The sequence below is a fragment of the Solea senegalensis genome, linkage group LG12, assembly GCF_019176455.1.
Source record: "Solea senegalensis isolate Sse05_10M linkage group LG12, IFAPA_SoseM_1, whole genome shotgun sequence".
Lineage (NCBI taxonomy): Eukaryota > Metazoa > Chordata > Actinopteri > Pleuronectiformes > Soleidae > Solea > Solea senegalensis.
Genome location: NC_058032.1, coordinates 22,230,653 through 22,302,741, shown reverse-complemented (window position 1 = coordinate 22,302,741; position 72,089 = coordinate 22,230,653).

Genomic DNA, 72,089 nt, shown 5'->3' with positions numbered 1-72,089 from the left:
AAAATTAATTCAGTTTTCCTCTTAACCCTTGAAACTTCTTTCCGTCCATGTGAGGGGGACTGGATTCTGACCACAAACAAAGAGGTTGGATCAGGATTGAAGGGATGGAGGTGCAGCACAGTTCAAGTTTGGGACAGTAAACGTTTTTAATGTGTTTATATTTGAATTTCACTGAATCTAAGGCATACAAATAAAAAATTATATATATATGTTATATATATATATATATATATATATATATATATATATATATATATATATATATATATATATATATATATATATATATATATATATATATATATATCTTATTTTAACCTACATCACCAGTGCTTGCTGCTTATTTATAACCTTTTAACAGAGGAAACAAAGGGTTTTAGTCAATGGAGCTATATCAGATGTCCTGATCTCCAGCACAGCATCACCCCTATGGAGGCAATTTCCTATCTTAATTGAAGAGCATATTATATTGATTTGAGAGCATTATTTGTTGATTTCACGTTCAGATTTCACCGATTTGCATTAATCCATCCCTCCATCCTGTGCTCAAGCTCGAACTCTTTGTCTTGCGTTCAGGTGACTTGAGCACACGGATCTCTGCTCTGCTCTCTGATTTTTTGTGCATCAACACGGTCAACCAATAGAAGGCCGGCTAGTCTTGACTAACCAGATTATCCCTTCTTATTATCTTTGCGGGTGCATTCGCTGTATGAGCGTTGCATACGGGCGGGGAATCTTTCAACCAGGTTTATCCACACCCGCCCTCCAGGGCCGTATTAAATGTGGTTCCCTTTAATATTTTGAGGACTTTTGGAATAAAATATCAGTTAAGAAGGGTGTCTTCATGTTCTGTTTTTACTTTGAAGAGAACGACTTGGTGTACTGCACAGATATTGCTCAGCTTCTGCACAAGCTTGAGCCACAGTATGAATTTTGCACAATGACGACGAAGTTTGTAATTTGTTTAATTAATACATTCTGTTAGAAAACGATTTCTTTTCCTCCTAAAACCTTTTTTGGATGAGAAATATTAGCGGAAATCAACTGATAATGTCACAAAAATGTAATCAATTTAGTCAGAAGATCGGATTTTTCAAAATCAAACTAGCCTGACCTGATTGAGAAAAAATGGATTCAGTGGTGCAACATGGTCTTAATTCAGTTGAAAAAAAACACACTCTTAAATCTGTACATAAGCTTGTGGAAATATATTTTTTTATTATATTACTTATTTATTTTTTAACGTTCACATTTTTTTAAAAATGTTCTTTGTTGTTTATTAATGTAATATGCTATACTGTGTATATATTATGTATTTATGCTGTCTCTTGCATTGTGGACCAGGTTGATTTATTATTAGTGGGCTCTTCTTGGCCTTGGCATCATCGATTCATAGATTATTCATTTATTATTTGTGGTGACTTGCAGCTCCAATGCATCCATCATGTCAATCCTCACATTTGATTATTCCTTATCAACTTCTTTCCCTATCCCTTTGCATTTATATCGGTCCTTCTCAAAGCAATTCTTGGAGGTCGGTTGTCATCTCGGATGGATCCATCAACAGACAGCTGGTGTCGGGGAGGGGTATTCCATATGATTGAGGTAAAGTACAGGCTTTAACTCTCTTTTCGCAATGTGGCCAATTTTACCTACTGATTCCTCTTTTCTTCCCAAAAAGCATTTACTTCTTCCCACTCTCTGCACACTCACAGGGTCAGCTGCCATGTTAGACGGATGGAGCCATCAACCTGTCGTGACTAAAGGGCTGGCATCACCAACCGAATGAGAAATGGAATGAGATTAAAGAGAGGCAAACCCATATGTTGTCATTTGTACAAATAACAGCAGAACCACCTTTATGTCCTGCGCCAGAGCTACACCTGTTGCTGTGAAGCTCTGTTTATCACTCGCTCTCCCTCTCTCGCTCTAATCTATGCTGACCCTAAACCCACTCTCACACCCAGCTGCCATTTCAGATGGATGGAGCCATCAGCAGCGCTGACCTTTTTAGGCCAAATTACCGAGCATTGGCTTGCTACTGGACTGCAGGCTCTCAGACTGTACCCTATCTCTGTTTCTTTTTGTTATTAAATGAATGGTCGGATTTAGGGCCGCACGATAAAGCGTTAAAAAAGTGCGATCTCGGTTCACAGCTCCACGTGATCTCATTTCTTCTATTTCATGAGCTGCATCACAAATAAACAATCCTATTTGCCACTCGGAGCCTTCTGGCTCATGAAGCGCCTTTACATCCCGTGGTTCAGTGGAGGTGAGGCCAATAATGATCCTGAAAAGCCATGTTTTCAGGATGGTTTTCGTCTTTTTAACTGAGCTACATTTCAGAATTACTTGGTTTGATTCTTGTGCCTCTTCCTCTGACCAATCAGTGTGCGGCAGTCTGATGACAGGTCCTAAAAACAAGGAGCAGGTACCAGGTACTGTCACTAATGGAAAAGCATAATACTAATATTTCTGTAAGGATATTAATAATATTATATATATAATATTATATTATATATTATATATATAATATTTCTGTCACTGAGGGCAATGAGACCTTTCAAAAACATTTACCTCAGTAAATTACAGTAAGGTAATTATTTATTTTTAGTAACAAACTGAACTCCTCATTATAGAGTTGGTGTGGTATCTGAATGGACTATAAGTCATTTGCGTCGAAAATGAGGAGTTTATATTCACTATTTTGCTGTGGTCTATGGGTAGTCTGAATGTCAACATGGAAATGACCCCGTCTAAAGGTCAGCAGAGACAAAAAACCCAGACTGTTGTGTTTGGTTCTGATGTTCAAATGCATTTTGAGCTTGTAAAACCTTTTTTCCAGCTAAAAATTCAACTTGGTGACGCAATCCATGGAAAAAGAAAAAAAAAAATCAAATGTCATGTAAGTGAAGGGACAGTCAAACATCGATGGAAAGAGAAGAAGAACGGAGAGCTGTTTAATTTTGCTGTAAACCTGTAATTGACCGAGCTGCCATGCACTTAAATGTATGGATGGAAACACTGGAAAATAGAGTTGAAAAGCGCTCACTCTCCTGCACCAAAGTTTGAATGTACCAACGTAAGTAGGTGCCTTCTTGGCCGAGAAAAGCCAGAAAATGTAGTCTGGGCTCATCTGGATGAACGACAACAACTCCCAGAATGCAATGTGTTCACTGCCCCATATGGTGCTAAATTGCTTTGTACCAGGATGTGCAGTTGAAATAAGGAAATGACACGTTTCCATCATTTGCCGGTCAGAGCGGTGACAAGTATACCATTGACATATTAATCAGTGTATTAACATTATACACGCTTCACTGCAAAATACTGCCACTACGCTTTTATGGTAGATGACACAACGGAGATACTCAACATAGAACTGGTGCAGGACAAATAAATATAAAAAGCAGCAGAATAATAATGGCAAATTAAAATGGCTATTTTGAAAATTTGGATCAATGAGCACAATGAGAATATTGGAAAGACGACGCAAACCACAACAAGACAGGTGTGTTCTCGGAGAAGCATTATTACCTAAATTAGAATCTTCACAGCTAATTCAGTTGGCATATTTTGCTGAAAGGTTTATGTTTTTCTGGGAAAAAAAAGAAGGTACAAGCCTTGTTCAGGTTTTATGAATTCCCCTGTCCTTTTCAGGAAAAGCATGGTGTAATTAAGTCTTGAAGAAAATCCTCATGCCACACACCATCCAGTTTATAGAAACACTCATCCAGAGAGTCTGCTCATGATTTATTTTTTGTTTGTATGTTGTGTGGGACTTTCTTTTTTTAGATTTGTCTCATTTATTTTAATTTGTACCCTTGAATGTGATGCCAAAATATTTTCCCTTGTGAATAATAACATACACAATAAAAAGATGATGCAAGCTTAAGACCATCATTCTGCTACTGTCAAGTCTATTGACAACTCCACAAAATGACATAGGCTTTTAGGCGATATTACTGTCTACAACACATGTATTACTGTCTAAAACCTGCAGAACTAGCAGTGTAGTAGCCAAGAGTTGCCGTACGATGACACCGAATTACAGGGCATTCTCTCTTCTGTCTGTGTTTCTCTGCTGTCCAATAATCATTTTATCTAATACTGTGCTTTTTGAGGTGCCACTCTTCCCTTATACAAAGGCCAAGTGGTCAAACGCTGCATTAGTGAGGGTGGAAAAAGCTGCCTCACATGAAATTTGACAACCAGTTGGGAATATTACTCAAACCTCTGAGGCGTGCACCTTTCAAATGAAACTAGAGAGAGAGAGAGTTGCAGAAGGAAAGGAAAAGGTAGGAGGGGGAGGGAGAGAGGGGGAGAGTTTATGATGCGTTAAAATGATCCAAGGAAAAGAATCCATTTATTCTCATGAAGTGACAAAACTCTCCACGTTTCTTTCCCCTGCTGCTCTCCTCCCACTGTCACCTGAGTTCAGTTTTATTATTTCTCCATGGCAACAATAAAGTCCAAAAATGAAGAAAGGGATCCCCAACCCCAGTTATCGGTAAAAACACAAGGGCGTCATTTTAATTTAGTAATATTAACAATATGTATTTATATATATATATATATATATATATATGTATATAAATATATATATATATATATATATACATATACATTGTTACAACTGTTTATGTCACAAGAAGAGAAAATGTCTTGTGTGCACATGCACACAGAATTAAGGGAGGTGGAAATATGGGCTGAACTTGAATTTGAATCATTCATATTTTAATTTAGCTAAACTTTAATAATTGCATAAAAAAAACAGAATTTGAATGACATAACTGTAGGTGCTGATTAGCCGAAGAGGAGACCTGTGTATCTTTATTCAACAATTACAAAGAAGGACTTATAATGACATAATGACTTAAAAAAAATAAAATCCTGAACACCTTTTTAAATTGTTTTTGCCTGCTTTTCCCTATTTTATTATATTCCTTTTTTTTTTTGGAAAACAGAAAGACAAAAACATTCATTACTAAATTGTTTTTGCCTGCTTTTCCCTATTTTAAGGTACAATAGTCTGACAGTGGCTGCGGATTTCTGGCTGGTGCGCTTATGAATAAAATGCATCATTATTACTTAAACAAATGGGAACACCAGCATTTGTAAAAGCCAATAGTTTTTGCATATTCACTGTAAATATGATTCCAGTTGAATTGTTAATCTTTAGAAAACTTGAATTGGCAGCTAAATGATATGTCAGGACAGTATTTTTTAATAGTAAAAAAGAAAAAAGCAAACCTGCATCAATCTGGCATCAAAATTACACAATAAATAGTCTTTCCAAGGAAATCACAAATAGGCTTTGACTCTTTTTTATTGGAAAACACAAAGACAAAAACATTCATTACTTATTTATTTATGATTAATTGTAGACCAAGTGTATGTCTGATACCTGCTGTGGCTAAAAGGACCCAAAAGATTCCATCAGCACTTACTTCAATAGCGTGCTTTGATGCAACAAGGTGCGTTAGAGTTTACGCCGGTTATTGCCTGAGGTGGTTGTTACCTTTGATTGCTGGCTACCAAAAAAACACCTGCATCTCTACTGATCGTGTCTTGCTGAAGATATGGAATACAACATGTTTATGTGATGTCGAAAGAAGATGAAATAGAGAAAAAAGGTCTTTTGAACGGAACCTTGAACATTTCGGTGTACGCATTTTTTTATGCATTTCATAAACATCTAAAAATCCAGACTCAATGGTTATAATGCATTTCATCTAAATATGGTCTATACTTTATTTAAATGTTGTCCTCAAATTAGGTGTATATTCAGGACGAATCACCCCTGGTGTCACGGGGGCGTGAGATAAACAAGCCTCCACTCACTAGGTGGCAGCAGTGCTCAGACTAATCAACAGGCTGCCTGTTCAACCCAGTAGAGGAAGTACACAGGCAGTAGAGAGAGAGAGGCCGTTTCTATATACTTGAGAATACGCTGGGAGTATATACTTGAGAAGTACGGGAGTACACAAGTATGTGGTTGTTTCGCAATACTCAAGTATGCAAGTATGTATGTATTGTTCTGCTGTTTGAATGGTGGCTGGCGCCAAGTGCTGCAGCCTCATTACCGCCACCTACGGTGTTGATAAATGAACATATGAAATACTTTTAATAAATGCCTATATATTGTTATTATTAACATTTTAAATATTTAACTTAATTTATGAATTTATTTCTATTAAAATATACAATACAAATAATACAATGTGGAAAATAGATATATTACAGCATTGTAGAGTAGTATAGATATATGTATATATATATGTATATATATATATATATACATATATATGACGTGTACAAATATCAAGTTTGTAACAGGGATGAAGAGAAAAACAGAGGAGGCAACAGAGACTAAGAAATTATATAAATAATTAAATAGCAGAGACGGGATTTCAGTACAAAAATAAACTGAATTTATTTTTAAATAGTTCAGTTCAATAGAACAGTCAACATGCAATGCCTAATTATTGCAAAGATAAACAAAGATAAACAAAAATAAAATTGAACCAAAACAATATATTTCTTTAGACAGTACCAAATACAAACAATGAATGAGAAAAGACTTCCCAGTGTCCATGAAACCACATCCTCTACACTTTAAAAAGCGGTCTTAGATGTCAACCCTAAATAAATAAATGTAAGCTTCTCCCATGAAGGAGTAGGAAACATTCTGTACAAAGAAATTGGAATGTCGAAGGTTTCCAATTGGTGGTTACCACAGCTTTTTGACCCCAGATCAAAAGCACACCATGTTGCAGGAGAACCTTGCACTTTACAGTTTCAGTTCATCCAAATCCAATCCTTCAGTTCCCACCCGTCCCCGTCACCACTGGTGTGCCCCAGGGCTCTGTCCTGGGGCCCCTTCTCTACATCATCTACCTCCTTCCTCTTGGCAATATCTTCCGTAAATATAACATACATTTCCATTGCTATGCGGATGACACCCAGCTCTACCTCTCCAGCAAACCAAATTCCACTCTCCAACCTTCCTCCCTCACTGACTGCTTCACCGAGCTCAAATCTTGGTTCTCCTCCAACTTCCTTAAACTCAACAGTGATAAAACCGAATTCCTTCTAATTGGTACCAAATCAACCCTCACAGCCTTGTCACCTCCCGCATCGACTACTGCAACTCCCTTCTCTTTGGTCTACCTCACAAATACCTCCATAAACTCCAACTGGTTCCGAACTCTGCAGCTCGGATCATCACCAGAACCCCCTCCATCCACCACATCACCCCTGTTCTGCAGCAACTCCACTGGCTCCCGGTCAAACTCCGCATCGACTTCAAAATCCTCCTGTTTACGTTCAAGGCCATCCACAACCTTTCCCCTCCTTATCTGTCCGAACTCCTCCACATCGCCACCCCTTCCCGTTCCCTCAGATCTGCCTCCTCTGTCCACCTCTCTGTCCCTCCCGCCCGCCTCGTCACCATGGGGAGCAGGGCTTTCAGCCACTCTGCCCCCCAACCCTGGAACGCACTCCCACCGGACCTCAGGAACTTGGACTCTCTCACACTCTTCAAATCAAGACTAAAAACTCACCTATTCCGAATTGCCTACCCCACTTAACTATCCACATTGTCTTTTCTTATCTGTTTCTTATTTCTTTGTTAGTGTTTTTATTTATTTATGTATTGTACGGTGTCCTTGAGTGCCCTGACAGGCGCCTCCAAATAAAATGTATTATTATTATTATTACTTTGCAATTCTGAAGCAAATCCAGCTGAACATAGCCTAACCTAGGATGAGTGTTGGGTCCACCACTTTGAGCCAGAGACAAAAAGACAGTCCAAATATCTGCTGTTGACCATCAGGATGAGAGCTTCTACACCAAGCGCTACAAGACCAACGGAAGAAGTATGTAGACCACGGGGAAGATTTTGAAAAATAGACCTTATTTGGTTAATTCAACCAATGCATCACGGTCACCCCAATCAGCCTTTTTCAACCCCCTATACCTAACATCACAAGATACATTTCTAATTCCACAATGTAATGTAATGTAATCACTATCTTTTATGCTCACTTTTAAAGTGAAAGGGAGCATACGTTGTTCAGTTTTTCCCTCTCCCTCTGCTGCTTTAAGCTGCTGAGCAGTTTGAGATATGCCTCTTGGAATTAGGGCCCAGCAGCTTTTTTGCAGCTGTTTCACATCCAGTTTGAGCACAGCCTCCGTGAATCCTTTGTACAACCAAGCCAGAGTAGAATGGCAAACGGATAACAAGGTCTAAACGATAAGGTAATCCCACTGAAGCTAAATGGATTCACCACTTTTCAATGGGGGCATCGGTCTTGAGCTCCGCTGTCTCTTCTGACCCATGGATCATCACAACCCATCATTCCGCGTCTCTGTGTATCTCCCATCTCTTTACACTTGATTGTGTTCAATTACTGGTTTATTTTTGGCAGATGGGTCTTTCAGGAAAGACTTTTCCCTTTTCCGCTAAAATGAACACTTAAACGAACGTCACCACACGTTTGATTGTGATCGAAAGCAGCCTTTCATTACAGCAAGTTGCTATTTTAATGCCCCTTACCATTCAGTTGGTTTTTGCTTAACAGATGTATGATTGAAATGGATGTTGTTTGAATGTGTGTTGATGTGCGACAGCCGTGACAGCTATTGTGTAATTCATGCAGAGACATCCTTCTAAGTGTGTGTGTGTTTGTGTTGGGCATAAAACAGCATAACACCTTGTCAGGGTGGATTACAATGAAAGTTGCCTTCTTGAAGGTTGTGCAATATTGCATATACAGTTAAACTAATAATTGTGTTTTCTTAATCACACTGTCATTTGGAGTGGGAGCAGTAATAGAAATGTCCCAAAACAACACACTGAATACATGTGAAGTTGTGTTTCATTTGGTTGAAAAATTCAGCTCCATAATTTGTTCATTTAATCAGTTCGGTTTCACTGAAAAAACAAATCAACAACTATTCTGTTATTGAAAAGGAGGCATTAGCACTCAAATTGGCCTTGCAACGTTTTGAGGTGTATGTTGGAGGAACGGTACCCCTGGTGATTTATACAGACCACAACCCTCGTTCTTGGGTTCATTTAGATCTCCAAACCAGAGAAAATTTGCATTTATCTGTGTGTCCATCAACTGCTATAAACCAAGAATCTGCCGTTTTTTTCCAGTATAGTGAAATGCGGAAACGAGAAGGACTTTTCAGTCATGTGATTTCTAAACATCCTCTTTTATATGCTAAACTTGCTTCCATGGCACCAATTTGAATTTACATTTTGTTAGTACACAAACTTTTCCACCTCCCTCAAACATACTAAAAACATCAAACTGTCATGATTTCCATCCTTTTCTTTTTATTTTGCCGCAATTTTCTTTTAATAAATAATAAAAACAGGTGCACGGAAGCAAAATGACAGACATCCGATGTGTCTTTATGCTGCAACACGGTGTGTTTTTTATGGAGAGGTATAGGTCATTTCAGTAGATTTATAATGTTTCAGAAAATGTGTTTCTCCAAAAACACAACTGAGAATCCACAATTACATGTGTTGGAATGTAATTTTTCAGGAGACAGTTTTGAATGATGCGCTTTGTGCACCAGCGCAGAGAGTATATGCATCCGTGCCTCTGAGGCAGCATGTTTTTCTGATTTGTGTGTGTGTGTATGATATATCAGTGGGAGCCACCTGTTCTTGGTGCACTGTGGCAAGTGAGCGGTCTGGATCAGTCTGGATCCCGTGGAGTTGACACCTGTCAGCCTGTCAGCCCATCTGCCCAACGGTCCTGTCCTACACTGGATCGCGGCTTCCAGCACTGATAACCCACAGACCATGTCTCCCACTGACAGCTCCAGTTCATAGACATTATACACCAGGACATCAGGGGGAGACACAGACCACAGAAGACTGAGAATCACAGCACAGAGCTTGTAAGGTGCTTCATGTTAGTCAGAGTTTTATCTTTTGTGTATTCAAGTAACAGAATATGTTTCTGAAGCCTCAAAGAAACAGCATCTTTTATATTATTTTACATTATAACATACATACCATGAGAGTAAAAAAACAAATTTTTAATCAGTTAATCATGTATTATAATTACAGAAAGCACTTGATAAATGTCTGCCAAGGCCGCTCGGATTCCCACCGTGTCGATACGCTCCTCTATCTCACAAGAGTAATTAGTGTTTAAAAAAAAAGAAAGAAAAAGCACGAATCATCATCTAATTACCACCAAAATCGAATCATTTCTTCCTTAGGCCATAACACACTGCATATCTTGAGAAACTTTCATTAACTTCAGAGTTTTTTTTTTTTTTTTTTTTTCAAATCTGCAAAAGCCCACGTCCAGATTTGTTCACCAGGAAGAATGCGTAAATGAATGACACTAAAACTGTTTGTCCCTATTATCAATTAATAATCATACATAATTGTTGACTGTACTGTATGTTTAAATGAATTTGGGAAATGGAATCATTTTTAGAACACAGTTCTGGGTCCACCTGAAATACATCCATGCCCAAACCTAAGAAAACACTCATGTATTGTGTATTTCCTGCAGCAGGACACCCACTTGGGATTATCAGCAAGGGCTTACTGGGTTGGTTGTCACTGGGCATGCAGAGCTAGAATTCAGTAGGGTGACAGCAGCAGGAAAGACTGCTCTGAAGCGGCTGATTCGGGGGCGGAGAGACCCTCTGGAGGGCAGTGGGGTAACCCTAACCCTAACAGTCTGCGGTTGGGGTGGACTTAGGTAGCCCTGGAGCTTCCACCCCCCTTAGGTGGGTTGTGGATGGGTTAGCGGTCTCTGGAATTACGTTAATAACGATGTCAGAATTGCAGGAACCGTGTCGCGTGTGCTATGTGTACACTAAACTTTTTACCCGAAATGCTTGAGATAAACAAGCATATTACCACTAATTTGCAAAATCTAGAGAGATTCACGCAAGTATGGATACTAATTTGATAAATTGGCCGCTGGGTTTGTCCATTTCCATCCTCCATTAAGTTTCCTCACTTATGACTCCTGAAAGTGTAACTTAACCAGTAAACCAGGGTGAAAAATGGGTATGTAGTAAAGTTCTTACCCTCCATTTTGTATTTCACGGTTACTTATTTCACTGTTATGAGTAATGAGTTGTTTTTTTGTGTACCAGCACATCTCACAAGATGCTGCTCCTCTGTTTAGGTTACCCCAATAGGTTATCTGTCCGAACCATGGTGCTCAGCATGACGTTTAACCATCCTCGTAAGAGTATAGAGTATATAGTAAGAGTCTAGAATATTTGACAAGCAAAACAAGGGAGAAGAAAAGGAGGAGTAATGTTGAGCTGGCTGAAAAGTGGGTCAAAGGTAACACAAACTGATGATGATACAGAACTGGAAAAGTCAAATCCTGTTTCTACGGGACCAACAAATACAGACTGGGAGCAGATGCGGGATCAACTTGTCTTTGTCGGCCCTCCTGTGAAGGTCTCCACTGCAGACCTGATGATTTGCACCACACATTGAAACACAATGGATGGCGACTGTATTTTGTTGGACACACGATAAGTAGTTGGTTTAACACAGAATGTTTTTTTTCGTCTTTAGAGGAAGGTGAAGGATGTGGGCGAGCTACTTTGCACTACAGTTTTGCCATTCACCCATTCACTCAAACGGTAAGGAGCAAAATGGGGCTAGGTGTCTTACTCAAGGACACATCAGAATGTTAACTAGCAGAGCCACAAACGGTTACCAGTTGGCAGACAACTTGGTCTTGCACTGAGCCACCGTCACCCCGAAACTGGACACCTAAAAATTAGCCTAAACATGAAATTTTAGGAGCACACCGCATGCCTACACAGGATTTCCCAGTGTAGCCTTGTAGTCTGCAACGCATTGGGCTCTTCAGGTCGACAACTTTGGGCAGATGAGCAGCAGAGGTTGTGTGCACTGAGATGTGGGGGATTGGAGTGACCCAAAATCTTTGGCCAGGTTGTGGTGTGACATTGCGCATTACGCTTGTTGAGAGCCACCTGAGCCACGTCCATGTCCAGGAACTTCATGATGACCTTTCTTGGGGTACCATTTTCCTGATTATCTCATTAAGCATGCGAATCGTCCACTTCTTTGTCGGCACGCTCATCCTGTAGTAGCTCATCATTCTGTCTGATAAGTCTACCCCACCCATCTTAGTATTGTACTCCCGTACTTCTCTTTCTTGGACCACCGCTGGAAACACAACACACAGCTTCCCATCTCCCCTGAACTGATGTGGTGGCACCTCTGTCTTGCTGCTTCATGATTTTTTTTCCAGACTGTCCTCCAATGAAATGTACATATAGGTCGTATGCAGGAATTACGACCTATGTTTACGTTTTCAAAAACAGGGTCCCTAGCAGTTGTATACATAAGAGCAACCACACGTGGTATCTAGTAGCTTCGCTGATGATTTTTTAATTTTTACTACCTAACCCTTTCTTTTTTGCCCTAACCCTACCCTCAGTAGCATCAGTGAATATTCGAGTTGGGAAATACTAGTAAAAACATACCTTTACGTCGCATTCAGGGGTTTAAAAAAAATTACCCACAGTCACATTTTCAGAAACGACCTATATGTACGTTTCAGTTGGAGGACAGGTTGATTTTTTCACTTTACAGCTTCTGCTTTGCTGTTGGGACCCTGTTCTTCATACTGGCCCAGTTAGGTAAACCTAGTATAGTTAGATTGCCACAGTCACACCAGGTCCTACTCCAGCCACATCCACTGCTTACTCTCCTGAATCTCCCCTCACTCCCTACTTAAACCCCAGTCTCCCCTCTCTGTGCTACCCTCTGTGTTTTGGACTCTCCTTAGTTTACTGTTCCCTCTGGAAATCCTGTGTGTTACTGGCCTGGGGTTGACAACCCATTTCCTGATTTTCCTTTGGAATGAAGCTACCTTGTTTGAACTCTACCTCTCTGTCAGCTGTTTCCCTGATATAAATGATGGTCGGGAGCTGCCATACAAAGTTTTCCATCTTGTGAAGTATCTTGGTGCAGAACAGCAAAAATGTAATGTCCTCATATGCGGTCACAGGTTGTCAGGATTAATATGGAATAAACATAAAAATAAAAAGATGTTGAGGACATCACTTCATCTTCTGGTATCCTTTATTTATTGAAAAGGGCAACATGGGCAACATACAGTACGTCCCTGGGGCCAGAACCACCTTTAAATATTAATATCTTTTTTTTGAAGGCTGCACTTGAGAGACTGAACGTTTGTTTTGTTGAGCCACCCCAATGTTCAATTTGATAATGACAGACATTTATTTGTCAAATAAATACACTGTAAAACAAACATATAAGTTGAGAGACTTGTCACATCATCTACAGGGGGAAAAAAAGTTTAAAGGAGAAATTTCTGTGAGCGTAGCTTGGCTCCAATCCATGTCATGACAGCGTGAGTGATGTGCCTCTAGTGGCGTCATGCATCATCCACAGACAGCAAGATTTAACTGACTTGCTGTGTGTATGTGTTCAAAAACCACACTGGCTCACAGATTAGCTGTCATGAACACACACACACACACACAGAAAAATGCACCATATCTGTCCTTGTTCAGTATGCGCACACACCACTGGGCCACTGAACCATGGTCTCTCATGGAAAGATTGGGCTAAACGTATCTATACATACAGTATATATATATATATATATATATATATATATATATATATATATATATATATAGGTATATATATATATACATTAGTATGTACAACAAAATAGTGGTTATGCACAGACGGGCTGAGCAATTAACCATTTTTCAATTTGAAATGACTACAAAAGCTGCAATTTCTTTGATCTTTGTAATTATAAATTAAATAAATCCAATTTGAAATGATCTTTGCATTCACATCCTTGCAAGGTGTCTCATGTGGCAGTGTTCAGACACATTTGAAATCTAATGCATAGTGGATATTGAACTGAGATTTGATTTAAAGCCGCAGTAGGCAGGATCCCACAGCAATAAGGGGGAAAAAAAACAACACATCTTGGCCATTCTTACGCTTTATTCATTTTACACTGTCAGGAACCTCAGTAGTGTGTGGAAGATCCATACACAGCCACGACAGCTTGGCACCTCCTCTTCATGCTGGTCACCAGCCTGCTCACATTTTGCTGTGGGATGGCATCCCATTCCTCTCCACTGGCTCCAGAATCTCATCTTACTTCTGGAGATTCTGGAGCCAGTGAGGAGCCCATATCTCCAGCATCTGGCACCTAACTCCATCCTACACATGACAACACTCCCCCACAGAGCCAGGATCATCAGAATTGCAGTGGAGAGGATGGAATCGCCTGCTGTGAGTTCAGACCTCAACCCGATTAAACACATATGGGATCAGATTAGGTGTGCTGTTTGTGCTACACACAACACACAACACAACCACGCTAGATGACCTTCAACAACTTCTCTGAGGAATGGGATGCCATCTCACAGCAAAATGTGAGCAGGCTGGTGACCAGCACGAGGAGGAGGTGCCAAGTGTTTGTGCCTGCATTTGGATCACATGCTACGGACGTCCCTAATAGCGTTAAATGAATAAAGTGTAAAAACGGACAATATTTATTACTGTGGGAGAGTGCAATCCGCCAATCCACCAAGCAGGTGTAAAGTTTAGTAAGTTCTACTGGTGAAGTTGCAAGTTGTAGCTGGATATCCCCCACCTCACCCTTCCCTTCCAAGTGTGTCATGCAGTGTTGTTTTTGGCAGCCGTTTTTGTACTAAAATGCTTATTAGTTTTAGTCCAATTTTAGTCATTTCTATATGTGATAGGTTTTGTCCAGTTTTAGTCGACAAAACCTCAAAAACTTTAGTCTAGTTTTAGTTATAACAATTAAAAACAAGTCTTTTAACAAAGATTGCTGTTAGGCAGAAACCATATTTCAATTCTAGGTTGGCTTGGAAAGGCTTGGGGCCAAGGTGGTTTACAGCGACCACCCACCCAGACCTCGCCTCTTCCCGGGGCCGTGGACATACTCGATGTGGCTTCTCCCGCCCGCCGGCTGCCCTCCTCACCGGGGGTTGTCGGTGGACTCGGGTGGACAGCTCCCTCTGCCCCCGGCGCAACTGTTGATCGGAGCGGACAATCCTCAGTACACCCCAACCGTGTCGCGCCACCAGGACGGGGAGTGTCCCACGTAAATCAGGCGCCAAGGGATGGCGGTGACGTCGCAGCCCACTCCAGCCGTCTAGGTTTTAACTTGACAGATTACATGCACAATAAGCAGAAATGTCTGAAGGACCACCCACTAACATTTATGTCCATTTTTGTCTCGTCAACGAAAATTCACCCGTGTCTAGTCATGTTTCAGTCGTCAAAGATCCATGTTTATCTCGTCACCGTCTCTTAATCGTCATGAAGAAAAGGCCCGTGAACGAAATAATTTTGTCATCATTGACGAAAAACAACACTGTGTTGTGAACCTTTATGTCCTTCAGCATAAACTTATTCAGTGGTAGAAAACCCTGGATTTAAGCGTGAGGACTTTTCTTCTTTTTACAGTTAGTTTCCAATGGGTTATTGTTACATTCATTTTGTCTAGCAATGATTTAGCCTTAGTGTGGTACACTGCAAACAAATGATGGACATTACATCACGCTTGACACCATGTAGAGAACTAAAATGGGAATTAAAATATAAATTAGTTATCATGACATTAAACCAATGATTAGACCATAGACTCATCCATACAAGTCTAAAAATGCGCTAAAAGAGAGGAAAAAAAGATTGAGAATCCAATCATGACCTTAAAGCTGAAAATAGAATTGAGGATTTGGAGAATTGTAAACTCAAAAGATGTTTCATTTGTATTGTTGGCTTTTGTAAAAAAAACATTATGGCCTAAAATGGAGATCTCCATTCTCGCTGAACTGGCTTCTAGTATTAATAGAGTAGGTCAATTCTGTTACAATCAAAAACTCTCCACTTATTTTTCCTTCAATTTCTAACAAATTAACACCTGCATTTTACACACTGGACCTTTAAGGCTTGTGTTGTCTTGGTTCTGTCAAGGCAGTGGGATTGTTTTTAATAAGATATTGAACCTGGAGGTGAAATGGATCCCAGGACAAAGCTTAAAATGAATTGCTCTGGCTTTGTCATTCGTTGGCCTACTTTCGACTCTGCAGCTCGTCCCCTGCTGACAGCCCGAGCAAACATTATTGGTGGGTGAATAGTTAATCTGTGCCAGACAACTCTATACCTTGTTAGGGAGGAATCGTCTCACTGAAGTGCTAGACAAAATGGCACCCAGTGGACCACTTCCAAGATGATAAACCGGTTCTACACTGATCACTGGCCAAGGTGAAAAAGAAATTTGCTTCCAATTTTGAGCACTTATCCATTTATTAGGAGCAGAGTGGGGCTGTGATGAAAGCATCTATACATCCCTGTCAGTTACGTCCTTCAGTCTGGCCTGAGGCCACGAGTGCGGAAGGTCAGAGGATGAAGACTGAGAATCTGATTGGTACCAAATGAAAGATTAATTATGCTGTGCTATGAACAGCGACTTCCTAATGACAGAAAAATGGATTCACCTGTCACCAATGTAATGCCAAAAAGTATCACATTTTGATTATACCATAGTATTTAGAATGTGCAGGACCATAATGGATGGACAGATTATCATCACCATGGGGACTGGATACACCAGTTGCCCACAGACGCCAAACAGCGGGAATTCTGTGTGTTTTGAAGGTGGAGCTTTGATGAGCAGGCAGACGGGAGGGGTTTGCAGTTTATCCTACGATTGCAACCTGCACTCTATTTTGCCTTTGTTTTACTTCACGTATTAGCTACCCCAACACTAATAATATAATGTAATATTTTAATGACTGGCTAAACTATATAATTACATTAAGGCCTTTTTTTGTGATCACATTTTTTATTCAATAAGGAAAAAAAGGACCATCCATATACAATGCAGTAATGCAGTGAGATAAAATGAGTGCAAGAAATAAATCATAGCTCCATTTGTGCTCTAGGCTTAAACGACTGCTTCCCTATTTATACAATAGGAGCGCTGTTGTGAAATTATTGCAAAAAAAAAAGCTTTTAGTCAAAGTCATGGTCATTTCAGCACCACGGTAAACAGCACTTTAGCACTTTTATATTTTATGTATCAGAACCTTCCCCTTTGTCCCTTTATGTTGATTTGAAACAATAGTTGAAACTATAAAAACACATATATGACGCCATCTATATTCTAGACTAGAAATGACTAATTATACACGGCAAAATCATTGGCTTGGAGAGTGTTTCTACACTCGTCACGGATTCTGAGTTGAAATGACACTTTTCAACTCCAAATTGAGTTAGATACATAGATAGAAAAAAAAAAAAGGTTATTGGGCACAACTGCAGTACATTTACAAAGAAAATAGTGGTACAATATAGGCACTCATTTTCCCCATTAGGTCAAAGGGCTGATACATGCAGTATCAATGTTGTAGACTGTTGTCTGTAGAAAAGTGTAGAGCTGGGACTCGTCGTATAAAGATTGAACACGTACTGGGATCTGAGCAGTTCATCAAAAGCACCCAATGAGCTGGTAGCTTGGCAGAGGATCAGCAGTTTGTCTATGACGATGTAGAAAGTATCAGTCTTGTGTGGGGTTCGGCTGTTTCCAGTCTCCTTCACACAGGTGTTCCTAAATGCTGCAGCATGACTGAAAAACCTTCAGTACTCACACGACCCGATTTTGAGAAGCAGAGAGCAGTGCAGAAGCACAACTGTACTGCTGTCTGTGTTACACGCTGTCCCAGTCTATCAGAGGAAAAACAAGACATAAAAGTCAATGTAATTGGAATGCGCAAATAAATAATTGGAGTAGCAAAACAAGTCTTGATGCTTACTGGTGCCATCATCAATCTCTCCAGGTTTCTCAGCCGCTTTTTGGAGCTCAGGTGAGGAGGTCAGTCGCTTGGCTTCTTCAATAGTCTTGGGCTTGAATGCTCTTCTCAAGCATCTTGGAGGCTTTTTCAGCACCACATTGGAGCTAGTTGGTCTTGATTTACCTGTGAAGATATATATGCAAATACATAAAAGCAATTGTCAACGTTCCTCACGTTCCAAAAGCCATGTCTTCTCATTCCTATGTCTCTCTTCCGGTAAACAATTTGATTGGCTCATTTGAGTGAGGCTATGCTTGTGGTAAATGGTTACCGTATACTGTGCCCCCGACTGTTTAGAGAAAAAAAACATTTCTCCACGAAGATTGTTACTATTATTATTATTATTATTATTATTATTATTATTTCTCATAAAAGTTGGTCACGGGTCCTGATAGAACCTTGGTACGTGCCCGGACTAAGGTCCGCCATTTGGTCATGGACGTCAAGGAAAAGTGCAGTGGAACATTTGACATTTCTGGCCGAATATACAGCATATATATATATATATATATATATATATATATATATATATATATATGTATATATATGTATATATATATATATATATATATATATATATATATATATATATATATATATACATATATATATATATATACATATATATACATTATTGCACTGAGGTTTGTGTATTTAAGTTCAGTGAGGGCTCATGCCGCGAACCTACTGTTTGTAAACTGTGGTCAGGGAGCGAGTGGGAAGTCCAATGATCCTGGAACACACCCTGACTGTGCTGATATAGCCTCTCTGCAGGCATCGCCTTCAAGCTGCTGAGGCATTGCAGCTGCAGTGCTCTGGCGTTTGGGTCCTTGTACCCGAGTTGCTTGACTGGCCATTGACTGGCTCTTTTCCCATCTTTATATCTCATTCACCCTAATTCATTGTGAAGCCACTAGGAGCTTTTTACATTGATGGGTGTAGTTTTTAGAGCATGAACTTGGGGAAAAAAAGCCACAATGCAAAATCATATGCAAATCTTATGATTTTGCATTGTTATGACCGTTTTCAATACTACGATGGTCAGTTTGGCAAACAAGGGTAATTTCTAAAAGTAAGCAATTTTATACTCACGTAGCCTTTTGGAGAAAATGGATCCTTCAGAACAATGCAAACATTATTGTGTAAAACTCCAACTAAAGCCTATAAGACCTTATATGTTAAACATTACATGTTTAAACCTAATTACTTTCCGTAAAATAAATACTGTCATTCAGAACATTCTCACCTCCAGGTTTAAGCTGTAAGCTTTTTCAACCATCGACTCACATAAGAGAAAACCCTGATTGTTCTTATGTGAAATTGAGTCTGAAGATTTCTGATTGTTTTAGCTCCTTCAATGTGAATATTGTGAATATTATTCAATTATTTGCTCCATATAACATCATCAGACATCGAGTCATGCGAGGACATCGTCATTTGCAGGTTCGACACTGATCGCCAAACGTTTTCTGACATTTGATGGACCAAATGATTACTCGATTAATCATAAAAATAATCAACTGATTAATCGATTATGAAAATAATCGTTAGTTGCAGCTCTACTTGCAATAGACAATAGATTTTTTTTTTTAATATACTTTGGTTTAGCTAATTGTGTGATTGTAATGCATTCTGTTTGTAAAGTGTCCTTGAGTGACCTGAAAGGCTCTTTTTAATTAAATGTATTATTATTGTTAATAATAAGGCTGTTAAGACATCATTGATAAATTGATTATTTGATTTGTCCAATTTTTACACCTGACGCTCTTCTTGATGCAACCCTCCCATTTATCCAAGCTTGAGACCAGCACAAGGAGTACACTGGTTGCTGGCAGGGATTCATACCGGCAACCCTCCATTTACATGCCCAATTCCCTTCCAGTTTGAACCTTTTAAATGTTGGCTGTAAATCATGGGCATAATGGAAGATCTGGCAGCCCTTTTTAAAGATCCCGTTTAACAGTGTCCCTGTGCCGTGTCAGACAGGTGAAAGTGAGTTTCCCTGGAGAATCATAAGGTATTTAACTAACAATGTGACCCTGCTCTGTTGGCCATAAGGTTTTCAAAGCATTAAGAGTTGTCACCTGTCAGGGGACGGCGTGCCCCATTACGCCAGCATCTGCCTTTCTGACACATGTGCGCACGTACACCACACACAAAGAACACAATTCTACCTAGATAAAAACTAAAATGCTGCGTGCCCTCTGTCTCTGACCTCCAGCAGCTGTCCTTTCTTGTCCGGCGTGTTCAAGTCCACGGCCTCTAAAGTGCCGCGGCAGATGGGAGCTGATTTCCCATCCTCACCTCTCGACACTCCCTTTGTGTAGTCGTTTACCCTCCAGGCACCTTTGCCTGCATTAGCATACAATTATCTCACATTATTAACGTCAACTTTTCAGTGTACAAATAAAAAAAAACTATTTTAATATCTGCCAGGGTGACCGATAGGTTAGAGGTTTTCCAACCAAAGTTTTACTAAAATGTTGCTCAGCCATTACTTTTTGTCCTCCCACAGTCCAAATACATACAGAATTGCTCTGGGGTTAAGTGGAGACCTTTAGTCCAATCAGTGCCCATACTATTTTTCTCCTGGTTATAATTGTATTTCATGTTCAGGACGACTGTTAACACCAGGCCTGAATGGGGCTTTTATGTTGGCTTCTGAAATTTGGGGACCAATTTAAAATGAAATCCTGCTTGCTCCACACTAAGGAATCGGTATGGGTGTGAATAGGATTGTAGCCACACTAGATGAGAACTTGTTGGAATACCTTTAAGACAATTCTTAAAAGGTGTGAAATAAGTGTCCTGAATTAGCTCCACATTTGGCCATAAATCTTAACCAAAATGCTGATGTAACATTTAGTTCAATTTGAGCAAGGTCCGAGCCGGAATCATCCAATTGAGATCTCTCTGTTATTTTGAGTTTTTGGGTTTTTGACCTCCCTGAACTGGACTCCTGAGAGAAAAGTGGAGGTACATAAGCTAAATTCAATGTCTCATAGGAAAGAATATTTATGGAAATGTCATATTTTCAGTCTTCCCCTGTTAATAACATAATATTTTTTTTTTAGCAGAAGGCTGTAGCAGTAGACATGTGTAAAATTAAATTCAATTAACATGAGTTCAAAAAGGACAAACACTCTTCTACCAGATAGAAAAGGCCAGTAATGAAAGGCTCGTTCCTATTGTGCTACTGCGGTACTTTCACACTTTCACCTGCAAAGTGATGGAGACAATTCATTAAAGTTTTATGTTGTTTTCTAATGCATAAACTTATCTTGCATAAAGGAGGAGCAGGAGATGGGCCGTGTTACAGTCTTCTGGCACAGGGTCACTTTCAAAGTTCTGTCTGGGATAAACACCTGCTTTGCATTCCTCAGCAGAGGGGGCGTAGGCTAATTAACTAAAAATAATACTGTCATTATAACATTTAAATAATTTGTCGGTAAAAGTTAGTTGCTTTGTCATACTTTCAACTTACTCTAACGTATTACCCGGCAGTTCATTGTCTCTGTTTCCTTTTTCTTGTGTGACCTTTTCGTAATTCAGCCCAATTGTTCTTAGAGAGAGCAGTCACTTTTCAAATAATTATAAATTCAAAAGAACTGAGCACAATTTAAACCCTTTTGCCAAAACAATGAAGACACATTTTATTTTAATAACACATTTAAAATAGAAATTGAAAACTGCTAATTTAATAAAAAAAAAGAAACTCACTTTCCATCTTTATGTATGAGATAGAGAAAAAGAGCAGAAATGACAAAATTATTCATCATTCTCTCCCCAATCCAGTTCCCTTATTGTCATTCAGTGGATCCACCCATTGATTCACATAATCTTCCCACTGTTTACATTCAGCATTGTAGAAATGTGTGAAAATGTCATCATTGTTTTATTTGCTGGCAAAGAGAAAAAGTGTTATCAGGTCTGAAATGCACCACTCACATAAAATGCAACAGAATGATATATTGTATTGGACTTTTGTCCCGCTATTAGTCCGGGTAACATTATTACGGACATGCTACAGTAAATAAACAAAATCATGGCGCATGGAGCCTGGTCAGTGTGTGTGTTGAACAGCAGAGGCTGCTGCTGCATGAGCCAAATGATGATTACTCATGAAAAGGTAAATAATGGCTTTTCCTCCTTTGCCATGTCTCTCATTCATCCCCACATCTTTAAACTCCCCTCAGTCTCTGATACAAAGACTCTTATTCCTCTCAAGATGAAACAGAGTAGCTTTATAATTCAAAAGACTTTTTACTATCATTAGAGCAATTAGTGTGCTATTAGTAAGAAATAAGAAAGTAGACATAACTTACTTTCATACCTGACACTCTTCTACCTACTCTCACTACAGATTATAATACAAATGTGCTGATTAGCTAATATAGACACAACAAAACAGTACGAATTGTTATAAAACAGATTATATACCGACGTCACATCCAAGCGAAACACGTTCTGTTTTACGCCGCGTAATTATCGAGTAACGGCAGAGAGTTTGTTTTTGTGGATTGGATAAATGGTCATACACTCGATGGACACTGGCCACAGGGAGATCCTCATACAATACCCATCATGTGTCATCACCAGAAAGGGATATTTCCTCTGAGGTAAAACTTGACGTAATGTAAGTTCCTTTCAGTAAATCATGACAGGAAGTGGGAAAAATGGAGCTTCCAATAATGATTCCAAAATAATTTTGGCGGGACACATTGGCAACAGACAAAGCTCATTAAAAACCTGATGTGTTCTCGTGAACAGACATGAAATCACCCATAGACCTTGGTTTAGACCCTTTAGTCTGTTCTTTTGTCGAAAAGTAATACCATCCACATACACTAAGTCCATCAAAAAACATTATTTGTCCACAGGGAAATACAAAAACTCAATGTTAAGTGCTGTAAAAATGTACTGAATAAGCACTAATCAGTATGTGGCTTTGTGTAAGTGGATGATTGTTTACAAAGGTTTTCATATTTGCAGGTGTATTCATATTGTTTTTAACCAGAAACAAAACACTGTAGATTAGTCAGTACATTCCCATGCATGACACATTGTAGAGCTAATGGTTGTAGCTCTGCTACACAATTTAATGTGACTGCTGTCCTTGTCCCAGTATACAGGCACCAGTGGGGCGATATGCCCCCTGTTTTAGCTTGTCAGTAATTCTGGTTGACCTATTATGTCACGGACCACAACAACTTTAGCTGGCAGGCTAGTTGGTGACATGTGGAGTGCCTTTCCATTCCATGTCTTTCCACCATCCATAGCCTTCAGAATAATAAATAGTTTAAGCTCACAGAAGGTGGTCTCTTTTGTCCAAAAATGTGATTTTGCTTTGTTTTTCTCGCTGTTTTCTTCTTCTTCTGCTTCTGTGTGCTGACTTGTTCTAGTACGTCCAGGTCAAGTTGGCTTCTTTTACTCCTCCAAAAAAGTCTGTGTCCTCAGGCCAGGTTATGGACATTTGTCCTGAGTACTTCAGATGGACAGCTGTGTCCTCAGGCCAGTGTCTCTTCACTGTCAAAGTCAGGGCAGTCCTCACTGAATTGCACTGCATAGACCACACTGATTTGTTTTTGTCTTGGGGTTTTGTCCTTTGGGTGGACAAGCTTTTCATGGTGTTGCAGGATTGTCTGTTTATGATTAAAGCAAATTTCCCTGATGTATTTCTGTCCCTTCACCTATCCCTCCTTTCTTGTGGGTCCATTCATGGCCAAATAGTGCAAGTACTGCATCAAATAAAGTAATACCAATAAGAAGTATAATTGATACCTTTGGTGTTTTTGTTTTGTTTATATTTTTTGACTTTCCCGCCACTACTGCAAGGGTGACTGTGTTTTTGCAGACACAATAGCAATGACTCTGCTTAAAAATTTAAATTATAGTGAGAGAAATATGGTAGAAGTGAGTGGTACGGACCATTTTGGGTGGTAAGAAAGTGGATTCCTTGTAGCTCCTCCTCACTTTATCCTAGCCAGGTTGTTGCTTAAATCCTTTTTGGATTTATTTACCCACTGAATCAATGTTTTTTGTCATTTTATATTGTGGCTGTACAAAACTACAGCAATCAGTGGTTTCACATTACGGCATATGAGAGTTGTTAATGCACTAGCGCTTCCATCAAAAGATTCAAATGTGTTATTTTGGTGCTTAAAATGGGACAAAATGGCACAGCAGTGGACCAGCATCACTGGTGTAGAAACACTGATTTTCTCTGTGAGCATAAGAGTGAGTGGTTGAAAAGCGTTCTTGTTGCGAAAAGGTGTTCCCACACCTTGGTTGACGTCAAATTCAAAGGGCTTTTGAAGGACTTTTCAACTCCCTCAAATTTAATCCTGACGCAGCTTTGGTTGCGGAATGGTTGTGTTGTGTAAGAATAATGCTTATTTTGCCACGTACACTAATTATAGTTGGTGGTATGCAAGAAACATATGTCAATCATTTCATTTTGTTGTAGGGACCAAGGAGCAGGCAGCTCAATTTATGCGTCTCAGAGGGGAAAATGATCACCTCTTCACCGGTGCCAAAAACTCAGCCAGTGTTGCCTGGCAGTAAGATATGAATATTGCATTTGTTATTCCTTAAAGATAAACGTAATGTTATGCCTATAATGACAATTTTAACTCTGAAAGGGGCAGCACCATGTGTAATTTAAAATGTACATATACATAGACATATATATGATCAATACAATCGCACTTATTGAACCTGATCTGTATATATTCCACACATATTTTATTAATATTTATATTCATTTATATGAATATGACTATGAGTATTGTGTTTATTAATAATAGATAGTTAATTATTTCCATTATTTGTCTAATATAACTGGGGTTGCGACTGACAAATACTGACAATTATTTTGGTAGTCAACTAGGCAAGGCAGTTTTAACTGTATAGCACATTTTATGCACTGAGGCAATCCAAAGTGCTTAACAAGAAACAACTAAAACCTAGCAGAGATAACACAGCAGGAAAAGTTCAAACATTACAATCAACGCAGTCTTTTAAACAGTTACTAAAAACTACTCGAACAAAACAGAAAGCAGTATTACCTATCACAAGTTAAAGATTATTTACCATGGTATATCACAGATAGTGTACTAAACACATCATTTATTACAGTATTTCATATAACAATAACAATGAAAAATGGCGTTTGCCACCAAACATTACAAAAATATGTCTTAACATCGTTTTAAAGGCCCTTCACCAGGTGGGTATAGAAAGTAACACAAGAAAAAAGAAAAACAGTGGGCGTTAGCGCTATATAAATTATGTTTAATTGCTTTTTGTTCACTGGAGTCATTAATAGACTGCATATATTGATTGGGTCAATAACACCTACCTGTGTATTTACATTTGTGATCATGGAATGTTGCCATTATGGTAATAAGATGAATTACGTGTACATAAGAGTTTTGTGTACTAATTTCCAAGAGACCGACCAAACCGAGAAGATAAAAAAGTTTGATCAATCTTTTCAGTGATGAGCACACGCACGTTTTAGTAGAACATCTTCACAAAAGGACAAAGCCAGTGATAGTTTCAGGGCATCCACGGTAGGGCTTGGTGGATCGATCTAAAATATCGATAGTATTGATACTAACGTTGGTATTGGGTATTGATCGATACTTGTTGTGGCTGCGTGATGGCAACATACCTGAGAGAGGATTTTCTCCAAGGCAGGTCAGTTAGTAAGTGAGAGAAGAAGCTCAATAAAACAGAAAAATGTAAACAATATTTCTGATTTCTTAATAATAGTATTTTTATTTGCATGAAATTATTTGTCCTGTGTTTTTAGTATCATCATAAACATGATTAATTAGGAATTAGGAAAACTTACAAAATAATTAAATATTCATGAAAATTCAAATTTGCATATTGATGATGCATTCACTTCATAAATTATGATAGATCACTCTCCCCTGCACAAAAGTAGATGGTAGTAGTAAAAAGTATCGGTATTGGTATCCGTATCGGCAATACTGGCCCTGTATTTACTTATTTTGCAGTATCGCACAGCCCTAATCTATGGCAGAATGTGCAGTTAACATCAATGTCTCTCTTACATTTCTATTTAATAAGTTTGGATAGCATTTATGAATACATTTAAACAACATTGTCTTAACTTTGTTTGTGACAGCAAACAATTTCTGAGGAAGCAAAGATCTGAACAGCGTGTGGTGATCAAAATCAAGTGCTTTAAATAGCAGTCATACCATTAGATACAACTGCTGAAAAAACAACTTTTACAATCAATCTGAATCAGGCAATAACTGTTATTTCTTTCCACTAAAACACCAAAAATAAGTAGAACATTAGTCCAAGATCTTTGCTACCCTCCTCCATTTTCAACCCACTTGCCCTTTTTGTCTCTCATTGTATCTGTTGTTGAAATTTTGGATCCTCTCTGATAGTGATTCCTACGACAGACACTTCTGGTTGACAAGGTATTGGAAGACAAGTTTCATTTCATGCTGCACAACACCTTCAAGCAAATCATGCATTATGTCGATGGCATAGTTTTCAGAGGTGTGGAAAAACCATCATACCTCATATCACATCGGTGATGCTTATCAGGCCACCCGGTGGGCTGGGGTGGGGGTTGGTGGTTGTGGGTGCGCTCCTGAGCGCCCGATTCCTGCTCACCCCCCAGCTCACCCGTGTTGGTGCAACAGTGGTGGCCGGGGAGCGTCGCTGGAAGTGGGGGATCTGGTCCCCTGCACTCGGTCAGGGGGGTGTCCGGGAGGCATGGCTGTGGCCCATCATGACGCACCTCCATGAAGGTGCTGTGGTGGGCGGCAGTCTGCTTACCCGGTGGGGGTCGTCGGTGGGCGCAGAAGCTCTCTCCGGAGCACCGTGGGGTTGGGCATGACTGGCCCCGCCTCTACCTGGAGAATCTGCCCTGGACCGACTCGGGGGTCTGCCTCTCTTCCGTCTCTGGGGGCCCCCTTGGCTGGTTGCCCTATGTGGGCCTCCGCCCGTCCCTCCCTGGGCTGGGAGGGCGTGCGGTCGGCTTCTGGGGGGCGGTGGGGGTGACTGTGGTGGGTCTCTGGCCAGAAACTCCTGCAGTACAAACTAAAGAAACATATTTTGCACCAAGGGTATTTATCACCTCAAGTGTCCGTGTGCATCTTTGTTGCATGTTTGACAAATAGAATTATTGTATTGTAAGATGCATTATATTACATAATCAACGTGTGTGAGCTGATGTTAACGGCTGATTCTGTCTCTCCCTGTGGTGTGCAACATAATAATCAAATTCTACTTCATAGTACAACTGGATTTAAACAATATATTACATAATTTAATTGATTTCATGTAAAAAAAAGAACTTTGTTACATTAATGGCCATACCGCAATACCATAAAACCATTTTTGCTAACCAGTATCATACTCAAACCAATACATGTCTACATACAAAATTGCGATATTGACTCTAATTGAATTGTTGTCCTGATAATCCCAATCAAATCAAATTGTGAAGCTGGCGACGAGAAGGCTTATTAGAGTGTCAGAACACTAAAGAAATTGCTCACCTGCAAATATCTCACAACATGGTTGACGGCTTGGTAGGAGCTGATTTTAGCACTCGCCGCTGCCTTTGGAGGTAGGGGGAAGCAAGAGAACCAGCGGTAGAATACTTGACAGCTCGATGTCCCAAAGAAGGATGAGCCAAAACTTTTGCTGTGCAGACAAGAGGGGTTCCACATGCTTATTCCATGTCAGGCTCTTGCAGTCTTCAAAGATCCTCAGTTTTAATTATTTAGGCCATTTTGCCAAAAATCTGGCAGCCACTTTTCATGTGTTCACTGTTCTACAAAATTGTCCGTATTACAAATCTGGGCAAGACATCCAAGACTAATGAAGAGCATTGCTGATCTTGAACCATCTTCTTGTTGATAAGTGATCCATCACTTGGATGCTTCAGCAAGGATATTGCTAACCCACCAAATAGTGGCTTGTCAGTCAGAAAAAACTCCCTCTTTCTCTTTGGGCAAAAATATTGTCATTGACTTACCCAAGACAAGTTAAATTAGACTAAACAGTGTTAAAATGACTCTTAGATTTTAACACTCTACACCAACACTGGCAAATTAACACTTTGGATTTTGCTGTGTCGCAGCCAGATCTTCTTCTTTGATACATCATCCACAAACTGATTCTAATAAGAGACCACCCATGGTGTAGTAGTAATATCTTTCTGGAAAAGAGCTCTTCAAATTTTATTTTTACTACCACTGGAACTACACACATTGATTTTGCCTGTCTAAGTGTATGTTGGACATAAAAAAGGACAATTGTTGCTCATCAGTGGGCGATTTCTAAATCATACATAATCCAGATGGTATAGTACTGAATACATTTGCATAATGTCACCATCATTCTTATTAATAACTAGAAACCAATACTCCAAGAGGAGGACTATGTGTTTACATTGAATGTCCTTGAATGTTATTCATCATAATGTAGTTGGGAGGTGATAAACTGTTCTGGATGAGAACATGACAAAAAGGCCCGGCGATGAAAAGCAGAAATTCTTGTATAGGGACTTTGCCAATGTCATAATTACAAACAAGAAAGAACTCCAATATATAATGGGGAATAATATTCCAAATAGATGGGTTTTTAAGACCACCATTTTAATTTTCTCACCTTTTTCTCTTCTTTATTAGTATCTGCATTCATAGCAGATAATGGAGGCAACACTGCCCCCATCCCTTCTTATACAGCAGCTTCAAATGTATGTGGTTTTATTTATGTAATAATAGCATAACATATTGACACTCAAATTCAGTGTCAAACCATTTATTATGATCAATGTCTTTAACTCGTCAAGGCAGCTCTAAACTATTATAGACTACCTGCTACACCAAAAGATCTGTATCGAGTGATTGCTCATAGAAATAAGCAATCGATATCTGGAGGGGAAAAAGTGATCGGAGCATCTTTATAGTTAACAGATCAGACTGTGGAATGCAATCGTTGAAGGATATTGATATGCAGCAGAGTAGGCTGACATTTACTTGGTGCCCTCGCTATCACGGTTCCTGTTTGGCCTTTTACACCAGCGGTTATGTCAGGCAAGAAGTGATTTCCTCCAGAAAACATACTTGGTCATGCCCAGACAGATAACCTCCCATCGAGCTCATGCCAACAGTTCTCCACTCCATTTGTAGTCATGTCTTTTCTTTTATTCCCTTTTGACTTTTATTGTAAAATTGTAACACAGTGTTGCTTTAAACCTCTACCTGCTCCTTTCCTGCTGAAAGAGATTTATGTGAAAGCAAGATATTTGTGACTGGTGGTGATGCCCAACAAGTGGTCAAGATCACACAGAGCAGTTTTCTCAATACTATGGTGGGATAAAAAAAAAAAAAAAAGAGGAGCCAACCCAGCTTCCATTCTGGCAGCAAGCAGATGGGAAAGTAGCCGCAGGCAGTCATGTCAATATCTATTCAATGTCGGAAGCGTTAGCGAGGAAGGAGCTAAGTCAGATAAAGTGAGAGCCACGCTAATGTTCGGAGGTGGCTCATGAATAGAAGATTATTACAGTGCAGTGTTGCATATTATCTGCTTATCAGGCCAGGTAGACTGTGCCAGGAGATATTTCTAACACAATAACAGGAGATGCCATCTATCATCCAGATGGCTGATGTTTCTATTGGCAACAGGGTGTTGGAAAACACTGGAGAAGACACTTAGGCTGTTTAGGGAGCAGTGCTCAGGACTAAATCATAAATGAACCTGTTGTCAGGTGACCAAGTGGAGAAAAGCTCAGTTGATGCACATCAGTTAAAGGTGGCAGATGATGAAATACCAGGTTAAAGGGATGGTTCCAAAGATTTTTGCATTGGACATATGCTGTTTCCATCATAGTGTGGTTCGGTTTGGTACATTACATTACATGACATGTCATTTAGCAGACGCTTTTATCCAAAGCGACTTACAATTAGTGTATTTAAACATTTGGGTACAAACAAGAGCTAGAAGTAAGTAAGAGCTTCAAGTAAGCCTAAATATAAAATGCTAGTCATTAGTGCGATGTATAAGCAAGTGTTTTTTTTTGTTTTTTTTGTCGTCTTAGTCGAGGTAGAGTCGGAATAAATGTGTTTTTAGTCGGCGGTGGAAGATGTGGAGGCTTTCTGCTGTCCGGATGTCGATGGGGAGTTTGTTCCACCATTTGGGAGCTAGGACATGTAATGTAGGACAGTGAACAGTCTTGAGTTCTGCGAATGCCTCTGCGATCCTCTCAGTGAGGGGGCAGCAAACCGGTTTGCCGAAGCAGAGCGGAGTGGGCGAGCTGGGGTGTAGGTTTTGATCATGTCCTGTATGTAGGCTGGACCGGATCCGTTTGTAGCATGGAACGCAAGCACTAGAGTCTTGAAGCGGATGTGAGTAGCTACAGGAAGCCAGCGAAGGGAGCGGAGGAGCAGTGTAGTGTGGGAGAATTTTGGTAAGTTGAAGACCAGTCGAGCTGCTGCATTCTGGATGAGTTGCAGAGGTCGTACGGCACACGCAGGGAGACCAGCCAGGATGGAGTTGCAGTAATCCAAGCGTGAGATGACAAGAGCCTGGACCAGAACCTGTGCCGCCTTCTGAGTCAGAAGAGGCCATATCCTTCTGATGTTCGCAACATGTATCTGCAAGATCGAGCTGTTGCATCAATGTTGGCAGTGATGGAGAGATGGTTATCAAGCGTCACACCCAAGTTCCTTGCGGTATGTGAAGGAGCTACCACAGAGTTGTCGAGGGTGATGGTTAGATCTATGGTGGGAGAGCTCTTTCCTGGGAGAAAAAGAAACTCTTGTCGAGATTGAGTTTCAGGTCATAGTCAGACATCCACTGAGAGATGTCGGTCAGATAAGCGGAGATCCGTTCTGCTACATGTGTTTCGGAGCTGGAAAACACATGTAGCACATGGTTTAGATAAAGCCCTGAGTCAGGCTTGCATAGATATTGTCGATTTAAGCAGCTGTAGATTTTATGCAGTGAGTCTTGTCCAACAGGACAGTGGAATTTAGCAATTGCATTCTCTGTAGCCTGCTACTGCAAGCATAATTTTCAGGCCTTCGCTTTAACCTTAGCTGTTGGTGCATTAATAAATCTATAAGGTGCATTCAAATAGACAGAGGAAAGCGCTTCCATGTGCTTTCATTTTGTAGGCGCAGCTGTGTCTTGGCTGGAACATCATGCTAACACACAGAGAGACATGCGTTGGTGCTTTTTTTGGCCAAAAATGTTCCAGGGTGATATGGAGGTAGAAGAATATGTAGCTGAGAGGAACATGATGAGGTGGCAACACATTTACAGCGATAACATCAGCACCTGCATCCACTGCTTGCTTGAGGAAGTATGTTAGTGTCAGCGAGTGAGGAGATAAGCCATGCCGAGGATACACACTGAGAGCGAACACGTCCAGTCATGGGTTCATTTACAAAGAGAGAGTGAGAGTGTGGAGAGGCAGTAGCTCCAAGGAAATCTGGAAATAAACCATGACTACCTTCAGCAATAGTTAGATTTGAAGAGGCAACAGACTGCTATCATGTACCTCATGGTCATTGTTGAAAGGACATAAAAACCCTGGAAAGTATTGCTACATGATGTTAGGAAAACATGCAATATGGGATCACCTTGTTAGATATTGCAATGATGAAGAATCCTTGAAGGTCCATTGTATAACGTCTGTCAACAAAATACTGTTTAAGGTATTTTTCACGCTCTAAAATAAATAAAAAATAAGTCAAATCAGACAGTGAGAGAAAGAGAAGCAGAAGCTGACTGCATGAGTCAGGACTATAAGGATTAGGAGGAAACATTTTTTGTGAGTGCTTCTTGGCATTTTCAACCAAGAGGGCAGGCAGTGACATCACACTTTCCCGACTCCTCAGGTGAGTCTGCAGAACTTTCTGAAGGGAAGCGTCTAGGTCCATATGCCAACCGTCTCACAGCCATCTCACTGCTGTTATGCTTAGGCCTTCCCTTTGTCAGTCATTAAACAAAAAGCATCACTCCTGGTGCAGCGAATGTTGGCAGAGTCATGCATTTAAATGTCACTCTGTACATTACATAGTATATCTTGTTCATGTGGTCAAGGAGGTCAAGGAGGTCAAAGCTTTCAGAAAAGTTTTAACAGGTCAGTTACACATACAAACCTGGACCATTTCTTAGTTATGCTGCTATAGACCTAGACTGCTGGGGGATTTCCCTGTGGTGCATGCACATTCTCTCTGGGTATGAATATGACTTTTTATATGTCATTAACCTTGTCTCTTTCTCTCCCTGGTTTGTGTCTTTCCTTCCTTCCCTCTCTCTCTCTGTATCCTCATCTTGCAGGTTGCAGGATCCAGATCCAGTTTTCAAGGCTATCCATATCATACATATCATCACCATTATTATTGTGTGGTGCGCACACATTCACTCAGTGTATGAATATGACTTTTTATATGTCATTAACCTTGTCTCTTTCTCTCCCTAGTTTGTGTCTGTCTTTCCTTCCTTCCTTCTCCTTCTCCTTCTCCCTCTCTCCCTCTCGCTCTCTCTCCCTGTATCCTCAGGTTGCAGGATCCAGATCCAGTTTTCGAGGCTATCCATATCATACATATCATCACCATTATTATTGTGTGGTGCACGCAAATTCACTCAGGGTATGAATATCAGAATCAGAATCAGAATAGCCTTTATTGTCGTTATTTTGTGGACAACGAAATTTGGGTGAAATATGACTTTTTATATGTGTTACGACCCCAGGGTCGTGACTGCTTTTTCCCTGTGTGTATGTGTCTGCATGTGATGACTTTTTATGTCGTTAACCTTGTCTCTTTTTCTCCCTAGTTTGTGTCTTTCCTTCCTTCCCTCTCTCTCTCTCTCTGTATCCTCATCTGGCAGGTTGTACGATCCAGATCCAGTTTTCGAGCCTATCCATATCATACATATCATAACCATTATTATTGTGCTATAATTAAAAGTCGATATTAGTATAATTTTTATCAACACTCTCTGCTGCTGCTTTATAAATTACATTGTATTGCTATAAACATGTAATCATTGACTGTATACACTTGTAACTTGATACAGTTGTTGTGTATCTGCTCCTGGTCTCTGTCTCTACCTCATCTCCCTCTTGTCCTTTCTCTCCCCCCTTTCTGTCTCCCACCTCTCCACTGTCCCCCATTTTTCCTTTCACCCCAACCAGTCGAGGCAGATGACCGCACATCTCTGAGCCTGGTTCTGTCAGAGATTTCTTCCTGTTTCTCTCCACTGATGCCTAGTGCTTGCTCATTGTGTGAACTGTTGGGGTTCTCTGCTCTCCTTGATGTTGTCTATGTACAGTGCCTTGAGATAATGTATGTTATGATTTGGCACTATTCAAATACAATTGAATTGAATTGAATCTAGTCTTGATGAGCACTCAAAGTGCAATGCATCTATGTGCAGGCTGAAGACAAAGCAGGGTATTGTCAGTTTCTGTGATTTTACCCTCACTATATAAGCACTGAGGTGTCACTGAGAGGCTCCAGCGTTCCCTCTCTTCCATCAGTATCACTCGAGGAGTTACCGGCTGAGCTGTGCACTGTTCTGTCAGACGTGATCGATGTTGTGGGAAAGTATAGATTTGCTGTTGCTGAATTGATGTGTCAGGTTAGCATTATTGAATTTCACTACCAGCAGTGTTGTGCTCCCTGAGAGTTGAGAGTTTTCATTTTCATGAACTGTGATATTTAACTCAACATTGCGCAAACATTTCAGAGCTGCCCCCTCTGGACCTCTGATCCCGCCAATCTCATCGGGATTGAAAATCTTTACAGTGGAGTGTCAAATACTTCAAAGTGAAATCTATAATGTTGATCGGTGCTGGGTTCGAAAAGGGTTAAAAAATATTCAAATTTAAGAAATCAGAAAAGCTTGTTTTTAATTATTTAAAGTTAGTTACGGTAACAGAAAACACATTTAATTATTGAATCAACTTGATCCTCATCTGTGTCCTTATTTCCATCTACTTTATCCTCCAAGTCTATGCCTGGTTAAAAGGTTAGAAAGAAACTATTCCTTGTGACTAGGGATGGCCGATATTGGATTTTTTTTTACCTATAGTCGATATACCGATATTGTCCAACACTCATTAATTTCCAATTCCGATATCTACCGATGTATACAGACTTGTATGTGTCACTTAGCGCTACCTACAGAGTGTTGATAAATGAACATGTAAAATACTTTTTAATAAATGCATATATATTGATTTTAAATCTTAATTTATTTTTATTTTGATATTACAGCAGTATAGAGTCTATATATGTATATACATATACATATTATATATATATATATATATATATATATATATATATAAATACATATACAATGACAGTGCAACTTTAATGTAAATCTAAAATTCAAAGTTAAAATAAATTAAACAATTATAATATACAAACTTTCAAACTCTCAGGTCAAAACTTGTACACTAAAAACAAAATAATGCATCAACAACAAATCTATTGATAACGCCAAATATCGAATGACAGCGACGTCTGCCAAACTATGAATACATTTTTGAATTCTAAATGACTAATTTCTCGCCTCAAGTGATCTTAAAACTGCGTTTGGGTACACAAATATTTATTTCAGGTTTATATTTATTTTGTCTGCCGCTATGTTCCGGCAAAATGCATTCTGGGATACATGGCTTTCCCAAGTACGCTCAAGTAAAATATGGTGTCTTGTGCAATGCCGTGACTGCACTTCCAGTTCAATTGAATTACCCCTACTCATTATTGCATAGAAAATTGCTCAGAAATTTTTTTTTTTATTCATGTCACAACTTAATTTTTTAAGTTTATTAAAGTTTTTTTAAGTTTTAAGCTTAATAGTCCATTCAGTGCTGTTACATCTAATCATGGTCTTCACCTCAGTTTCATCGTCCCTCAGTTGGAGGTTGATGGTTCATACTCTTCCCTGTGGCTACTGTCTGTTGAATAATTGAAGCTGTGATGTCCCTGTAAAGGGTAAGAGAATGCTATATTTCAGAGCTTCAGTTTGGTCTTATTTGCCTTAAGTGACAAGTTCAGCAATATTTTAATGCCACCACAGCAAAATGGAGTCTTTGACTTCCACTTCCTGAGCCCTCTGCTCCGTGAAATATGGATTTTCCTTTTTTGACAGCTGTGGTTGAATTGATGTAGCAGATTAACAATATTGCATTTTAATGCTGAGAAAGTTTGACAGCGAGAGCTTTGGTCTTTGAGAACAAGTATCCACTGTGAAATCTGATTTCCACTCTGCTGAAACTCCCTCGGATCTGCTGTCATGCTTTCATCATTTGGATCGACCGCTTCGCTCATCTGCCCGTCTGCTGAGCGGTCTTTACACCCAAGCTGTTCAAGACCAGTGTTTGTAACTAATTCCGGGAAATTATCCTCGGAAAATGTTGAGGAAAAAAAGGGTATTATCAAATCCAGGAGAATAAGATGATCAGAGCAGCTACTGGGTCTTCTTTTCAGAAATCCATGAGCCTGAAGTTGTTTACAATGTTCATGAGATGGGAAAAGTTTTCACGATGTCCTGTATGTACACAACTTCTCATGTCATAATTTCCTAAGTCCGTGAGTTCCTGATCCTGCGTGAACCCAACAAAGTCTGCCAGTGATGTGATTTCTCTCTGCAGACACATCTGACAAGAAAACCCCAGAATCCAATCACAAACCCCTGACACACGTCAGGCAGGCTTAACGCAAAGACGACAGAGAGGAAACTACAACAATCACGTTTGTGCACACGTTTTCCACCACATTGATCCGATTGGTTGTAGGATCCATCCAATTGTGCAGAGGCAGTTATTTTTTATCTACATCCATTGGTCACACCTCTCGCATTTGAGATTGAGATGTAAGTCGTATTCACATCTAATAGTCTGCTAGACTCGGCACGATTGGGGACTCAGTTCAATTGCTTTCACACTGCACTTCAGTGAAATGAACCAAACCTTTTGAATAGTGTATTCCCCTCCTCGCCTGCACCAACAATTACTGAAGGAGAAAACGACACAACAACGAACTAGGATTCGAATTAGAAGCGCTGGTGTGAATACGACAGTAGTCTTGCTGCTCAGTAGTGGCATACAGTTTTTTAAAAGTGTCATTTCAAAGATCCAGTGTGTAGAAATATGTAATATGTAATGGTGAGACTGCATATTTTAACAAAAGGAAGGACTCTTGTACTCACTACTCCCTTTCCCAAGCATGTCAGGGAACTTTGGAGGCCTTCTCATGCCAGCAAGAATGTCATTTGTTGTATCAGACTCCATAAAATAAGGCCCTTACCTAAAGAACATACAAAAGGCTTATTCTAAAGCTACAAAAAACAGGATTTTTCATAATAACACAATTAAAATACACCTCTCCAAACATATTCATGGTTAGTATGTGTAATCAATGCCAATAAACACTCATACATGTTACCAGGTTCAATATTAATCTGGATGGAATCACCCTCAGAGATTCTTTCTGCATTTACTTATATTTGTGTCTACATCCAGTGAAGTGAGTTCAGCTAGAGGTGCATTTCAAATACCAAATACAGACTCTGAGCTTTCTGTTAAATCCACTTGACATGTCGTCTGCACATTGCTCACTCTTGGGCACAAAACTCCCCAGAGGAAATCAGCTTGAAGGGACATACGGAGTTACTGTTCTACTGCTGCCTCATTTAGAAAGTCTGTGTTCCTTATATGAAACCAAATAAACACAAAATAACACACGCAAACTCATCGATAGAGGCAGTTTTAAGTGTGTGCAACTGTGTTTTCATCTGGTTTTGATTTCTGTGTGGGTGTTTGTGATTTAGACCTCATTTTTTTAATTGCTGTGTTTCTTTCTGTATTTACATGTTTATTTAGATTTATTTTTATTTGTTTCTGCTGCCTGAGACTTCATCAAGAGGATATTGCGTTTCAAACCACCTTATTATACTGAATAGGCTTCTAATTTACATCTTCTCTTGCTCTCTCTATTCCCCTCCCCAACATTTCTTGGGCTCCAGCACTCTGGCACCTCCTCTACCTTGTCTCCTATGTCTCACCACTCGCCGCTCAACACAACAGCCAAATCAATGTGGCCGGGCAGATTAATGTGCTAGTGGTGGCATGGTACTTATAAAGAGCTTTCATGGCCCAGTGAAGGATGAAATCACCCTCCGGGTCCCTGGATCTTAAAAACGTGAGGTACACCTGCAAAGACAGAAGGAGGGAGAGAGAGCGATAAAGGGAGGAGTGTGGTGTCAGTGAAAAGTTTATTGGATCGTCTCCAGTCGGTGAAAATGCTGAATGAAAAAGAAATTTGAGATCTCTGAGGAGGGATCTTCATCAATAACAGAGTGAAAGAGGCGGGGCTCTACACTAGTGAAAGGTGAATGAAGGAGAACTTTGCTGTTTGATGTGCTGCTGCCGCTAAACACCTGTGGAGCTGAACACACGTTTCTGACCATGTTAACAGTCACACCTGGTTTTCTGCTTGACCATGTACAGCCTCACAGTGACTACAAGGAGAAAATCGACAGTAAGGAATAACAATTAACACAATTCCACTATATTTCCATTACTTTACATCAGACATAGGACAAGGCAAGACAGTAATTTAGCATACTATAGCTTTATATAAAAACTAAATAAGCTGGAAACATTAAAATTTACAATTTGAACAAAACACGGTTATACTATAATAAGAGAGTACAGAAAGATATAAAGAAATTATGATAAACAAGGATTTACTTTAAAATCAACAAAAATAATTAAAAGTGCTTTAAAAGAGCTCAATCAGAAACGTTTTTGACACCATCTCACGTTGGATTTAAAAGCATTCACAAGTGGATTGTAGTGAATTCCAATCACCAGGATATCATAAATGATTAATGTGAGCCTATATCTTTCATTTTGCCGCTACGCTGGAGACCAGACGACCAACCATCAATGCCCTACGTCCTTCATCCCATCCTACACCAGCAAGACAATTTGTCTATGAAGGTGTAAAGCAACTAAGACCAAGACCAGTACAATGTTGACCCTTGGTCAGCTGGGAGGACTGGAGATTGGTGGTGGATCTGTGCTCTGGTCCTACTTACTCCACAAGGCGTATTGTCTTGTTTATAATATTCTTGATTTTCACTCAGAAATGTTAACTTGACAACTTTCCTACCAAAATGTCAAATAAAGTTGTTCCAGGAGTGTTTTAGAGCGATTGGTTTAAAGCAAATGTGTATAATTGTTGGATTAATATCATGAATTGGATTTTCTTTGCTGATTTGTGACAAGAAAAAGGTTTATATCGTCCTGTGCCTTTTCACACATAAACGGACAATGAACAGTAAAGCATTCTGTGAAAAATATGAATTTTTTTTATGCATACAACACACATTCAGCTACAGCACTGAAAATGAACAGTCGCATGGCACAAGACATACACAAATGCTTAAGTATCGTCTTTCACACTAAAATATTTGAGTTGTAATCTCAAACATATCGATAGATTAAAGTCACTAGAGTGAGGTGAGGGAAAAAAATGCTCTCAAAGGCAACATAATTCATTCATTGTTCCATTTTGGGCATGACTCCCCCATGGGAATTCACTCTGTACACCTATGAGTACACAGTGAACTACATGACGACATGACTTACTTTTTATAAACACACAATGTGTTTGTGTTCATATTATGTGCCTTCAGCTCCGTGTAATTGAAATCAGAGATAAAGCACTGAAAAACACGACGGCGGCTTGCTGTAGTTTTATTTTCGGGACGCTTTTGCACAACAAACCAACTTATTCTTATTCTAATTACTTTGCTCAGAAAACAACTAGTTGGATTTCACTGTTCATTAGGGCATAGCCATCTTTTAATCATCATAACATCTTGGTGATGTTACAAGAAATCAGCACATTTATCAGGGCATCATCTCCCCAGACTTAAATGCGCTATCTTACCTGTGGAGGAGGAGAAGTTGGGCTCTTTTAAACACAGTGGATGGACACCAATTTACAGCATAAGTCCTCAGTGGCTTCTGATTACAGGGCTTTTGTTGACAGTTTTGGTGCATTTGAGATTTTCAGGACAGGACCAGCTGACATATCTAAACATTTCTTCAAGACCGGACCAACTTGGTGCATTTATTGGCTGTTAATGTACCCTTAAAGTATGACATTTAAATCAGAGTGCTGCTAGATCTGAAACCGCATTTGGCTAATATCTAATAAAGTGTCACAAAGAGGAAATAAGAAATACGTTACCTCTTTTCTGGTCATTATTATTGAAATATTTGTCAGATAATCCCTTCAAATATTAAAATTCAAAAGCTCCTGTAGCCAGACAGCGTGGCTTCAATGTCACGTCATTTAGCATGGTTGCTAAAGTCCACACCAATGCCATAGCATCTGGCTAAAGGAGCTGCTAGCTGCTTTGAGGTCTCTCCACAGACAGAAGGACGTCAAAATGAATGAGTTTATCGCCCTCATTGGTGCGATAAAACCGACTGATACATCCAGCGAGAAACTAAAATGACCCTTCTTTGGTTCTGTTGTCGCTGCCGCCATTTTCTTCTCGCAAACATTCATTTCTGTCTAGCCCTCTTCAGCAGTTTCTACCAAACAAATAAGGGTCCGAACTCTCTCTCCAGTCATAGACTGCTGTGCCCTACTGCTGAAAATTAGAAATAAATCTTCTTTTTGTTGTAGTACGCCAATAATATCAAGTTTAGTTGTTGTGCTAAATCAATTGAATATAGTCAAAAATGCAGTCATTTTCGTTTGTGTTTCATTTGCTTTGCTCTAGAGCTGAAACGATTAATTTTGATAATGGAATAATCGGTTTGAAGCTTTTTTCACGATTAAAACAAGATTTCCGATTGTTTAAACTTCTTAAATGTGAATATTTTCCTAATTTCACTGCTCTGGATAACAAAGAAATCATCCAAAGTGAATCATTTTGGTTTGTGGACAAAACAAGACATTTGAGAACGTCATCATTTCCAGTTTGACGAAGACCGATCCACATTTTTTAAGGTTTTCCGATATTCTGAACACCAAACGATTAATCGATTAATCAAGAAAATAATCGACAGATTAATCGACTATGAAAATAATCGTTAGTTGCAGCTCCACTTCGCTCCCATTTTACATTCAAACACCGGGACCGAGAGCGATCTCCCTCCCAGCATATGATGAGATCAGGTGATCACCCTGAGATGTAACAGCAGCCTTCCACATTGGATGGATGGCTGAGAAAGAGAGAGAAAGAAGATGTATGATGATTAGAGAGAGAGAGAGAGAGACACAGAGGAAGATGGATAGGTGAAATGTCACTGAGATGGGGGAGATTGAGTTTGTGCTGATGTGTGGTTCTCAATGTCTGCATCACCTATACCATTTTACTGGACACACAGTACAACCTCTCTTATATGGACATTAATGTGTTTAATCGATGACTTATGCATAGTTAATTAATCAGTGTTTTCAGTCCTCCTTCTGAAAACACTGACGTCATGTGGCCCAGCCAGAGGAAAGGAGGAAATGATCAGTGGCCTTAGACAGAGAAAGGAAATTCATGCCAGTGACACTTAACCCTAGGATTCTCCTGATGGCTGTGTCAGCAGTGTGTATGAAAGAGTGCTCTATGAAAGAGTAATGGGCGAATGTCAAAACTGGAGCGTAAAACAGCTTTGAATGGTCAGCAACACTAGAAAAGCACCTTATAAATACAGACCATTTGCTTCCATTGGGAACAATGAGTGTTTGGTGGTAAATGTGTTGCAAAAACACATTCTCCTAACCTCTTGTTATCTTTGCTGACATTTGCAGACAAATTGTACATGGGGTTGACCTCATATTAAGTTCTTTGATATAATAAATCATCTGTATTTCTGAAGATACAAAATCACTCACAAAAATAATCTAGTAAATACTGAATTGTAATTAACCTTTTGCTATCTGAGCCTATATATGCCTATGTTTTAGGTCTATGAACGCATATGTTTTATTCATAATAAAATGAGTATATCTTTGCAACCATAAGGCCTATTTTAATACCTTTGGTGTCATAGTAAAGGAAACTGAGATGTGTAAATATCAGTGTAAGTATCAGTGGTGAAGAGTAAATGAAGGTAGAACACCAACAAAATTAAAATAATTCAGCTTCGCCTGAGTAAAAACCCCAAAATAAAGATGAATATCTCTCTAGAATAATGGTGAATACGCTCTAAATTCACTCACATCATGGTTCAGCATGTGAACATAATCTCTGCAACGTTTGACTTATATTTCCATTTCAAATTAGAGTGATTTTAGTGCACAAATTACAGACGTAATTTGGATTTAAACCATGTGTTTAACTACTTTTTTCACTTTAATATATCTATTAATGTTCAATAAAACAATTTCTGGCGTTGTTTCAAAGTTCCTGCAGACTTTAATATGTTTTCCATTCAAAAAACACACACCCGCTGACTTATCTCTCTTCTCTGGCCTGTATCTCAGTGAGAGAATGGCCCACATGAATGAACGACATCTCATTGGCTTCCTTAAAACCAATAGAAGGACACTGTCATTTCAGAATTTTGATTGACAGCTTCGTTCGCCAATGAGAGGCAACCAAGCGCGCGGATGTGACGCAACTGGCTGCTGCCTTAGGATAGGGCAATGCTTCTAAAAACGTGACGTCACCTAGAGACGCCAGGGAGCGCTTGATTTTATCACAGGGAGACAGTCTAACCGGGGAGTGCTTTGTTTGCGGTGAAAGATTCATTTTTCACAGAGAAACATCTAAGGTAAGAGCATTTTTACAGTTGTGTAAAAAATTTAAAAATCTCTCTGTTGTGTGTACTCTCTGGCGTGTATCTCTGTAATGCTTGATGTGGCATACGCCATTGGAAAGGGCAGAGTCTTTCATTTGAGCCAAGATGGCGGCGCGTCAGCTCCAGAAATGTGGCGATATGCGGAATAACTTTTTGACACATCCATATTTACTTAGTTTGACATGTAGTTATTCATTTAGGTGTTATTTGACCTGTGTTTGTCACATTTGAAAGAGGTTTTTACAGCTTTGTAGACCAGATTTTTCTGAAAATGTTGAAGTTTTAAATGTTTTTTTGTTTTTATTTGTATTTTTCGTGATCCTTAACGAAAAATAAGTTGCGTAATCTCCGTCAAAGCCCCCCAATTGGGGAACCTTTGAGCACAAGTACAAGGGTAGCTGAAGTCAACTTGCATGAGAATAGATAAAAACAACAACATACTTTGTATTCAGTTTCCACTTGATTCCTCACCCTGTTCCAGCACTCTGTGTAACTTAATCTCAGCAAAAGCTGTGTTCTTTTTTGGGCTCGAAGTCCAACAGCCAGAATCCACAGCTATTAATCATTTGACCAATGTTCCAACACACTCAAACATGGTTAAACACTTGATACTGTGCACATGAGCCAAACTCCATATGTGTATATATATTTTTTTAATTTAGATTAATTTGCCTCATTCTGCAGTTGAAATCTAGTACTTGTTCAGGTAAGGTTCTGCTTCCAATTCTGCTCCATGCATCTTGATTCCAATATTTTCCATAAATAATTCCAGCGATATGCTTAAATTATGTAAAATATGACAGCACAGTGGTGTAATTTCAACAAAAACATTTTTGGACACTTGTGTTGATAAATGGCCTTTACATTGCAGGAAATTAACAAATGAATCCTGATTTTACAGCTGTAAAATGTGTACCATTTAAAACCCACATGTTCATTAATACACATCTTCTGCGTATGCTTTAGACATGAGATCACCTGGCTGGGTTGTTCATTAACATACAGATATATTTTAAACCCACTTTGTTAATTTTTGCAGCAGCAACAGGAGGAGATTGAAAGTGAAACTGTGTCTGCTGTAGAGCAGCAGCACAGCAAAGCTGCAATAATGAGCTGAGCTTTACAGAGGGCTGGTAGCAAGGCTTTTTAGCAAGGTTATGTCATGTTTAGTTGTTATCAACCCATAGCTACAGCTACAGTTTTGGGTGGGTTGTGTTGGGTGGTGCAACAGACCAAAATCATGTTACTGTACCATTAAAATCATGAATATTCCTCGTACACTGTGCCTTTCTGTAGCTATAGTCTTGTTTTTAACCCTGTGCCAAACCAAATGTGGATGCTATCCACATCACAACATTCAAAACTTCCATGAAACACCAAAGCAAACTTCGTACTACAGCATTTTCAGTGTGCAGCTGCAAAACAGGAGTCTGCGTCGACAGAGGCATTAGCTCAAGTTCAAGCACTCATTTGCTTATATACTAATGAAGCTTAGTCAGTAGCAGATTTAGGCTTTCAGGCTCAAAATGAGCTTCAACGAGGTTTGTGAAAGTATAATCAGCGCCATCCAAGATGCTGTTTGATATGGATAATTAGACAGATGGACTCGGGCTTCATTGTGCCGGGAAAATACACACTAATCAGTCTGTGCTTGTAGGTTCATCAACTGTGTGCAAAGAGACAATAATGAGTGCAGTTTGGAAGTAGACCAAGCAGGCAGCAGGATGAATACAGTGCAGTGGGTGTTGTGCTTCCATTGCACTTCTGTGAAGTGTTTCGGAAATAATCGTCTTCTATAAATAATATGTACAGATGTGTTGAATGCACTGTGTGGTTGATGTTGGTTTTGACTTTGACTGCATGGCGACAAGGGCTCGTGACAAAACATATTTTGGAAAGGCAGCGGGGCTCCAGTAAAATGTGGTGTTGTGGGTGACTTTGTGAGACTGTGGAACTTCCTGAATTGCCACAGCAGCACTGATATAAAGCGTGTTCAAATAACAGCACCCCAAGGAATGACTTTTGAAACCGCCAAGGGACTTTGTTCCATTATCCTTATGGCAGTATGTGATGAGAACTACAGATAAGGATGGCTGCCAAGGTAATGGTGTTCCAGGAGAGTTTTGCCTGTAGAAACAGCAAGAAATAGACTTCTCATTCACTCACCAGTGAGAGGGAGGACAATGCCATTGCAAGGAGGCACTTTGACGAACCACATACATAAGTAATGTCAGAGTGAATATTATTTAAACGATTTAGGGGTCACATTCTATCTATAGATGTTCCGATCCCTTTTTTTCCCTCCCGATACCGATTCCGATACTTGTGGTGTCGGTATCGGCCGATACCGAGTACCGATATCGATACCAATGTGTTAAAAAAAAAATCATACTATGCCTGCGTGTGCCTGTGATATAATTATCATCGTGGTAAGGCCTTGCTCAGGTTAAACCCTTTGTAAAACATGAATGAACACAGCAAATGGAAGCTATTTATTTTTATATTTATTTTTAAATAGAACAGTATAAAAAACAGTCGTGCAACAGCAACTTAAATAAATATAGGAATAATTATAAAAAACAAATTAAAGTGCAGCCATTATGTACTAAAATAAAAAGGCATTTAAATCTTTAAATAGTGCAGTATTGTGGTATCGAATTGGTGCCTGGATTCCAGTACTCACCGATACCGATACCAGCATTTTTGGCCAGTATCGGAAAAGCCTCCGATACTGGTATCGGAATCGGAACAACTCTACTTCTATCTCTATGTTGAGAACAAGGGGAACAAAAGGTGTTTTTAACGGTAAAAGTAGCAGTGTTTGTATGGCGGTATCTTGGAATCTAATGTTGGGGTTGGTGAGGTTGCTCAGAGAAGTTGGGAATCTGAGTTCAGGACCTTGGAAATTAAAAATTTTGGACTACAAATGGAACCATTTGTGTTCACTCTTGTTTTTGGTGGGGTCCAGTCAGGGAGGATCCACTTCTGTTGACCTCAGAGGCAATTCTAGGAAACTAGACACACTCATTGCTTGTATTTGCTCACTTAAAGGTGACATAGAATGCTTGTATCACACATATATGTTAGTTATGGAGGTCTACTTACATATATGAACTTGTTTTCATGATGAAAACCTCCTAATCGCTGCAAACGAGCCGATCGAAATATCTCCTCACTGACACTCTCGTCAGCCGCACTGTTTCAGACCAAAACCACACCCCTAGAATGTGGACTGTGTTGTGATTGGCCAGCCAACGAGAGCTTTCCCACTGTCCTGTGATTGGCCAAGTACCTGGAAGTGACGTAATAGATAGGCCAGCTCTCAGATACACAGCTCCCCCTCTGGCACGGTGGATGCTCTGCATCTCAGCAGCTACAACGAGAGTAGTTCTTCTTCTTCTGCGGTTGAATGTACGCAACCGGATGTGCCCGGACTAGTGCCCGCACCACCGTAGCGCCTCTACGGTGGTGAGAGGAGTGGTGAGGATTTTTGATGACGACATCAAATTAAGGAAGTGCCGATCCGCTTCGCAGAGCCCAGGAAAACAATACAACACTATTTTCTCAGCAGTGGCTGAACTGTTTGTTTTGAAACTTTAGGGTTTCATAAACGAGGTAATGACGCAGATACACACACACAAACGCAGCGTTAATTGGAGCTTCCGGTCTATGTGGGCTTTAAAGGTCCAGAGGCTTTGTTTGCAGAAATTCAATACACTTTACTACCCATGAGTATGCTTGTATTAGTCCTATCAAATTTTCCATTTTTCAAGGCGGAATGAAGTTCACATGACATTATATTTGAGGATATAAGCAAACAGGAAAACATCAATTTGTCGCATGAGATTGAGCTAACAGCTAAGCTAACTGTCCACACATTTAATACTTAATTTAATATTTAATAGAAATTACTTCTGTTTTCCTGAGTGGGAACCATTTTGTTTCTAATACTGCCCTGTAGATTTGAAGCAGTAGGTGTTTTATTACACTGTACTGTAAATAATACCTATGAAAATATGCAATTATAATTAACACGTGGTCCTTTTTAATATATTTAAAATATTTGATTGTTTTCTTATTTGACCTTACGCTAATACCTGAGCTTGTTTTTCAGTATGGTTAATTAATTTAACACGACACTCTCCATCTAGTGGTCAGTACATTTTACAGCTAAGTTGAATGTCAAGTTTGACATCTTTAAAATGAGCATTGTACACTGTTGCTTGATTGCACGCCATTTGGAATAGTGTGTTTTAAGCAGGTGGTGTACTTCATTACATGTTTCTAAATGGACTAAAATTTGGATTAAAATTCTAAGAGATGGATATACTGCATTTGGCTTTGACATAACCTATAATGCACCCTATATGCAAATATCAATTATCCACCTGCCAACAACAATTATTATCTTCAATTAAGAGAAGGTAATTTAATATTTCACCTGCTGTAAGAACTATTATTCTCTTCAATTATGCACAAACCCTCACAAGATCAGATGTAAGAACATACCTGTTTGGAAAACAAGCAGACAGAGAAGGAAAAGTTTCTTACAAGTTTAAACTTGGGGAAACGGGCAATTCAAAGTTTGTCCATGAAGAATGAACTGAGCTTGAATGAGTATGCCGAGAGGAAACACAGCCAGTGACTCACAATTACAATTGTGTGTGTGTGAGTGTGTGTGTGTGTGCGTGAGGGAGAGATAGAGAGATGGATAGGTGAGATTAGCACCTAACAGGGGTACTGCTGTCATGCTGATAGACAATAGATGCACATTTATCACCCACACTAATGCCAGGATGCGCTAACTGCATCTCCAAAAACCCACACTGACACACACGCACACATACACCGATCTCTCTTTCTTGCATAGAGGGTTTGTTTATGTGCATAATGTTCACAAAAACCTTGGGACTGGGTGTGTGTGTGTGTGAGAGAGAGAGAGAGAGTGCTGACACTGCCAACCGCTCACCCTTTTCACCTTCCCCCCATCGAACCCTCCACGTATCAATCAGTCACCTCATCTCGCTCCTGTCCTGTCCTGTCCTGTCCTGTCCTGTCCTCCACCTCTTCACCTCTCCCTCTCTCAGAAACAGACAGGTTATCTCTAATGATTCAACTTACTGAAGCGGAACGGTGATGTTAGCCAATCAGTGGCGAGGCAGGAGGACTTACAGGTGGGCAGACGTGACATTATCAAAGGTCAGGTCAATTTGCGTGCCGTGTGTGTGTAGTGTGTGTGTGTGTGTGTGTGTGTGTAAGTATCAAATGAGAGCATGTGAGGTCAGTGAGCATGTATTCAGCACTGAATGATCGTTGCCTGCTCCCTGCTCTGAGAGCCCACATTAGTCAGGCGTGGTTGAAATATCCCCTTAACATACTGTATACCTCACCTGATTATATCAAAGACCATGTCTATGATACAATTCAGTCTCCCGCACTGAATTCCATATTAAAAAACACCTGAATAAAGGATTTCAAACACTATATTCAGAAAATAACACATTGGAACTAACAGTGGCTCAACAGCTCCTGTGTGTTCTGATGGTAAAATTGCTGATTTTCAAGCAATACAAACTTGAGTTTACAGTCAAAAAAGGCAGTCAATTCAAAAAGGTGTCTTGGTGCAGGCAGCTCGGTCAAAGTGTGATTTTTTTTTTGTTCATATTATTCGGGATTATGTATGTAAGTGTAAGTGGTTGTGCATTCATTTAAAGGCTGGATGTGTGTATGTTTCCCCTGGGGTGATTCATTCTTTATGAGCTACGCAGGAAACGACTGTCTGTGAGAAAGTGTTGTGTTGCTCTGTTTAACCTCAGCCAGCAGTGACTCTCAGCTTTGACTTTGTGATTGATTCAGACTTAGTATTCATGCCACAACCTCTCTTCATTTTCAGTCCCTCTTATTTATTTGTATACATCTAAAAAAAAAAAGGTGCTGCTTTGCTTGTCTGTACATAACAGAACAATTCATATTGTGTTTCAAATTATTCAAGTCAGAATAGATACACAAATGACAGATAAATAAAATAGGTTTTCAGTGATTAAATAACTCACTTTTGCTTCTTTTCATTCTACTGTCTGTTCAAGCTTTTTTTTTTTTTCCAGACTTTTCAACCAGGTCACTGCGTTTTTCAGTAAAAGCTGCTTGTCTTTGAGATGAATGTGTTGACAGGAGTTGAAGCTGCTTTAGGCAGGATCGCTTCAAAGATTGTTGATTGTTGGAAGAACTCAGGTATTAACACCTCAACTCTCACATACAGACGCACTCAGGGCGATTTCTCCAATCTTTGAAACCCTCTGCTGTGATTGACCTCTCTTTTTTTAGTGTTTATTTTCCAGTTCTTTGTTAGACTCTTTTAAAAGTTCTTTTTTGCAGTCTAGACAGTCATTTTTTATGCTGCAGTTGTGATCTTTCCTTCACTGGGACCTGTATTTAAATAGAACAGCTGATAGGAGAGCTCTCCTGTTGCACTGAACCGCTCTCTCTCTCCAAGGTGGTTAAAGTTTTACTTCAGGAAGGTAAAGTCTAGAGAAGATGCAGAAGAGTTACTGTCCAACAAAAGCTAGGTTTCTCATCATAAGATGATCAACATCCCATTTATTTATTATTATTCATTATAAGTGAAGTGTGGATTTTTCTCCACTCACAACCAAGAACAAGTTTCTATGATGTTATAGCTCCATCTCTCTCATCCTTAACCTCACAGGATGTCACAGCATCAAGCTTTATGCATGTGCTCCATGTCTTCTCCATTTTTTGGTGTATTTCTGTAACCGCGTCATACAGGCCTGATATTTATACTACAACATTTCAAGTCGCTGTGGGTTGTTTTGTGTTAATGAAGACTCTTCAGTCTTCAGTAACTCAAGTCCAGTATCTTCCAGCTATCTAAGGAAGATGACAATGACCTGGACGAATGAGAAGCTCCACAGAAACCTTTTATGAAATAACGGTGTGTTCATGAAAATCAGTGGTCACGACCTAAAGCTCAAAAACAGACTGGTGGATGTAAAATCAGACGCGAGCTGAGCTTCAGCAGTGAGTGAAAGGGACACTGCTGTGCTGCAGCTTTGTGACACACACACACACACACACACACACATAGGCTGTCTGCATGACTCAGGACTATATGAGAGTTTCTTGCCGTTTTCAGCCAAGAAGGTGGGAAGTGACATTCGATTCCCCCACTCTTTCTAAGGTGAACCTGCAGAGCTTTCTGAAAAGTCCATATTCCAACCGCTCACTGCTCTCTCCCTTTACCTGTCTTGCAATGTTGAAAAAACATCATCTGAGTGACATTCTTGTCCATCTATTCTTCTAAATGTCAGCCACAGACCTAAACTGGGCTTAAGAGTGCCAATATAGCACTTCATTGCAATGGGCTACCAGTTGTTGTTGTTAATGTGAGTGAAATTCAAGATAAACTACCTATAATATAAATATCAGTCATAACGTCACTTGACTGAAACACATTTACATACATGTATATGATAGTTATGTTCAAGGAAAAGAAATGGGACTTAATCATACATTGTGAAAAATGTTTTTATTTTTAATTTTATTTAAGATTTCAGTGTGTTTTAGAGACACTTTAATGCAGATATTTACAAGATCACAACAATATCATAAATTGATTTATTTTGGTCCGGATATATCCAATTCTTTGTCACTGTGCAGCTGATTGATCTGATATTTGATACACTAAGAGAAGTATGTTTATATATACATACGCTTTATATCCTTATGTTACACTCCAATTTCAAGGGTTAGGTTTAGCTTGAAGTACACAAATTGGTAATGAAGCAGACACACAAAGTATATGCAAAAATGCATGTTTTTTAGAGAAGGAGGCTAGTGTTGATCCATCATCAGAGACAATTACAAGGCTGGGAAAATGCAGACATTTTGACTGAGGACAAATTTAATTGCAAACGACAAAGGGTCGGATGTATATTTAAGATGACAGTGTGCCACATTAGTTTCTGAATTGTAAATCCTGACAACTCAACCATTGTATGCGGGCAAATTTGTTTTTTCACTGCTGTCCAGGAGAAGTTTGGACGTGAGATGCATCCAAAATATAATAAATAAATCAAAGTATCTCATCAATCTTAACATGATGGCTGAGCATGATGGACCACTTGATGATTAAAATGGACGAGAAAGGACAGTGTACTCAAAAAGCTCAAACACTGGAGAAGTGTCTCCCAAACCAGTGATTTACAGATTAAGAAGGGAAAAAAACAAGTATGTCAACTAAACGGACAAAAATATTCTCCAAAGCGAACCAAAACACTTTGTTCTGACACTTAACTTTATTCAGATTTCAAAATAATACTTTGACATTACAATACAAAGTGCCATGACATTTAATAGATGGCATATTTCACTGTCAGGTTATGTATTTAGTTATTAGTGTTATTACTTAACATCTACTTACTTGACTTCTCCCAATGTCTGAGTTTGAAAAATGCAAAGAATTGGGCTGAGAGCTGAGTGACGGTGAGAGGGAGGGAGAGTGGGCATGGTCAGGTAGTTAATGTAGCCGTGCTTCCACTGAGTGTAACAGTACGGTATGTACGCTATATACCTTTTATATAGCATAGCAACATAGTATGGATCTAGCCTTAGTTCATTAGAATACACATATTTAATACTAATGAGTGGTTAGCACTATGTGTCAGCAAAACATTCTTGGTTGGAATCCCTGTGCAATCGAGTCTGGATATTCAGTCCATGTCTGTGTGTCTGCTACAGCTTCTTCCCACCATCCAAAGACATGCAGATTAGTGGTTAGGTTAATTGGAGCCTCTGGGTGTGAATGGTTGTTTATCTAGCAGTATCGGCGACCTGTCCAGGGTCTACCCTGCCTCTCACACGGTGTCAGCTGGGATTGGCTCTAGCACTCGAAGGATTAATGCATCATAGTCTGTCCTGGTTGTTTATCTTTTTCTAGCCTTGCATTATTTTTCTGGCCCTATTTACTTTTCAATTTTTTCATTTTCGGTGATATGCATTGCAGCTTCACATTGTTGTAATGCAATTTATAATTGTATTGACTGATATAAACCAGGGACTCGATGAGGAAAACTGTAAACTCCTTCTAATATTGTGGTTCATTGGTTTTTATGACTTGGTGACAGCTTAAAACCATGGAGATGAACAGAAAGTCGATTTAAGTCACAGTGTTGAACATTCAACTCCTTCAAAAACATGCATATTCTGATAGTCTTCTAGTCTGGCACAACAATGGAACCAGTTTCCAGTTTTAATGCTGAATGCTGTATTTAGTTGCCATTAATCACTTGCTGTCATTCTGCATCTATTGCCCCTTATTTTTATATACTGACCTGTGCCATGTGTCATACTGTAGCCTCACATGTGTTTCTGCTGAGTCAATGTAACTCCCTCCAGGATCAATAAAGTACCAGAACACGTGCAATTCGTCTCACAACTGAATTTACTGATTCTCAAATACTCCTCTTCCACTGAGGCAGTTACACAGCCAGTTCTGTGCTGGTGCCAAGTCTGGAGCCACTTATTAGTTGTTTGACTGCCAAAGAATTGGTTCCAAGTCTTTGCTGGTCCAGAAGTAAGAACCACATATGTTTGGGGACTGCGGTGGTGTTACTATAGCTAAAGAGACCAGTAAGAATAGCGCTGCACATAGATGTGCTGTATGAAAGTGGGAGTGAATGAGTGTGAATGGGTGAATGGCAAAACCGTAGTGTAGAGCAGCTTTGAGTGGTCATCAAGACGAGAAAAGTGCCATATAAATACAAATTATACAGTTTAGTGGTAGATGTTATTGTTGGATCTATAATGCATAATTATTATTTTTGTCAGCCTTGTCACTCATTCTCTTTTCAGTCTTTACGAGCTGATAAGTAGGTGCATTAACACTTTCATGACTGAAGCAAGACTGAGCTTGGCAAAAGCATATCCAAAGACATGGAATCAGGTCTTCACTCCAGTGGATTTTGCAAAATCAAGGACACTGCAATCATGCTTGTTTGGACACTTTTGTAGGAAGACAGCACACTGCAGTGTGACGACTCTCTTATAGTTACATTGGCTACATGTAAGGCTACACAGTCCAAATTAAACATTATAGAAAACAATGTTATACCCTCCCCTCCCCCCAGAGACTTCAGGTTGCCAGGTAGTTTGCAACGGATTTGCAAAGCACCTACACTTTAAGCCCTGTCCCACAACTTCAACAGAATTAGCGGGTATTTACATTAAAACTTAAACTGTGAATAATCTGGCTGTGCCATTATCAGTGAAACCAGTATTTCAATTGAACACGATTCATTAATCTCTCTTGCATACGGCTCCTGAGCAGCCGAGTTTTTCTGTCAGCACAAATGGCAGTATGCATATGGATGCTTATACATAATTTGGGTTAGGATTATGAGCGGGGAGTCCTTGGAAGAAGTTCCTGACCCTAAAAGTTAAAGAGTGTTCACTGGAGAGTTTGAAAGTGCGTGTTTTTTGGCTTTGTAAGTGCAAATGAGGTAAAGATATTCATTATTTTCTGCTAACTCCCGGCTACACTAGCTCAGAGAACAGTATGGCCTCCGCGTGGGTGTGTCAAATGAATTATACTCGCTCACACATGAATCCCTGTGAATGACTCAGTGACTGGGGGTGATTTGGCCTCTGGCCTTCTTCACTCAGTGAGGGAGTGGGACCTTTCATTTATGCTCCCAGCTGATGGAGAGCTCCACTAAACTGAGAAATGAACGTCTCCCGATAGGAAGTGATTCCATTCAATATGCTCACCGGAGGGATTTGAAGAAATTGGTCACCAAGAACATAAGAGTAACTTTCTTTTACAATTTATTTTTTTCCATCCTTGTCCTCGCGCTTATATTGAACAACCACAGGGACGCGGAGAGGAATGTTGCAAGGAATTTGTAATGTTCATAAAATGGCTCTGACAAGCATACATTTGATGTTAGTTTTATTAAGTAACATTGCATATTGTTACTGTAATCAGTAGGAACCAATGTTGGGGGATGTATTGTGAGACGCACTGAGAGGGACCGGGACATGGGAATAAATAACATTAGTGAAAACCATATATTATCTATATTAAGAATATAGACAGTACAACAGGAGAGATGGGACGTCCCAGGTACCACATAGAGAAACACAGACCAGACTCAGTTCCTACTTATTCCAATTATAGAAGTTGTGAACTTTACAAGCATCGGTCAATCAAAACATATTAAACAATTAAATCACCTACACAGCCTAAACAGAGCTCTCTGACAAGGCAAAGTGCAACCAACACTACATGGACACAAATAATCAGAATAAAAACCTTATTGGAATAAAAAATATGTCACGTAAACATGCCAAAAAACTCTGATGCAGCCCCTTGGGAAACAAATTTCATTCTGAACGAGAGGGGCTGGTGTGCCCAGCGTTATTCAGATTGGTGTTCATATAAACAGTCCATCCAATAATGACTTCCTGATTTGACGCTATCATTGATCATGGTGTATTTTCATTCCAAAAAAAAAGAAAAAAAGAATAATGAACAGACAGAAGTCAACGACTCGGAAGAGGAGGAAAATGAGACTGCATCATTTCCACCTACCTTGAAGCATTGTGCATACATGTGAGCATACATGTGCTTTTCTACGACATCTTTTAAAAAATACAACTTGATTGTGTTAGAGTCGTACGGGAGTTCCAGGCCACGTCTGTAAGAGACGAGAGACACAGTACACTGGAGACCATGAGAGCTGAAGTGCAGCTTTTCTTTTTTGCTTTTCTCAGTCTGTTCTCGTGAGTTATATGAAATGTCAAAAGCTAGGCAGTAACTCAACATCTCCTGCACACACAGCAGTGCCTGTAAGAGCTGGAGTGTCAGACATACATATTTTTGTTTTGTCCTCCAGCAGGTCATGGTGACTTTAATTTACATCTGGGTATTTTTTACTCAGGCTCTCCTGTCTTCTCCTTTTCTGACTTTCTTTGTCCTTTCAGGGCCCTCGAAAGATTCAGCTATCTGTTTATATTGTCCCCTCTGTCTTCACTTTGCCTTCATCCGCCCTCTATTCGTCTCTGACTCTTTGACTTCACCTCGACGCGGACCTCTCGAATTTTCTCAACCTCCTACTTCCTTTCACTTTCTCCAGTATATTGTATATATTTCCCACAGTCAGACAGTTCATGGAAATGAGCTGTCAGCATCTGTCAGACTCTCCCAGCGGTGTGGAAGGAGAGCTGCTTCTCTTTCTCTCTTCATATCTACTCCAGTCTTTTTTTTTTTTTAGTGGCAGGAAAGCTGCCTTCTTTTATTCCTCTCCAGGGGGAGTTAATGATGCAAACAACAAAACAGACACACATCCACAAGTGCATATGTAGAAACGTGTGCACATACATGTGGTAGAACTCTGCATCTTATAAATAAAGTGCAATATTTTGGTGCTTTTGAGACAACTTCCAATCCTCAGACTACCTGATAGTGCTGTTCTTTGTTTACTTGCTGCTTTACATGGATGCACCAGTGTGTGTACATCTCTCTTTACAAATATAGAGATTGGCAGATAAGCAGAAGCAGACAGAGAAGACATTCATCACACTTTTCAGGGGTGTTTGCCTGTCTAGTCGTAATAAATTGAAAACTTTGGCAGACTGCAGTGCAAAACATGTACTTGATGTGCTCGTTTTGAAGTGCTGTGAAGACTTTACTCTTTGAAATGAGATTGATTTGCCAGCAAGTTTTTTACACGAGTAGTAACATCAGGGGATCAATGATCAATCTATTGTTTATACAGAAGAAATGGACGCAGCACTCGATTGCTGCTGCTAAATTAAGAACAAAGACTTCCAAAATTACCCTTTTTTTTATTTAAATGCAATTTAAAGCACTGAGTAAATGTATTGTAATGCAGCAGTAAGACTTGTAAAACAGAATAGCACCAGTGCTGGTTTCAACCTTTAAGATTTTAATGCACACTTTTAATCTACAGAGTGCAAGAAAAATACAATTATCACAGAACCTGACAGATTGAATACATCTGATCTTACAATATTATGAGTATGGAAACAGCCAGAGTGGACATTATTCCAGACCTGCGGCATTAGATCTTCAACTTTGTGATAAACTTCTTTCCACTCCAGAGAACGCTTACACAACACTATAAAAGCAAATTAAAATAAACAAGATATTTAAGTTAATTAGCTTTGGAGTCTGTAATGAAGCTGGCATCTAGATTCAAAGCTTCCCAGATCCGGGGAAACTTTGCCAAATAAAATAAATGTTTCATTAATGTCAGTGTTTCTTAAAATACAGTACACTTTTACAAAATTAAAAAGTGTAAAAATGCAAGTTGACTGTAAGTTAAGTCTCCCTGAAGTTTACCCTTAACTGCTGAATCTGGATGCAAACTTCAGTGCCGTGATTATCGATCGTTTGCATGTGTTTTTCCCCCAAAAATCAAACATTCTGTCATGTTTATTACAAGCTACACCCCGAAATGTCATGGATTATTTAAAAGCATTGGCACTCCGTACGATCTGACCCTTAACTTGAGATCTGTATTCAACAGTATTCTGTGAAAGTAGATGGAATCTTAGAGACAGGCTGTATCACCTTTGAACGTTAATCTGCATTTCTTCCTCCGTTGTTTCTGTTACTGTACTACATTAGTTCTCTTTCTCTGAGATCGCTCAGAACAAGCTGTCTGATATTTGGATCCTATCAATCTTTGTATCAGGGTTCCGCTTTTTCCTCCAGTTCGACTCACTTTTTTTGAGCCTATATCCATTATCCCTGTAATGGTCACCTTGCAATTTGAATTGGTCAGTAAATTTAGTCATCTGATTGATTTGAGTGTTTCCATTGAAATTTTCATTTTGGTAATTTCATTGCAATAATAGATGCACATGCAGTCCAAAACCCGGGCTATGTGAGGAAGGGCATCTGGTGTTTTCTGCCTAATCAAATACACACAAAAAAAAAAATTAGTTACCTAGTTAGTTACTTTTGTTTTATTAAATTTTTTCCATTTGTACATTGGACATCTAGTTTTTTTGCTTTTGGACGGGATTTTTTTCATTCATTTTTTCCCTGGCTTTTACCCTTTGGGATTTTGGATTTTCATGTTCTGCCTACCTTAAGTTTTTTTTTGTCAGTGGAGCGAGCAGTCAGAAGATCAAATGCCCAGAGATATTTAGGTTTGCTTCTCTGAAGGACATGGAGCAACAGCATGGGGGGTGGTCGACCATCTCTGATGGCTAAAACTTACTACTTGTGATTACCTAAAATATCACCAAGGTAATGGAATAAACTCTGTCACTGTGTGATGATGAAGACCGATTACCTATAGGCTACTAATTTTGCCAATACCCAGCTTTAATGGAGGAGGTGTGTCTGTCTATTTTGCTTCAAAATTGAAGTCACTATAGATAAGAATATAAGTGCTGCTCAGTCAGTTTTGATGGTTGCATATCTTAATCGTAATGAAAGACTCCTTCTTTATTTAAATAAAGTGAATCATTGTTATTTCATTAAATTATATACTTGATATATCCAAAAGCTGAGCTGGAGTTGGGTCTATTGACCGCAACAGTGATTTCCTTCTAAACTGCATACTTCCACTTGCCATTTGACCTCTCTTTATATCTTAAAATGGAGCGACAGTATCTGAATGTGAGAATTCATCCATGTCCAGACGTTCTTACGCTGCAGTTTGTGAGATTGTAATATTTAATTGAGTCAGACAAGAACCTTTTTCATACGATACGGCGCTCTGAGCTACCATGGTTTCCATGAGGGTTTGATAAACAAGGCTGATTGTGAGCATAATTTGCATTTAGTGGCCCAGCTCTGCCACTGTCCATCTTCACAAAGTGCTTGTGTATGTGTGTTAATTAACTGAATATGGCCTTGTGGAGCTGGTAGGATGTTTTCTGATTTTTTTCAAAAGTCTTTTGAGTGTGTGTGTGAGCAACAGCAAAGCAAATATGGTTGGTTCATGCTTAGAGCCCTTGGCGCAGACACAATAGCTTTTTGCTATGTTGTTTACCCACACTGTCTGCCATGTGTCCTTGTTTAGGGCCATGTTTTGTGTTTTTCTCTGTGTAGACAATGGTCCTCCAAACATTGATGAGGGCTTTTATTTGCATACAACTGCAACATGTTTTGGGATTGTAATGCAGGGAGAAAAGATTTTTTAGAAAGGAATAAGTTGAAAATGAGTGATAATAAGACAATTGTATGACACTGTACATATGAGGTTTTGAATATTTTTTGTGACGCAGCACAAGACAATACAGTTAACGGACACGTACCAGATGAACCAGTGAAGCAGTCAAATAAAACAGATGTTTGTGAGGGCAGAGTGGAAAAGCTCTAGGGTGGAGATTTAAAAGTAGGGAATACACAAGGGAGGCAATTATATTGAGAAAGAAGGATGGGTAAATCAAATGTGTGATGGATTTTTTTGATAGTATCATTTTTGATTGGGATGGAAAACAAACTTGAAGTCTGACCTGCATCGCCAGCTATAGAGAGGTTAAGCTGCGTTCCCACTGAGTGGAACGATTTGGTTCGATATGGTACAGTATATAGTTTACGTTTTCATTAGGAAGAGTACCAACACAACCAGCTCCAACCGTTCGTAAACTGCTCACTTCCTGCACCAAAGTCCAAAGAGAAAACTGCCAATTTTACATCACAGCAGACTGGAGTTGTTAATCCTTCAGTGGTTGGAAATGATTTAGGATTCACTCAAGTCACCCAAACTCACCAAAGGAGGCGACAGCAGACCTGCAGCTTGTCGTAGACCAGTAGACCTGCAACACTCATTTTCTCTATAGTCTTTGGTGCAGGAGAGTAGATGGTTTACAAGCTTCACTTTTCAGCCAAAAAATGTGTAATAACATTGAGATAAAGGAGCATATATATTCTGGTGGATATGTAAGGACACAGTGTTTTACTACCACAGGAGCAGATTCATTTGATTGTCTCTGACACATGGAGACGGGTCATATTTTATGGTGGGAAAGATTATGATAGTGAGAACAGGAGCTGGTGGAGAGCAATGGATTTTTATCTGTGTATGTGTAATATAGATGTAACAGGTTTGGAAAGCAGGGAAAGACATTTTGGACGGGTCTCCAGGTAACTTTTCTTTTTAAAAGAAAAATTTGATTGCTTTTCAGTAACAGGAAGAACTGAATCGACCCGGTGTGTTGAAGAGATGGGAGCATAGAAAGAGTCAGCTTCACAGTAAAAGTGTCAATAGCCATTCACAAAAAAACGATACGCCTCAGTGTGGAAAAGGCTGTTTTTGTGGAGCTAGGCCAGATCATTAAATGTGCGCTGGGAGTTTCTGCAGAACTGATTACATGACAGAAATGGTCCAGTCTGAAGCTGGTAGACTTTGATTGTGATCAAAATGTGCCCATGCACCTCCAGGATACGTGTTTATTTGGTCACATACTGTCACTGAATCATGAGTAAGAACTAATGGTGTAGGGGAGTTTTGTGAGAGTGTTGCGGGATCTTCTGCGTGAGCTCAAATCAATCTCGATGCACCAGGTATAAAGACCTTTTGCAATTTGAGCTCCCCTGGTTCTTCAGGTCTTGGACTGTATTTGTAGCTATTTCAGCTGCCATGGCTCAAGCTATGGCTTTGAGCTGATCTGCATATTTCATTCTTTCCAGTTTCTGTACGCATTATGTTTTTTTTTTTATTCTGCTTTTCTGTCATTTGACCAGACTGCCTCAGTTTGTTGTGCTTCTCCTCATGCTCTAATTAATTAAAGCTAAATAATCCCATCGACAAAATCAGTCAAGCAGCAGCACAGAAGTCAGTCCAATTAAGGGCCCGTGCCAAGTTTAGTGGTGAACGATTTACAGCTCCTCATTACAGGGAAGTCCATTGGTTTACACATGAGGCCCTGCCCTCTGTTGGTGGGGTGAGAAGGACACTCTTTCTCTTCTCACACAGCTCGAGCAGTTGGGGACAGGCTAATGAAACATCATTTTACCAAAGATCAAAACGCACTCGCACGACGCTGAAGTTTGCATCCACAGTTGCAGCTTCATGGTCAACAGTGAAGGGTAAACTTTAGAAAAATGGAACTTACAACTCTGATGTAAAGGTGCGTGAATGTAAAGCCTGACTGTATTTTAAGAAAAACGTTATTTGTTTGACACATTTATTGGCATGATCAGTTAAGTTTCCTCTAAACTGCTAATCAGGAAGCTGTGAATCTGTAACGGAGTCATGTGGTGACTATGACTTATAACACTGATCGATTGTTGACACACCACAGTTTGGGTCCATGGATTTGTGCAAAGTTGCCATCTGCAGCTCCATTTTCTGCTCTGGTCTGATCAAACCGAACCTGCTCTTTTGTAGAGCCATCCACAGCGCAGTGCAAGTGTCTTCATTCAGCTCAGCACAGTTGAAAAGAGTGGTTATCTGACAAACCATTGTCTCTCTGACAGTTCCAACCAGCACAGCCACTCTCCTCTGACCTGTCTCATCAACACTGGATCAGTGGATATTCTGTTTTTCTGGCACTGATATTCACACCACTGTAAAAGTCAATGAGATGGAATTTTCCCCCCCACTCTGATGCTTGATATGAACACAGACTGAAGCTTCTGTCTGTAGCAGTATGATTAGTTCATTGCACTGCTGTTAGCATATATGAAATAATAGGTGAACAGGTGTCCTGCCAGCTAGTTGTTGTTGTGACTCTCAGTCTTCTCCTTGTCATCCCCGCCCTGCTTTCAACCCTAGCTTATCTTGTCTTGTTATTCTGTTTCCCGGACTGTAAATTGGCTCTGTGAGTGTGTGTGGCAAACATACAAGCGTGGTGCTCTTGAACGTCTTGCCTCGTGTTGTTTTCTATTTGTGAATGAGGCACGGTAAGCAGGGCTATGTTGACATTTATTTATCGCTAAATATCTGAGGGAGAATTTTGACTGTACACCACTACGCAGTTTCAAACCGACATAGATCCATAACCTGGAATAATGAACACTCTGGGTATTGTAAATCCCGCTGCTTGTTTGCATACAGAGTTTGCTCTGTGAGGGGTTTAATGAGTCTGACCTCGGGTGATCTTTGCTGGGCTTCATATAAAAGTTTTAGTGGCTGACTGAGAAATGTCAAATGTAGTTTTGCTTAAAAGGGATAGTTCATGAAGTGTAAGATTTTTAGGGCCCGAGCATGAATAGAAGGAACTCATTGTTATCCTTCAGATTATTATTATTCTGTGTCATTGCTGTCAATTTTTGGGGGGTTAACGTGCGTAAAAACTCTTGAAACTCTGCTCGGAGGTCAGGTCTCAAGCCAAGATTAAGTTGTACAAATTTCACAAACAAAACAGTAAATTGGGACCATGGCCTCAACTCAACAGGAAGTGGGCCATTTTGAATTTGGCATCATTTTATCTAAAATCTCTTCAGATGTTTTCTTATTTTTTTGATTATTGTTTATTCTTAAAATATCACATATTTATGCTAAGTCTGGGTCATCTTAAAGCCTCTCTCTCTTCTCAAGTTGATTTTTTGTCTTCTCTTTTTTTTAATTGGGTCCGCTTTCTAGTATTTTTGATGTAGGGGAGACTGGGGTAAGTTGAGCCACCCCTTGTTGCTAGGAAACATTGATCATGTGACCAAATATTTAGGAGGAAGGCATCATTTAATGGAGTCTGTGAAGGTAAGAAACACATGGGTAAAGTGGTTAGACATTTATTTCCAAAAAAACATTTTTCACTCTTGAAAGTGAATTTAGTCTTTCATACTATTCATGAGAATTGTGTTTAGACCAAAACAGATAATTTTAAATGTGTTTTATACATCAATTGTGGTATATATGTGCTACAACACGAGGTCATAAACCTAGCATAAAAGTGCACCATTTTAGCTGTGGGGACTAATAAATTCAAAATGGTAGCTCTGGGGTAAGTTGAGCCATTTGGCCAGGGATAAGTTGAGCCACTGGTATTTTAGCTGTAGCCTATATGTCTTAAATATTAAATCAAGATTCTGCATTTGTATGAGTGGACATCATATCTCGTGTATAAGCGCAACACAAGCAGGGGAGCCACCACTGATGTTCTTGAAAGAGCCGCCAGTGAAGTGAGAGAAGGGAAGTCTATTGGAGCAGCAGCAAAGGATGCCAAAATAGACAGAACGACACTGAAGAGATAGATTGACAAAAAATAAAATGTACCAAGACAGGCTATGATGGTAGCAGAGGCTAAAAGGATTCTCTCAGATGGCATGGAGTCTGAACTTGCCAAACACTATGTGTTTTGTTACAACGTCATGTTAAAGGTCATTCTGTTGCTTGCTTAAGTAAATTCTTTATGTATTTTGTTGTGGTCACTTTAAGAGTCAAAGGATGTCAGTAACAGGAAGTTCTGTCATGCATGTGATCAGTAAACAGGAAGTAAGTGAGCATGACTCTGACAGCTGTTGCTTATTGTATTCACGCTAATCCAGTGTCATCTGCATACATCTTATACCTTTTTGGTTGCGTCTTGGGTATGTATCTGTCATTTTATGTGTTACCTACAACCATAGATCATTATTTGTGGGACAATGTTACATTTTGTGAAATATGATGCTAGAAAAATACCGGGTTACATATACAATGTTCTTAGGCCTTTGGAAGTTCATAAGAATAATAGATATATGAGTAGGCATGTTGAAATACAAAAAATCATAAAAACAGTACGAATATGGGTTTTGTTTTACAGTAAAGACTAAGTAATGTTATGTAGGCATACGGCTCAACTTACCCCATACACGGGGTAAGTTGTGCCACGAGACCACTTTTTTTGGACATGCTATATTATTGAAACAGTTATGTTTACACTCATTCTGTTTGTTTGAACGGATGCACAACATCCTGAAATATATGCAAATATATTAGTTAGCGTCAAAACTATGATTGCCTTGATGTAGTGATCCTAACTATGAAAAATGGCTCATCTTACCCCAGTCTCCCCTATAATTCGAGTTTCAAATGATGAGTCATATCTGGTTTAGGAGCAGTCACTCACACAACTGGTGTAGAATTTCAATATAGAATACTAAGTAATTCCCAGTAGAACAGTTTTTAATCACATGCAAAAGAAATTCCCCGCTGCTGTCCTTAATAAATTAAACACAATTCAAACAGAGATATTACAAATTATATATATCCCTTGCTGTAGGCGTTGGGCTGTTTATGACCTGAACTTGGATTGAACTTAATTTATGAAGCACTTAATATTTAGAATACTGCAGTGACCAAATGAACAATGAACTACTGCAATTGCCTTTGGCAGTAAAAAGTTGCAATTTAATTTGTTGGGCTATTTGGTACCCAATAAATTTGTCGAACCACATACAAATCACTGTTAGCGTGATGACCACTCATCGCCACATACGGTATATACTGAAAGCCACTGGCACTCCCAAAACAAAAGCAAGACATCATTTAGCCTCCATTTCCTCAGTGTCATACTCCATTGACTGCTGGTGCAGCTGTTTCTCATGCATGTTCACTGACTCACTGATGATGATAATGATGAGAACAGACCAGCGTGACTTCACTTATTAAATCCTTAATGTCCAACAAGTGTGTCGGCTGGAGGAAGCAGATACCATCTTGTCGTTCCACTTTGTCACTTCAGGAACATTAAAGGAAATGATGTTTCATCACCACAGCCGGTGACAAACACAGCGAGCGGTTCACTTTACTGACACACATTACCACAGTGTGGAGCCTAGTTGTCATAAAGCATCACTCCAAATGGTGCCAAAAAAAACCCTGGTGAGTTATGTGGCTTAATGCGATCCTACAGACTTTGATCTGCAGCTGAATAGTTGTTGATGAATCAAAAGAAAAGAAGTGGCCAATGCAAGATCGAACATATTGATCGATGTTCGGAGCTATGAGGGAGTGACGGAGAGGGAGAAAACAGCTGCAGAGGTATGCGAGCTGAGGTTATTCATTGCCCGAATAAGGGCTTACTCAGGGATAAGCTATTTACTTAAAGCCCACATAGACCGGAAGCTCCAATTAACACTGCGTTTGTGTGTGTATCTGCGTCATTTGCGTGTTTTCCTGGGCTCTGCGAAGTGGATCGGCACTTCCTTAATTTGATGTCGTCATCAAAAATTCTCACCACTCCTCTCACCACCGTAGCGCCTCCTGGTGCAGGCACTAGTCCGGGCACATCCGGTTGCGTACATTCAACCGCAGAAGAAGAAGAAGAACTACTCTCGTTGTAGCTGCTGAGATGCAGTGCATCCACCGTGCCAGAGGGGGAGCTGTGTATCTGAGAGCTGGCCTATCTATTACGTCACTTCCAGGTACCTGGCCAATCACAGGACAGTGGGAAAGCTCTCGTTGGCTGGCTAATCACAACACAGTCCACGTTCTAGGGGTGTGGTTTTGGTCTGAAACAGCGCGGCTGACGAGAGCGTCAGTGAGGAGATATTTTGATCGGCTCGTTTGCAGCGATTAGGAGGTTTTTAATCATGAAAACAAGTTAATATATGTAAGTAGACCTCCATAACTAACATATATGTGTGATACAAGCATTCTATGTCACCTTTAAGTACCAGGCTTGTTACTGGAATACTTCATGTTCATGTAAACGTAGTCACTCGAGTATGTCCTCTCACTTGGGTCATTTGATTGGCCAGGGATGCTGCGTTCTCGGGAGGATCTGGATTAAAACCAATGCAAGAGCCACCCCCGATCACCCACTGACCAAAATTTGAAGGACATACGTACTAGGGCTGTAACAATATGCAAGATGAAACCGAAATTGCGACACTCAGATCCACGATCCTGTGTCGCGGTGTGAGAAGGCAGAATCGTGACACACCCCTTCCAACTCCCAGAGTTATCCCTCCCGTTCAGATCCAATGAATCATGTGACTCCTGCCTGCAAAAGTTGAGCTAGTTGAAGAAGAACGTGAGGAACCATGGCAACCAACCCAGAAATAGCAGATCCTCCCTCTTCATTTAAAGTAAATCTTGCAGTATGGCAAGATTTCGGCTAACCTGATGGAGATAAAGGACGGCAATCGTGTCGTCGACAAGATCCACACAATTTGCCGTAAGTGCATTAAGTGACAACAGATAACGCCAGAAACGTTGCCAATGCTGTCGAAGCGGCCGTATTTTCACTGCATATACGCTGATTTGCTCACACTGTTAATCTGGCTGCGCAGAGAGGGATGGGCGCTCACCAGATGTCCCGACTCCTCGGCAGAGTGAGGAAAGTTGTCACGTTCATCTCCACAGTGGAGTTTAGTTCTGTTTGTTTTTCAACAGTATTTTGTTACAAAGAAAACATAATTGTTTTAGCTTTGGCTGTTTATGGCTATCTATATTGTTAATAATTTGCAAAGTTAATCTTGTTCTTTGGTGTTCAGTTTATAAAGATTTTTCAAACGTTATTTAATAAAAAAATATTGTTTTAATAAAAAGCTAAAAAAAAAAAAATAATAAAATAAATCGTTATACAAACCGAATCGTGGGTCAAAAATCAAATTGTGGGTTTCGTGTATCGTTACAGCCCTAATACGTACACACAAACTAAATACCACCAACAGTGTGCACAACCAGGTACACACCATACACAGTGTGATCAGTTTCAATTGCTGCCTTTTGGCTACATTGTTGGGTTAGGGTTTACAGCACCTTAGCACCCCCTATTGACGAGAAACCACTGCAGGATGTCGAGTTTTCTGAAGTAAATATGGATAGGGAGTAAAATGCTGCCTTTACATTGGTTTATGTATTCAGAGTTTCATGACACCCCCTCTCCTGTTATATTCATCATGATCTTGTGTCTATGTAGCCTGGCTAACGCTACACTGGAAAGGGTCTTATCATCTCCCACTTCCAAGTGATCTGTATGCAATTGGATCACTTCTCTGTCGCCATAGCATTAAGCCGCATACCAGGGGTTTGTGATTGTTCCCTTTTTGAAGAGATTCTGAAGTTGACCAATATGGTGTATGACTATGATATTTTTAAATAAATGGTATAAAGCAGGGGTATCAATCTCATTATAAGTAAGGAGCCACATATACAGAGCAGTCTGATCTCAAGTGGGCCGGACAAATAAAATTCTAGCATAATAACCTATAAACAACGCGGACTCCAATGGTTCCCTTTGTTTTACATTTAATAAATCTTTTCACAAAACATATTGTGACAAACCTGAAAATGTTATGCTTAAGTTTACCATTTACACAGGTATCTGGAACTAAAAATTCTTGTATTTCACATAATATGCTTAACACGTCAAGATCTAGAAATTATTTTACTACAAATCTATGTAGTATTCCTGAAACTAAAGTGGGAGCTAATAAAAATGGGACCCCAGGGGACAAATTAGGAATTACTGTATGTATAACTACATAATTAACACCCTTACCTCTAGATAGGTGATGAGCATGCGGACACTCGGGTGATCTGGAAGAGTCTGAGCGTTTATTTCTCTCAAAAGGCTTTGAATGCAACACATATTGACTCCACTTCATAGTGACTAATGCTAACTTTGCACGATAAAGATTTCATCCTTTATCGTACATGAAATTATAGTACTAATAATGTAACCTAGCGGTAACCAAACTTCATTCCTCTTACCCATCATCACTTCCCTTTACCCTTCAAAATAAGAGCTGCTGGCTTCGGCAACTACAGCTGTATAAATCTAGTTTATCTTTTTTTGTGACATCTGTAGTTTATCCTCATCTTAATGTTTCCTGTATATCAATAAGTACACAATAATAATGCTTTTATTTGTATCTCTTACTTCATCGCACGCATTATCATCATCTAAATATTCAGCAATGATATCGCAAAAGCGGTAGTCATTCCCAAAATTTTTTAATTGGAATCCATAAATGACTTTGATGTTGTTCTGTCTTTACTGACAGGAGGGTACAGTGACTGTCGGTTTGCTTCCTTCCTGAAAATAAAGACTGGGCCAAGGTCATCATCTCTAATAAGTCCAATTCTCAGCTTTGCCCAGCACCTGGTTCTTCTAATGGTTAGACGGAAACCTGGAGAGGAAATTCGGTGGAGGATCGATGATGATCTGGGACAGCTTCAGTAAGGCTGAAATTGGGCAGATTTGTCTTTGTGAGGAATGAATGAATTAAGACATTTGCAAAGTTATCCTGGACAAAAAGTTTCCACTTGCTGCTCTGAAAACTCTGGAGAATGGCAAATAATCAGTCAGCAGGTATGTGAAAGACAAACAGAGAGCAGGCCAAGACATAAGAAAGCTGTTAAACATTGGGCTTATGCACCAAATATGCATTTCTCTGCTTCTCCTTGGTTTTCTTTGCATTCTTTAAGGTCTGAACTCAGTGTAGCTTTACTGTGTGTTTTTTTTTGTGTCATTATGTATCCATAAGAAAAGAAAATCCAGTTCTGAAGCCCCCAGATTTGTCATCAATTGACATCATATAGAAAATGTTGACTGACTGAAATCAAATGACAAGTTGAAGCAAAATTTCTCACACACTGCAGCTCAAACCAACTTCTTTTTACAACAATTGGAGTTACCCCTTGGTTATTCAATAAACTTTAATTTACTGATTGACTTCACAGAGGGAACTGAAAGACCATTTGACAATATGACAACATTGCTACTCTTAATTTTTGGTGAAATGTTGACAGCTGACTTATAGACCAATTTCCTTTATGTCATTCAAATGGATAGAAAATTTAGATAAACTGCAAATTCTGCAAGTTTCCTTTCCAACGCTGCATTTTTGCCTTCTGAGCATTACCATACTCCCTAACCTCCACAACAATGGAGGATACAATGCACATGTGTACTGGCAACCGGTCCTTTCACCGTATGTCAGCTGATATTAGCTCCAGGCCCCAGTTGACCCCCATGTGGAGGATAACGTGGCAATGAATTGAAGACATTTCCGTTGTTGTTGTTGTTGAAGGAAAATTAACTATTAACAACTATTTTCTTTAAAGCCCACATAGACCGGAAGCTCCAATTAACGCTGCGTTTGTGTGTGTATCTGCGTCATTACCTCGTTTATGAAACCCTAAAGTTTCAGAACAACAGTTCAGCCACTGCTGAGAAAATAGTATTGTATTGTTTTCCTGGGCTCTGCGAAACGGATCGGCACTTCCTTAATTTGATGTCGTCATCAAAAATCCTCACCACTCCTCTCACCACCGTAGCGCCTCCTGGTGCGGGCACTAGTCCGGGCACATCCGGTTGCGTACATTCAACCGCAGAAGAAGAAGAACTACTCTCGTTGTAGCTGCTGAGATGCAGAGCATCCACCGTGCCAGAGGGGGAGCTGTGTATCTGAGAGCTGGCCTATCTATTACGTCACTTCCAGGTACCTGGCCAATCACAGGACAGTGGGAAAGCTCTCGTTGGCTGGCCAATCACAACACAGTCCACATTCTAGGGGTGTGGTTTTTGTCTGAAACAGCGCGGCTGACGAGAGCGTCAGTGAGGAGATATTTTGATCGGCTCGTTCGCAGCGATTAGGAGGTTTTTAATCATGAAAACAAGTTCATATATGTAAGTAGACCTCCATAACTAACATATATGTGTGATACAAGCATTCGATGTCACCTTTAAGTCAGTCTGAACAAAATAAAAGCATTTAGCATTACACTGTTAATAAATAATACAATATACATAATACAATGTGAGCTGATTATCAAACACTGTCAGTTTAATTAAGCAGCCAAATCTGTTACTTTTCATGATCTGTCCAAAAAAAGTATTATTTCAACAATTTACAGCTTTATTCCCAAATCCTGCTTTTTGGTATCACTTAGAGGAAGAGGGATTCCAAATGTCCTGATATTGTTGTAGTTAAACCTCCTTAATATGACAATTAAGCTACTTGATTGATTTAGATCATACCTCCGAACACCATGCGTGTGTATATAGAATTTCTCCTTCATGTACATTTTCATGTATGAGTGTACATGTACACTCATAAAGCCTGAGCGCGATGAGGTGCCCTGAGCATCGATTAACAGCTACCAAACCTTCTTCCAGCAGCTCACGAGAGATTTCAGTCATCGTTTCTGAGGTCGTGCAGACAGTGAAGAGAAAGCAGCTTCTAATATAAGAAAAGACACTTTATGTTACGGGAGAGTTCCTCACCATGTGGCTTCTTTCATAGGAGTTCAAAAGCTGATGTTGTCGTCATGACAACTCCCCTGCAATATTTTCACAATGAACCCATTAAATAACGAGAGTTCATCAAGTTTAACTTGCCTCGGAGAGAAATGAAGTGGTGTGCTTTTCTCCCCAGTCGATGAAACTGCAAATTTATCTTTCCTTGTGGGTAAATATTTAATTCAATTTCTTAATGAAGTAAGTCGTCTAGACGGCACTTGAGAGGTTATCTATTAGATAAAATCAAAGGCAAATTAGGGTCAAAGCCTCCTATGATCATAACCTGTAAAATGCAGCGGCTCGTTTCAGTGTGAGCATCTGCTGCGGTTTGTCTTTTATTTCTGTAAGTGGGAAGGAGTGAGTCGCTGTGTGAGATTGGCTTCAAATGTTTCTATGTTTTTCTTTTCCTTTATTTACTGCTTCTGCGGGGAAACACACACACACACACACACACACGCTCACAGTGAACATAATCAGAAAGCATTGAAAACTGATTACTCCAGTGTGACGGTCGTGATGGAGAGCTCTCCCAGCTGCAGCGTATTTGTTTGTTTGATTGCTCCAACTCGATGAATATGTTTTTATCGCAGCCACTTTCTTTAATCGCATAATAGCGAGCGTGCCTCAGCAGCCTCAGGCTTAATTTGAATATCAGTCGCCACTGACGCAAAAAAAAACGCACAATACACTGGTCACACAGGACATTTAAACAGGTGCGGTGGCTGGTTTTAATCCATTTAAAATAGGCCTTATTCAATGTCTTTAATCCTATTTTCTAATTTCAGTGTTTTAAATGCAGTGGTTTTCCAGACTTTTTCCAGGCCCACTTCTGGGCAGAAAAACACATTTGGAGCCTCCCAAAAATAAAGCCTTATAGATAACCTTAATGCCTAACCTTAAACACATACGGAGGGGCAATATTATGGTGGCCGACAAGGGCAACCGCACTGCAACGACCCAAACACATGCAGGCCGAGAAACGAGCCGCATATTCACAAACGCTGCAGATCCAAAAACACATGCACCAAAAATAAACACATGCAAAACCGAAAACACCAACATATTTACAACGGTAGTGGGTTTGTGGGAGCGCTCGCTGTTGTGCAGCTCTATGACCAGCTGTTACGATACTTGGGGACGACTTAATTCCAACTTTATTAAAAGACCTTTAATAAGAGGGTTATCCGACACTCGTTTCGCTGTAGTCAAACTTTCTGACGCAAAATGTTAATGCCTGATATAACAAAGGGATTTACGGTAAAAAACCTGATTTTTAAGGACATTGACATCCGGTTTTCAAAATAAAACCCTCAGATCTCTAATTTGAAAGCACATCCCCACACAGCTAAGTTTCAGAGACTTATTAATTGGACCGTACAAATACTATATACATCTGAAAAAAAGATTTGCTCTTTTGATACGAAATTATTATCAACTACTGCCGAGTTAAACACTGATCATAAAAACTGCGTTAACAACCTCTTACTAAAGGTCTTTTAACGAAGTAAGAATTAAGTAGTCCCCGAGTGTCATAGCGGCTGCTCGTAGAGCATCACAATAAAAAGTCAGTCAAGTTGAAGAAAGTAGTCAGTTATGGTTGAAAACCTATGATGGACAGAAACCGACAACCACTTAACCGTCACTCTGCTAATGTTAAAGGAATGCTCTCAGGTGCGTTTTTCATATCAACTGAAAAATGATCTGTGTTTTTAAGAATTATAATTCTACTCTGAGACGATTACATCTCATATCTGGCTGTCAAATCCATTGTGACCAAAAAACCCCAAAAAAAAAGGGGCATCTGGGAAGAGCCCTTGTAATTTGACAGATAACAAGGCCACATTGAACAAACAAAAGGTGAATTTTCATTATAAAAATTCACATTTGAGATAAAAAAAAAAGACACATTCCTTGACTGTTCATTCCTTTTATAGCATTAGTGGCATTACTTATATGGACTCACTTAGTAAATGGAGGGTGAACTTCTAACCCTTCAAAGTCAACATATTGATTTCAGTCTGTGCATGTCATTAATTGTTACTGTAATAGTCACTGCTACTTTGTAGGGTTGCTATGGTAATAGGAAAGGGCTGAACGATATGGACAAAAATTTCATATCTCGATATTCATGCCAGATATCTCGATATCGATATGATACGATATGACTACGGGTTCGGTGAAAACCAAGCATTTTTCAGAAAAATAAAAATCTTCCATGTGGAAACTCTCCACATGGAAAGTGAGACGGTATACACGGGTACCATGTCTTTTGCAATGTAGTATGTTATAGCGTCTGTAACGCCTTTATGTCTGGTGGACGTCGACTCATACGGCGTAACGCTGCTGAGCGCATCAGTAAACACACTTTGCTTGGGTTTCTTTTGGGATGACTGAGAAGCCCTCGGTGTTTCTCTCATTGTAATACACTCTTTGTGCAGCACGCGATGGTGTTGTTTCAGGTGGTGAAACATGTTTGTTGCGCTACCTTGCTTCGTCGCAATTTTCGCCACGCACGACCTGCACAACACCTCGCTCTGGTGGACAATAAATTAAATTAAATTAATTAAAATCCAAAATACCTCCAAATAATGCAGGATGATTTATGTTTTTGCACAAAATCGCCACCGGCCGCATTATCTTCCACACTCATGTCACTTTTCTTTCCCGCCTGTGTATGTCGTGTGTGTGTATGTGCGCATGTGTCTTAGTCTCCGTCTCCCTCCCGCCCTCCTATGTTTGTCATTGGTTGGCTTCAGCTGTCGATCCACAGCAAGCATGAAATAAGGTTTGTGGTTGGCTGGCCGTAGTGGTGCATTCAAGGGTGATCGTAAAAATTATGTTTATTGTGACTGCCAGAGCTGTACATGCAGGGCGAGCGCGGGAGAAAATCTATCTTGTTTATATCGTTGCTTTTTCAATATGAATATCTTGAATGTTCATATCTAGATATCGATACGATAACGATATATCGTTCAGCCCTATATGGTAACCACAACAATGGTGGGACCCATCACCTTGCATTCATACTGATGATTCAAATAGAAACAATGATAACTACACTATTGGTGAAACATGTGCTTGTATTGTTTTATTCATACCAGTCCTCACTCTGTGTTAGCAACCTGCTGGCTTACCCGCTGTGTTGCACATATATTCACATATACAGAAGTTACCCTAGCCTAGCACTTAGCTTAGCAATGATAGCTACTCCCTCTCAGTCTCAATCTCTCTTTTGCTGCTGTTGTTTTTTTTGTTTTGTTTCTTTAATTTAACCCCTCAAGTAATCTAATCATTGTGATGGTTAAATGTAATGTAACCCACAGTGCTTTACAAAATAAAAGCATTACAGACGCACAGCATTGAAAGCAGAAAGTAAAAACAAAGGTAAGATAAGGCCGAAGGTTACAAATCGACCTACTCATACATTTGCTGATTTGCCTCATTTCAAAGCAATTTCAGAAGAGAGTTGTCATATTTTGTTATATTTTAAACTTTTAAGTTAACAAATGGATCAGAGAAGGGAACAACATTGGACTCAGGAGTATTATTATTTTTTTCTGAATGTCACAATCGTAAAGCCAGTGTGCTGAACTGTTTTCTTCTTTTTCTTTTTCTTTTTTTCTCGCCTCTCAAGTGCAGATGTGAGGAGCTGCTGCTCACAGCCACTTTATCTGAGCTGAGGGCCTCTCACTTTGACAACACTCCACAGCAAATGGCAGTTAAAACTGTGGGCAAACAGAGAGTCATCCACGGCAGGTCTTGTAACACACACACTTACATACACACACCACTTTAGATGGTTAATAATATCCTCACATCAGTGTCAACAAACATCTGCGAAGTGGCATCGTTTCTCTCTCTTTCAAGTCTTTCACGCGACTAATTAGTGGATAAACACAATATTTTTGGTCCTGTATGATGTATGCCAGTGGATGATCTATCCTGGGGTGTTTTCTTTCATCCGTGCATGAAAAATGATGTCACAAACAAGCCAGAAACAAACTTGAATTGGAGGAAGAAAATAGCCCCACCACAGTGGAGTCATTACTATATTGTATCTTATACTTCGGTCAAACTCAAAGGCGAGATAACATCTTTTAAATGCTAATAAAATAAAACGTTGATGTACAAAATATTGAGCACT